General features: G+C 37.1%; 1 protein-coding gene and 2 long non-coding RNA genes across 3 annotated transcripts; 1 reads left to right on the forward strand and 2 right to left on the reverse strand.

Moving 5' to 3' along the window:
• Positions 1-26,666: 26,666 nt before the first annotated feature.
• LOC127178044 (uncharacterized) lies at positions 26,667-31,233 on the reverse strand. The gene is made up of 3 exons (XR_007829286.1): positions 31,049-31,233; positions 28,484-28,770; positions 26,667-28,364 (listed from the first exon to the last, which is right to left on the reverse strand). It is a non-coding gene; the product is annotated as an uncharacterized LOC127178044 (long non-coding RNA).
• A 1,654-nt stretch (positions 31,234-32,887) lies between these two features.
• lyplal1 (lysophospholipase like 1) lies at positions 32,888-44,269 on the reverse strand. Its single transcript, XM_051130384.1, has 5 exons — positions 44,104-44,269; positions 42,433-42,532; positions 41,025-41,194; positions 37,495-37,610; positions 32,888-37,400 (listed from the first exon to the last, which is right to left on the reverse strand). The coding sequence occupies exons 1-5, from the start codon at positions 44,189-44,191 to the stop codon at positions 37,179-37,181; spliced, it is 696 nt and encodes a 231-aa protein (XP_050986341.1). The 5' UTR covers positions 44,192-44,269; the 3' UTR covers positions 32,888-37,178.
• On the forward strand, positions 44,233-56,075 carry LOC127177865 (uncharacterized). Its single transcript, XR_007829274.1, has 4 exons — positions 44,233-44,341; positions 47,659-47,896; positions 47,978-48,456; positions 55,736-56,075. It is a non-coding gene; the product is annotated as an uncharacterized LOC127177865 (long non-coding RNA).
• The last annotated feature ends 16,014 nt before the right edge of the window (positions 56,076-72,089 follow it).

Consider the following 72,089-nt stretch of genomic DNA (forward strand, 5'->3'; position numbering starts at 1 on the left):
ACAAAGTAAGTATCACATGTTTGTTTTCCAAATTGCCTTTCTGAAAGAGCTTCTTGGCACTCTGTAAAGCTAATGCCGCTAAAGCTACCATTGTCTCTGCCTGCTTTCACTGATTCTGCCTTCACGTGCTACCAGAATGATCGTGAATAGGAATGTGGTAATTAAAAATCGCATATGAAAGCAATGTGAAGTCGACCGCTTGAATTTGTCGAGCTCATAATCACAAAGGGGACTTATAAAGTTTATGATAATACACAGTGGCACTATTAGACCAGCTATGTTGTTATTTTTATCATGGCGTGCTTCCGTCCGTGTAATTCATAAATGTGCATTTATTATACACAGTTCAATTAGATGAGTGACTTTTAAACCGATTCTGGTTTGAACATATGAGGCTGAACACTGTCACTGAGCGTTTCTGACACTTTCAGTGTGTGAGATTGTCTTGTTTTGTTTTTGCCTGCTCTTGAAGCTCTGCCCTCTTCTCCCAGCTCATTTGCATTTAAAGGGACAAACACAAAAATGGCACGTTTTGGCTCATACCTTAAAAGCAGCAATTTTAACAAGCTATAAAAAATTGTCTGTTGAGTATTTTGAGCTAAAACTTCATATACACACTCTGGGGACATTAGAGACGTATTCTACATCTTGTAAAAAGGGGGATAATAGATTACCTTTAAAATAAAGTGTTACCAAATCTCTTAATGAAACAAAACCGACCAATATTAAAATCTCTTAATGCAACAAAAACGACTAAGATTTAAACCTCTTAACAGAACAAAACCACCAATAGTTAAATCTCTTAAAGGGGTCATCGGATGCAAAGTTCACTTTTACATGTTGTTTGAACATAAATGTGTGTTGGCAGTGTGTGTACACAACCACCCTATAATGATAAAAATCCACCCAGTGGTTTTTATTTAATCTGTAAAAATTAATTTCCCCTTTTTCAAATCAAGTTCTCAGCTTCTTGTCTGTGTGACGTCACACCAACAGAGGCCGCTCCCAGATAGTTTGATTGACACTGGCGTCTTACCTTAGACCCGCTTTGAATGAGCTGTTACAGTCCGATCGCCATTGTTTCAAAGCCAGAGCAGGATGTAGACAAGCGATTGAGGTGTTTTGTTGTTGGATGTAATAATGAACATAGTAGTCATTATTTACTCCCGACATCTGAGCCGCAGAAGATGCAGTGGATTACGTTTGTTTGTAAAAGGAATGCTCCTCCCGTTCTACAGATCTCCGTCTATGTTCGCACGAATCATTCGTCATCCAGCTTCACCTACAGCAGAAGTGAGTATAAGGTTTTTTTTTTAATGAATCTTTGTGATCGCCTTTCCTAATAACATGCTAGTTAGCAAATTTAGTGACTAAATGCGGCTAAATGCAGCTGAAGTAAACAGGCTCGTCACTCCACAGAGAAAAGAGAGGGGCGGGGCGAGCAGAGCTCATTAACATTTAAAGCAACATCGACCAGAACAGGATGATTTTTGCAGAGCTGATTTTGGCAAGGTAAAAAAGGTGCTTTTTACACTACTTCTCTATTACATTGAGAAATTTTTATCAAAGCATTTTTACCCTAAAGAATCACATCAACTTGTGGAAAATGCGCATCCTATGACCCCTTTAATGAAACGAAACTTACCAAATACTTTAATCTCTTTACAGAACAAACTTACTGACATTAAGATCTCTTAATGTAACAAAACAACTAATATTTAAATCTCTTAATTGCCTCTGAACACTCAGATGTGTGTCACTGTGGCACTGACATATGTGCTAGACAATACTACAATATAGTAAAATCCGAAGGATTGCTTATATGATATTCGTCATATCGCCTAGTCCTAAAACATATGGCATTATAGATATTACTGTGTGACTTTATATAAAACTGCTTTGAAAAAAATGTGCATTGTGAAAGAACTCTACAAATAATTTGGCTGTAATTATTTATACATATTTTACTTAAAAATGCAAAATGAACCACATTTGTACAATATGTCAAGCCCTCAACCAGCAGGGGAAACAATTAACCTCAACAATGATGTAAAAGTAGCTCAGTTTCCTTACTTAGTAACTCTGAGTAATACTTCTTTGACATTACAAAACTTTCATTTACAGGTTTTTAGGAAAATAATCTCTTCCCTCATTCGTCCAGCAAAACAGGCTGACCGGCTCAACTTTGCGTGTGGAGAGACAGATGTGGCGTTTTCATGGGAGAACTGAAATATACATGCTGTTTAATTTCATCTGATATGATACTGTTTCCGATTTTGGCTATTACAGCATACAGAGTCTGACCACAATAAAGCAGTGAGCAGCGTTTAGTGGTTCTGACCGAGACTTTGGTTTCCCCCCGTGTTTTGCTGTTGTCTGACCACTCAGCCATGACCCACCCCTCCGTCTCCCCGCTGGTGGAGAGCGAGGGGGCACAAACCTCGCAATTTGTCTTCCACTGGCTCGTAGTCGTGCTAATGAGTCAGACTTGCGAAACCCCAAACCGTTGGGGGGGGGAGGAGAAGGACGTCACCGCATTTGGCTCGGTTTAAGCGAGCGTGGGAGAGAGAATTTTTAGATGATGAGTTTAGTTCGGGTGCACACACACGAGCAGAGGGCAAAGTGCCTTTTAAAAGCGACTTCCAGGGAAAAAACAACACATTTGTAACGAGAGCGAGAGCTCAGGTTTCCGGACCGAAACGTCAGGGCGAGCGGAACAATCGTGTCCCCGCGTCTGACTCGTTCACGTCGCCTTTCCACTCTCACCAGAACGGTCTGGAAAGCGGGAAATATCGCCAGACAGTTGGAAAACTGATTTTGTGGGGTAACGGGATCACCATGCCACATCACAATTCAGACATGTCAAAGGATAGACACACTTCTCTTAAAGTCTTACAGAGCTGACATCACGAGCTTAGAGCGCTTGAAATATAGGACGCTGACAGGGAGAAGAGGATGAGTGATTACGCTAATGATAAAAATAAAGGGTGTGCGTTAGAAGACGTAGGCTGAGATACCCCATTTGTAGAGACACCCAGAGACACACAGTCTGGCCCCTAATGCTGAGGGAGATGTGCGGCTTGGAGCCAAAGCCGTGTGTAACAGTACATTTCAGGCTGCTGGCTTTGCGGCGGGGGCTCCTCTCTTGCTCATGACATCACTTTCCCTGCCGCCCGTGCGCACGCTCTCGCAAATATAATAAAATTATACGTCTGGTTTATAAGGCAAACACGTTGTGAATCCACGCGGCGTGGTGTTTCGAGAGACGTACGAGCAGACGTGCGCTTTCGTGGGAGTTGGCACTGAAAGGCCACTTGAGAAAGCGAGGGCAGGGGTCATTTCGAGCAAAATAAATCGCTCTCTTCCCCATCCCAGATGGTGGCCGCTGCTCACATGTGGGCAGCCTCATTATCATGAGGTGAATTACAGTAAAACATTACCAATCTCTAGCCTGTAATGAGCTTTACAGATGTGGCTCAAACTTGTGGTCTTGTTTCCCTACTGAGCACTCATTTCAAAAGCTCATTTTACCTGGTTAACATGCCCCTCGGGCTCAGGGAGGGATGGGACAGCGCTAGAAACCCTCAACAACGCCATGTATTGCTTCAGAGAAATGTGAACTCTGAGTAATTCAGCTGCTTTCAATGCCATTGCACTTATGTTAATTAAAAGTTTGTCTGAAATACAGCAAGTGAAAGGCCTTGAATTAACTTTAAAGTGTTAAGCTGCATTAAGCACAAAGTATACTTTGGTTTTTATGCATACTTGAGGGTCCGTGAACAGTGCACATGGCACAAATTTTGTCATCAGAATAGTATACATAGATTGAATTGGCACTAATCAGTTGTTCCACAAGATGGCAACACTTGCCAAGGCCAATGTTTCACAGTAGAAAATGAAACTGAGAGACGGAGCACCAACAACATAACAGTTGAAATGAGATATTAGCAACTTTAGTTTAAAAAGTACAAAGATATTTTTTTATCATCATCACTTCTGGAGAAAATTAGAACAGACACTGGACAAAGATGAAACTTTCTAGAGTGCATGTGTCGACTGCCTGATGAAAGGCTACGCGCTAGAGTACCCATACAAAACGAAGTATGCTTGTGGCACAGGAACTATTTCTGAAAATGATTGTTCAGTTTCAAGTTCATGCCAGTGGTTATCAAAACAGGCCTACTTTAGTATATGCTGTTTTTTTGTGGAAATTTGCATTTAATTTCACAGGAAGCAATGGGAAAAGGGCAGGATTGGGAAGGGACCTCAGCCTTAGATGCCTCAATCTTAGACCTTCACCTGAGACACTGCTGCGGTATTGTACAGTCCACAAGCATATGGCTCCAACACACTATTGCCAACTTAAGGCAGGTATACACTATAATTTTCAAAGTCGATTGCTGTTTCTTTCTCACTATATGACTGCTTTGGGTATTTTTAACTCTTTCCCCACCATTTTTATTAAAAAAATACAATTTAAATACTTTCTCAAATGCTTGTCTTGTCTTGCTCTCCCTGAACTCTGTGTATTCTGGCTCAAGACAGTTAGGGTATGTCGAAAAACTCCAATTGTATTTTCTCCCTCAACTTCAAAAATGATTTCAAAATCATCCTGCATCGCTGCAGAAGTTCCGACGCAGTCTTTGCAAAGTGAACATGCAAAGAAAATCAAACACCCTTAACAAAAAAAGGTAAAACAGCGATAAAGGACAAGTTAAATTGCTGTGGTTTGCACATTACATGATGGACTGGCAACTCAGATTGCGTCTCTGATCACTATGTGATCATCACTCATGTGAACTAGCACTGATTTGCCTCAGATTTTGGGCTTTTGTCAGAAGTCTTCAGAAAACTGTCAGTGAGTGAAAATCGGGCCTAAGATGATGTGTAAGCAACATTAGTTCCCATGATCCCGGTAATCTGGGAAAGCCTCAGTCTATGACTGAAAAGTCTGTACTTCCAAGCAAGCATCATATGTATATCACAAACTAATCACAGAATATTCAAAAATTTAAGCAGAATGTGACTTTGGCTCCACCACTGTAACTGTGTGGCACTGTAACTTGTGGCATCTGTGGTCTTAGTCTGTAGTCCTTCCTTAGAAGCCGGGTCCAAGACACATTGGTAAAATACTGAGAATCTTTGAAAATAAAGAATTAAATGAAATTATAATCAGTGCGCTACTCAGATCTGAATGTCCACTAAAGAGGTCCTATTATGCCTTTTTAACAGAGTCTTGATTTTGTTTTGGGGTGTACTAGAACATGCTTTCATGCTTGGTGGTTCGAAAAAACATTATTTTTAATATAATTTACATTATTACAATACATTTCTCCCAGCCTGGCAAAAAATGGCTCAATTAGTTCTGGGTTCTGCCTTCCAAAAAACGAAATTTGTTGTGATTGGCTAGATGTCCCACTGCGTTGCGATAGGCGAACAGCTTAGACGGTGTTTCAGTACTGCCACGGCCCTTATCAAAGAAGTAAGTTCTGTTTACAACCGTTAGAGCAAGCTAGATTAAAGTGATTCTTACGTTTTAAATATGGATATTTTTCTTACAAAAATGCATCGATTCGATACAGGAGGCCTTTATTAACCCCCCGGAGCCATGTGAGGCAAATTTTAATATAACTCCGATTGCATTGGTCTGAAAGAAGGAAGTCATATACAACTAGGATGCATGGAAGGTGAGTAAATACGCTACAGTAGTGTTGGGTCCTATCGTTAGCCTGCAAGATCGCCAATACATGATATTATCGTATTAATGTATTTAATTATTCACATACTTAGTTTCATTGCCCGAAACCAGCTCCAGCATAAGGCTAAAAGCAGCCTAACATTATCAAAGAACATCATCACTGATTCGCCTAGACTATTCTAGTACAAGTTTATGCATTTTAAAAACACTTGCCTTATAAGTGAAGCTATGTACACTGTATGATGAATAAATCACTTACCACACACTGCACACGTCTGCGACGCGTTATGGCTCCGACGTGGCAACCAGAGTAGACCGCGGCTTAGTGGTCCAAAGGAGCCGTTTGTTGTAGTTCTTGAAAAGGGATTTTTTTAAAAACAAAATATCTCCCTTTAGAGTGGACTTTGAGATTTGTAACTTTGTAGATCTTTTTTTATGCCCAAAGATACACACCACACACTGACTAAAGTTCAAAAAGTGAAAAAGCATAATAGGACCCCTTTAACGTCAAACTCATGTAAATATCCATCGACTCTGGTGGCAGTCCAGCAAATGGTACATGCATTAGGATGGACCCACATCATCTGGGTTATAATATGTCTTGTTTGGTGGACTGAGAAGGATAACCAAGAAAGTGGGATTCACCTGAGGACAATCTGGACCGATCAATGTGCTTCCAGATCCAGGGGCTAGAGCTACTCTTAGAGAGTGAGGTTAAACCATATCCACACCAATTTTTCAGATTTACTGACACAAGATGCATCCAAATATTTGGGAATCAAAAGTAACATTTTAAGAACTGGCAATTGAGAAACACATAATCATCTATCACTACATTTCTATGGTAGTTACCAAGGGGTCATGGTTTGGCTGGTTATAATGGTCCAGTTGAAGGTAGATGGGATATGCGACTGCATCAGCCAAGCAGCTGCCATTGAGATGAATGAGAATATTAGCGAATAGCTTTCTCCAGGAATTATAAACCTCCTTGGTGGTTACAGCCTTGGCTCGAGGTCCTCATCTGAATCACTTGGCTCTGAATTGAATCTTTGATCCCTGTCCCTTGTGTCTTGATTCACAAGATTTGCTACATTTCGAGTGTTTTTGCACATAATTGTTTTGCATTAGGATTCATCAACGTTAAACCTTTATCTCAATTCCTGTGTAGTTTCCATTCTTTAGAAAGACTTTGTTATACGTTTATAGGCACATATGGTTGGTCACACCCTTCCTATATTACATTAGTAAAGATGTCAGTAATCATCTCCCGACATATGAAATGCATTAAATGGCTTTTCGCTTTTTTAGAGTTAGAATGGCTTAAACAACTGCTCCCTGTTAAGAATGTATTACATAACAGTTCAAGTTTTTATGACACTTCTATAAATAAAGCAAAAATAAAGAAGAAAATGCTCTGGTAAAACCATCAGTGGTCTCATAAACAACACACCCCTGAACGCCCTGTGAATCTGGCTCTGAACGTCACAGCCCATAGAACCTGGCAAAGACGGCCTATCAAAAATCCATGACAAATACAAGAACAGTCTGTCTGTAATGCAATGCCGTGTGTCAACCACTGGATGGATTCAGACTGCTGGAATGCGATCTAGAATGTCTACAACTACTGGCCAGATCGCTCGTGCTATTAGTCAGGCATTATATGATTGGCTGAAGACGTTATACCAGCAGCGCTTTGTATTTTTAACTCACTCTCAACAGGAGTGACATTTCACAAATCTCTGTGCGGTGTATCCTACAGTCTAATCTTTCACTGTTTTTTCATTAATCAAGTCAAGTCGCTGTAATTTATACAGCACTTAATACAATACAGACTGTTTTAAAGCAGCTTCACATTAATAAACATGAAAATAACAATGTTAGGGCCAGATTTACTAACAGCTTGCATCAGCGCAAATCTCCTTTTGGCATTAAAAAACTACTGTCAGGATTTACTAAAGACATGCAGTAAAAAATTTGCTTAAACTTAGCTATTTTTGTAACTGACCTTATTGCTTGTGCATTTGTAGGAGTTTCCTTTCTAATAAATTTATGGGAGAAAAGTATTGAAATGATTCATGCAGTGTGATTTACTAACGGTTTGCAGTAGTCAGTTTACCGGTATTTGCGCCATACTTTACCACCCAAGAAAAGCATGCCTTGGCTGTGACAGTTACTAATTTGTGCTGCTCTTGGTAGATTATGTCTTTATGGAAATTAATCTTCAATATACGCATTGTCAGTACATCACCAACTTTCCACTCTGAATCAACATCGGTCCTCCCTATAAGCGAAGCATGCAAGTTACATAGGGCCTCTGAACCAGCAGGGGGCCCCCTTGCTATCAAAGATGATTTAAAGGTGACCTATGCCCCTTTTTACAAGATAAGTCTCTGATGTCCCCAGAGTGTGCATGTGGAGTTTTAGCTCAAAATACAGCCTGATAAAAATAACATAGCTGGTCTCATGGTGTTATCGCATGCTATCACAAACTTTATAAGACCCACTTGTGATTATGAGGTAGACAAATTCAAGCAGTCGACTTCACATTGCTTTCAAATGCAATTGTAACTACCACATTCCTATCAGCATCAGTGAAAACAGGCAGAGACAATACTAGCTTTAGCAAAATTAGCCATAAAGAGTGCTGTGATACTTACTTTGTCTGGAGCTGACGTTCGTACACAAAGTGTTTGGATTCGATCCCTCTTGCAGAATCAACCTTTGCGAAAATCCAGCGTTGAACTGACCCTTGTTTGTGAGGCAGTCTGGTGTAAAATGATTTGCACAAACATATCCACAAGTTCCCGGGGGGCGCTACCATTAAAAAGAACGTGGGTACAACTTCTGGTGAGGCGGTGGACATAGTATACCAATGGTATTTTGTGTGCTAATTAGCGAAGAGGCTAAGTGTTTTTTAGACCATTGTTTACTTTGTAAAGATGCACACCTTTATGAGAGATGTCATTACGTTCTTATAGACAACATATGCTTTTCAAATTTGTGTTCCCACATGATTAGCAAGTTTGGATCACTAAATGCTGAATGACTGTCAACTAGTGAAATGACATTTGAAACGAGACATCAGAGCTTGTGTTAAAGGGCAGATGCCAGATGAAGCCTCGATTCGAGGCTTGTTAACGTAGAAAACCCTTTCGTAGAAACCTCACTTTCTGTCCAGTATTGTGCACGATTCACTTTGTGTGTCCTAATGTTCGACGCCCAGATCTTACTTTGCGAGTACATTTTGATTGGGACCTATTTAATAATTACATTTTTGAATACCCAGTCATACAAGTAATATGAAGAATACAAATTATTTCAGGAAAATTGAATATATGCCATATGCAATTAATATATGTGTACATTCTTCTTCTATTACATCATATTGATATTGGTACTGGCATTTAATGGCACTGTTCAATGGGTAAATTAATTAATCAGAGTCAGAAATTCAGCAAACAAACACACACGCTTAGGCTTTTATTTGTGTATATAACATGGATCCATCTATTGAAATTGTGGTGAATGCTTCTTCCGATGGAGCTTCACAGGCTTTTGGCTGCTTTATTTTTTACTAACCACCAGATTGCGCTGTTTTCGACACTCTCGAAGCTTTGAATCTTTTACCGAAACAGTCAGAGGAAAGTCTCAGTGCTTCACGAGGCTTCATTTGCCCATCACTCCTGTCAACTGTTGAATAAATGAGTGTCACGTGCCACTTGTTTACTTTGAACCGGAAGACGCTCCCACTTTTGACGCAAGGCCTCATGGGGCGTAGGAAACTTGTGGATAGGACTTTACCGTTTTTTTCCGGGTCATTTCCTTCAAAAATGAAATTCAACCACAGTGTCGTCAACTCCAATGACTCCAATGTTTGTTGGTGCATCCCAAAACACTTGTAATGCCTCTTTGGCACTGACATTGTATATCTCCACACTGTAAAAAGTTTATACCAGTTTCAACTTAAAAACTTAAGTTCAGCAGCTGCCTCAAAATTTTAAGTTAAATCAACTTAAAAGTACAAGTCATTTCAACTCACAAGTTTAATCAACTTAAAAGTATTTTATTGTAATGAGTTTAAATGACGACGTTTTAAGTTGATTTAACTTAAAATTTTAAGGCAGCTGCTGAACTTAAGAACTTTTTACAGTGCAGTAATGACGGACTGCTGCTTCTCGCTCAGGGCTGTGTCTGTTCAGGGCAGAGATTGTCACAAATGGGTGGGGATTTCTCCCTACGATGATGTGTACGTAGGGAGAAATCTGGAATCACTTGTTCAGAGAGACTCTTTATGATTTACTGAGTGGGTGGATTTTTACCATTATAGGCTAGTTGTTTTCGCACTGCTCCCACACAACCATGTTCAAACACCTTATAAAAGTGATTTTTGCATAATAATGACTGTGTGATAAATAGAATTTTAGTTTCTTTTTTGATTTTGGTGACTATGAAAACACAATGTCGTATTCTGTTACTTTTCTTTAAAGCGGAGTGCTGTTGCCCTTCCTATACATAGCTATTCCGTGTGACGTGTCGTAATGTGTTATATTGATACTAAAAAAGATTTAAAAGCATATTGAGCTGCGAAAGTGATACTTTTCTCCAGGCAGCTTTTTGTGCACGGGATCCGAGACAGAGTAAAATGTGGACATGTTAAGACTACTTTTGGCTAAGCCCAATTTGGATGGTTTTGCAGGGGGATGTTAGGCATTTTCACCATTTACAGGGGGGTAGTTTGTAATTTTAATGATGTCCAAATCCAGGATGTCAGTGATTTTCTCTCACCACCTGCGTAAAAATCTCAGACAGAATTACCTAGTGTTTTTTGACAAACACCAAGGTGGTGTGGTCATTTAATTGCCATCCGAATCGACATCACTGAGCTTACAAGAAGAAATCGATTCAAAATTCATTGTTTAAACCCTTTTTGAGCACTCCTGAACAGCGTATGGTAACTGTTGTGCTTTGGTGTAATTTAGATACATATTTATTACTGAAATGCTGGAAATCATTTACAAGAACAATATTTTATAACTGCTCCACCACAGCGAGTGGGAGCAGAAAGAGAAGAACATAAAGTAAACATCTGAAATGGGTCTTTATTATGGCAGCAGCAGTTATGCAATACAATTTTAAGATGTGTATTATATACAGATATATAACCATTTTGCGTGTATAAATATATACTATAGCGTGTCTATTTTTAGCGTGTGATATGTAAAATTATTTTTACAGATGTTTATATGAGAAACCATCCGAATAGGGCTAAATACAAACAAAAATATGTCAAAACATCCATGTGGTGAGTTTTCACGTATATGCAGTTAGTTATGTCTTAAGTGAACATAAAGTAATCAAATGCTTGTCAGAATATTAGATTTATTAATTGAGTCTAAAAATGACTGTGGCTGCTGTCTTCGCCATTTAATGTTAAGGTCTTTGCATATTGAGTCCAAATTTTTTGTATGCGTTTATTCATATTCATCATCCTTAAAATTTGTCTTGCACAGAAACCTTGCACACTGAGGCTGTTTAATTAATCTGTTGCAAAACATTTGCAAAAAAATTGCAAGACAATACAAAATGGAGTCTTCAAGCCCTGAGGATGAATTTTGGTGTCCTCTCTTGTCTTAAAAAGAGAAAAAGAAAGAGGAAATATTGGGTCCATCCAATTTGAATTGTCAAATCACCTCTCAAAATGCTTGCTATGGATGTGAAAAACAGAAAATTGAACCCAGTCCAATTTTTTATGACAAAAATATTGGAGGACCTAGGTCCTAGCACAGAAATTTTTGTATGCGTTTTTTTGTATTTATCATCCTAAAAATTCATCTCGTACAGAAACCATGCACACTACGCTTTGTAGTAATAATACGCTTTGTTGCAACCTAGAATTAAATTGCTGGTTTGAACTGGTTCGCCAGATGAGAACAGAACACTGTTTCCTTGTTAATACTGTAAAGCCACTTGGACACAATCTGCATTGTAAAAAGTGCTTTATAAATAATGGTGACTTGACTTGACCTGGAGTCTTCAAGCAGTGAGAATGATTTTGTTGGGTCCATCCAATCCAGAGACTGCATAGAGTTGAAGAAGAGTTCCACCTCCTAATCAAGGAGCTGCAGGATTATCCCAAGTGATTCAAAGTTTACTTCAGGATGTCAGAGGCTCAGTTTGATGCTTTGCTAGCTATCTGTCTCTATATTTCGTCTCTTAGTATTCCGGACTTTGTTTGTCATACAGTGCTTTGTGCTGCGAGACGAAGTGGATCAACTTGTTAGACGCCATTCTGGATTTTGGCGTTCGCTTGTGCGGTAATTTTGTCTTTTTTTATTGTATTACTAACTGTTTCACCTTACTGTTGTTTATTGACAGTGAAACCGCTCTGAAAGAACAGATTAAGAGTTTGGGGGTCATTTTGAGGTTTTTATGAACGCACTGACAGGGGCCTCCTGATAAAGTTTTGCTGAGAAGTCTAGGACAGGCACTGTCCATCTGCACTTTTATGAGATTGTGGTCACAGGCTAATTTTTCCAGTTTAGTAAACATGGCCCTCAGTGTTGTGAAATGCATCAGTTATGAAACAAATTCAGTTGTATTCAGTTCAGTGTTGATTCAATTCAGTTCAGTAACAGTGTCGATGTTGCAAACTATTATTCAGCTTAATTCAGTTCATATTTTATTTTCATTCAATAGTATCAGTGCATTTAAATCAATAATGTTACTGTATAAGCCAAAAACAACAGTGGCAAGGAGCCAAAACTCCATCAGCTGACAGTAATCAACGGAAACACACGTTGTGGTGAAAGTCAAGGTAGAATTACAGAGCGCACCGTTCCCATTGTGTAAATTGAGGCTATAAAAAAGCTCACCGCATGACTCTACCTTACATTGGCAGCGAGATCAGAAGAATATTTGCGTGGAGGTGCGAGGGGTGTGATCTTACTCCGTCGTTTACCTTAAAAATGCACGATGGAAAGGGAAAATAGTGCATGTGAGCTACAGATAAACAAAAAAAAGGAGTGTAAAAGAAAACAAGGGGAGTTAAATGGATGGCTGTTTAGCTGAATGTGTGCACCACATCAAAGCGTCACTGGCTTTGTACTATACCACAGACCTTCAGTGGGGAAGGCCATCTATAGCATCTCCGAACACAGTGCAGGCACCGTCTCATGATAGCACAGACTGTAGGAAAATATGTGTTTTGGAGGACTGCCCACCGTTAAAGAACCTCCCTCAGGCACTAATATAAACATTTGGGGACTTCTACCATCCTATTGTGTCTGAAATAGCCACAGGGATCATCTTCCATGAATTGCACTCTAACATGTTGAGAAATAAACGGTCTCAAGTTGTGTATTTCAGGTTGGTCTAGCTGACGCGTATGCACTCAACCTTTAAGTTTCACAATGACAAGACGATGACTTTGCCAATTGCTGATTAGCTGTTGTGTTTGGAAGCCAGGACTTAATTTAGCTGACATATTAAGCTTTCCACTTTTGTCTCATTCACTGTAATTGGTCCATTGGCCAGTCTCACATATACAGTCTCTGGTGATACTCAGAGAGGTTCCCATTAAATTACAATGTGTTTATCCTAAAACATTAAAAGGGACATCGGATGCCCATTTTCCGCAAGTTGGAATGATTCTTTAGGGTCTTCATGAAATGTCTGCAAAATGCTTTGATTAAAACTCCTCAGTGGTTGTGTAAAACAACTCTTTTTACCTTGTCAAAAACAGCTCTGTTCACAGCAACGTGTTTCAGTGCATGTCTCTTTAAATGATAATGAGCTACTGCTGACCCCACCCCTCTTATCTGTTTATTTCTCATATTTTCTCAACTCTTGCGTTCACTTTTACATCCAGCTCAGGGCTCTACGCCTTTATTTTTATTATCTAACTTAAAAAATTTAGGAACACAGTCAAAAATTCAGGAGAATCTTTTAATCAATAATTTAAAAAATCTGATTTAAAAAATAGCCTTGCCATTACAAGGTGATATTTAAAAGTGATTTACAGGGGAATTTTGTTTTTACCTTTGTAATGGCATTTTTCCAACTTTATTGAAAGTATGTCATCTTTTGTCAATTTTTTTTTAAATATTATATTTTATAAGCTTTTTAAAATTTCTAATTAAAATAACAGAATAAGAACAAGTAGAATAAGAATAAGTTACCAATCAAATGAAATCAGTATTAGCAAAATTAATTTGTACTGCAAGAGGTGGCACAGAAGAACACAAAATATTTTCATGTTTAATGAGGCTCAGAGGTGGCATGCTTGCAATCAAAAAAATCATAAATTCATGTTGAGATTGTTTTAAATATAAAATTTTGAATATAGAAATATTAAATAATTTAAATAACTGAAAAGATTAAACTAAAACTGCCAGTAGGTGGCAGCAATTCACTGATTTCATTTGTTCAAACGGCTGATTCATTCAGGAATGAAGCAAGTGATGAAGTCTTTATGAATGGAAAATTGAATCATTGACTCAGTTGAGTCATTTAAAAATGTACGTTCATTCATAAACGAAACACTGCTGTGAATGGAGATGCTCAGCGGCTCAGTTGTGACTTGTTTCAAACTTATTTTGACTATGAAATAGAGCAAAATCAGGCAATAGTGTTATAGTCAGACAATGTAAGTCACTTAATATTAACCTTGTTTATTTAACTGTTGATTTAAATCAATATCTCATTTACAAACTCCCTTAAAAATCATTCAAAGCTGTCACTTATCTTAGTTCATCACTTAGTTCCAATCTCTTATTTACACTCTCTCTACACTTTATGAAAAGATTTGTGATATATGTCTGTGATACATTACTCAATGCTGCAAAAACACGTAGAAACCTTTGAAGCTCCCCTCAGCACAAACACAAATATCCTGATCAGGTCAGTCGCACTGGTACTCCTAAATATTTTTTCATAGTCGACCACAGTAGTTTTCAGTCACAAATGTGACTGAAATGGTCGTGCTGTAGAGCCCTGCAACTACAAAACACCAGCATTGCTTATGAGACGTTGTTGCTACAGCTGCTCGAGTGCAGAGAAAATGGAGAACAGCAGACAGCTGAGGGAGGAGATATGCTAATACGGGACAGTCTGTCAGCAGTTGTGGGCGGGGCCTAAGCAGTATGACATCATACTGCTCGGAAAGTCAAAACGGCTCGATTATCGAGACTGTTTAGTTTTTTGGGGGATTAAAAAAGGAGTATAACATTTATATGCAATACTAGCTGTTAAATTTTTTCCTATTCATTGTAATAGGATTGCACGATTAATCGCATGCAATTGTCACATGGATCTTGTCAGTAAAGCTGGTTCTGTTCTGTAATCAGTAGTAAATCTCCATTACATGCTTGCTTTCAGATGGTGCAGCATTTACTTCACAGAGCCGTAGTTCACTGAAGAGCTACGCAAAACTACGTTCATAATTGCGCCATTATGAAAACGTCCTGCGATAATGAAAGTTGTTTGCGTATCTTCCGAGTGAACTACAGATCTGTGTAGTAAATGCTGCTCCTTCTGAAAGCACGTGAAAATACCACATTTAATAACGTTTTTACTCCAAACTTACTTCATAATGTCGGTCAAATGTTTGAAATAGATCCTTCTAAAGTGATGTAACTTCTTACACAGAATAAGGCACACAACAGATTTCGTTGTATTCTAAGCAGTGAGGCTATGTCGATTAGCATTGCATTATAACATACTTTATTATAATGAAAATTATAATAATAATTATAATAAGAACTCATATATTGTCGTAGTCATGTGCCTATTAGTCATGATGAATCAATGAAAGCAGTTAAATCTTCTGTTTATTCAGCTGCAGTGATCTGGATTTCCTGGATATCTTCTGTGGAGCGTATTTGGAGTTTCTGCGCAAGAGCGCCCTCTGGCTTTAGGATGGAGATTTATTACTGATTGCAGAACTGTGCTACACTGACAAGATGCGCATGACTATTGCAGCTTTTGCCTAAGCATCGAGTGCAATTTCATTGCAATTTATCGCAATTTGTCATCTACCTTTGGTCTATAATTAATTTTCTGGCGCTATTTGAATAGTTTCCCATTAAATGTATTATTATATTTTGATTGGTTACATGTTTGTTATGGGCAGTTTCAAATGGTGTTTTGAGACTGTCTTTGGTACGGCACAGTTTTAAGACAGCCTGGTCTCATTGTTTATATGTGGGTATTATTACAAAATGTTTACAAGCACAAAATGTGCATTTTTGTACACTTTTGTTGATGCTGAAACATACAGTTTGGATGTATTACGTTCAAAACAAACAAACAAAAAAAATTCACTAAAATATGTCAAATATTTACAAATATTTTATCTCATTAATATATTTGTATCAATGCATTTTTATAGTTGTATTGATAACAGATTTAGATTTTATAGCAAATATACCAAGATATAAAATGTAATAGACCAAAAAATGCAGGAAAATGTTCATTTTAGTAACAATATAGCATTAAAAATATATTTTTTACAGTCGCTAGTCCCACTCCTACCTCTGAACCTAACCATAACTATGTCTGTACAGTATCAAGAAAAACATAACAGAAAAATAAGTTCAATTCCAATAATTTTTTTATAATTATTATTTATTGTCAAATATCAAAAGCAGTCCAAATGACGATGCATTGCAGTCACAGTCCTCTCTGGCGGAATACGGAAGGTTTGGAATTTAAGTTGTTAATCGCTGAAAATGTTATCCAGATTATTGTTCTGACTGTGCATTTCTCATTCAAACACAACTCACCAGAAACATGGCATGCTGCAATCTGTGACAATGCAGGCAAAAGCCAATGAACGTTTGATTTTTTTGTCGTAAAGCTTCTTGATGCGCCAACTTTTGAATTTGTAACCAGCACGTTTTACTGCTTATGGTCGCTGCTCAGGATGAAGATAATGATCGCTGAATAAAGGCTTGGATTTGGTTCTGTTCCTTGCAGTCGTATGGAGCTGAAGATGTGGATTACAGTGCACACATGAAATTGATCGTTTTGTGTTTATGTTGCATTTTTGGTGTATTTTATGGTTCTGTTGTCAGTCACAGCATGTTGGAGAGACACCTTTTTGTCCCATGGCAAACAAAGTAAATATATGATAAGTAATGGTTAAACAATTGCAGAAATATTATTTATTTTAAAGTGTAGTCTTGTTTAACATTATGTATTTTATCGAAATTAGTTGGCAGCACAAATCACACCGAACGAAATATTATCATTTCATATTAGGTAAATGAGTAAGCTTCATTTAATAATAGAATTGAAGTAGGCGCCAATAGCCTTGTGGTTAGTGTGCTGACACATACAGCACAACTGCCCTCATGGCGACCCGAGTTTGATTCCCATCTTGAGGTCTTTTGCCGATCCTGCTCCCCTCTCTCCACCTAATACTTTCCTGTCATCTCTTCACTGTCCTATTTGAATAAAAAAGTAACAAAAGCCCCAAAACAATTAATAACAAAAATAAATAAATGGAATTGAAAAGATAATGTCACTGATATGATAAAAAGTTAATGCCACAATTTCAATATTCATAAGGATTGATTGTAAAGGTGTCATCAGTATGCCAGTATTGTGTTAAAATGCTGAAAATACGCCAGTATTGTACGTTTTAGTGCCTGTGAAAATGTAAGTAAATGTACGTTGTGTAGAACCACATTTTACGTAAAATACATACAAATTTTCTTGAGAAAATGCTCAGCAGTGGTGTTCACTGATGGATTTACACATGGTTTTTTTCTTGAAGGCTTTTTAAACACCAGAGACATGGAAACTACATTAAAAACTTGATTTTCACCACAGGGGGTCTTTAAGTTAAATCATGGCCCCAGTTTTTAACAAGGAAATGAATTACAACACAGCCATGATTTAACTAAAATGAGATATTGAACTAATGAGTATAACATACCATGGCCACAAATGAATAGGTCATGGGAACTAATTCTTAATTTGAATATTTCTTCTGCATGTCATATGTGGGTCTCTGTTCTCGATTCAGATTCAATATCAAGTCCAAATGATTTGGTCCATGATATTAAAACTCAGACAACAACACTGACACTGACTGTACCAAGCATATGTTGTTTTAGTCACAACACGGCATAGCACTTCTGATGTGTTTTATCCCAGATTCACTGAGAATACTGCAGACAGTCAAATGCATCATGAATGTCATTGGAGGATCTCAAAAGAACCCGATATCAAGATATTTGAAGTTCATTTAGATTCAGACATGAGCGAAAGTGGTAATGCCCAAGTGTTTTACACACTATTTTAGTAATATTTGTTTTATATATTTTAGCACTGTCAATTATTATCACCTCTGAATCTTTGTGAGGAGTCACCGCCTCGGTCTCGTCTGCGGTTGAGGGCACTACATTAAAAGTAATGTGTTCAGCCATTTGATCACGCTTTGAAATGTTAGTAGTGTGAAATCTGAATGTGATCCATCTTCAAAACAAGCAGCAGTGGGCAGCGTGTGTTGTGATTGGAGAGAGAAGTGTTTACCCTTGTGCTGGACCGCAGTCTCTGCAAGCAAGAGGTTTTCTCTGGCAGGAATGGCCCCACGCAGCCCAAATAAAGTGGCGGATGATTTGAAAAAAAAAAGAAAAAGAGGTTGAGTAAGTTTCTGTCACCCTGAGCGCTCCAGCTGCCTGGCCCCCAAACGCCGAATGAAAACATGAGCGCCCTCGCGGGGCTCTGAGTCAATACTGCCTCCTTCCGCTGGCGGACGCTCGCAGCTGCTTTTGTAATCACAGGAAAACCTATCAGCAGAGCTGAACCAATAGTCACAAACGCATACACACAGTCACTCTTGTAAATGCACAATGCTATCATCAGACGCTATTAACTGAGTCACATCTTTCAGCAGTGTGACAGTAGCGCGGCCGTTTAGCTTTTCCAAGTTAACTATTTTTTCCAAGTGAGCGATGTGAGGCACAATCAAAGTGTGAGGCAATAATCAAACACACCTCAGTCACAGTCTAGACTGTGTCGTTTTTAAATAGGGCTGGGAAGTCTGATGAATTTTTAGTGAGTAGATTTGTTTGAATGGTTCATTTTAGTTGGAGAGGTAAAAAAAAAACATTCATTCGAATCATCTCTACAGTTGTGTGTCTGGAAATCCTTGTGTCATATTTTATGACTAAAATTAACTATTATGAATAAATATTTAGTGTATAACCATGTTTTTGATTCAGCTATATTTGGTGAAAACAGTCTGGTCTGGTGTAAGATTTACTTTGAAACAATTTACTAATTTTGCTATTTGAAATTGCTAGCGAATTTCACAAATTATTACTAAGAAATAGCAACACATTGAATTAAACGTTAAATTTTGAAGTAGAAAGACTGAAATCTATCTGTCATTTTACTAAAAACTAAACTCATACATGTGTATATGTTTGAGTTCAGTGTTAGTTTCAGTAGTTTAGTGTTTTGTCACTTTAAGTATTAATATATTAGTTCATGTGTAAGATAAATACTGATCTTGTTAACAAAATCATATAATCTGCTAATTATATAATTAAAGAGATGATGCCTCTTGTATTATTATTATAATAATCAAAAACACACTGGTTTGTAAAGCAAATAGTTTTACCACTTGCACTTTCTTATTCTTTTGGTTTCTTATATAGAGGCTAATAAATCTCTAAAGGAAACCAATTTCTGAATAAAAAAGGTAATTGTGATTTTTTTATCTCACAATTCTGACTTTATAACTCGCAATTGTGAGTTTACATCTCACAGTTCTGATTTGTTTCCCAGAACTGCATGATACAAACCTGCAATTCAGATTTTTTTCTCATAATTGCGAGAAATAAACTCACAAGTCTGACTTTCTTCTCACAGTTTTGAATTTTTTCTTGTAATTAAGAGCTTGTATTTCCTTGGAATTCAGATTTTTCTTGAAGTTGCAAGTTTATATCTCACAATTCTGACTTTTTCCTCGCAATTGATCCTTTGCCAGGAGTTTGATTGACAAGCGATGCGACCAATCATAACGGTAAATCTGTCATTTGATCCGACTAACAAACCAGACTTGACTGTAGACTTACATCAGTGAATCTGAACTTGAAAAATGGTATGGATTTACATCTTTCTGCGATTGAAACAAAATACCTTCTGATGTTCATTCATATTTGTGACCCTGGACCAGAAAACCAGTATTTAGTCAAAATTATCGATTGCACAACTTTTAACTTTTAATTTTTTGCACCCTCAGATTCCAGATTTTCAAATAGTTGTATCCCAAATATTGTCCTATCCTAACAAACCACACATTAATGGAAAGCTTATTTATTCAGCTTTTAGATTATGTATATTTAAAAAAATTGACCCTTATGACTGGTTTTGTGGTCCATGGTCACATTTATTTTATGCTATAAAGTTCAATGCTTTGGGGAAAAAACAAAAAACAAAAACTTTTTCCTTACAATTATGAGTTATATCTTACATTTCTGACTTTATAACTCAAAATTGCGACTTTATGTCACTTTATGATGTAAACTTGTAATTGTGTCACAATTACCTTTTTTTTTTTTTTTAATTCAGTGTTGGAAATGGGCTTCCGTAATGTGTAGCTTATTTCTGAGTTGCAAAAAAAAAAAACTTTTTTTTTCTTAAATGTAGGATAGGTGAGTTCAGAGAGGCTAACAACAGCTAGCTTTGAAAGCATAAAATTCCACCCTCCCTGCAAATCATTCTCCAAAGTCATGCCTCCTCCAATTACATAAACGGTACAGGCAGACCAGAGGCTAACCAGCGACACGATGAGAGACAGCTGAATGCAACGCTGTCAGATTACCTTATGTCTCATTCATTCGGTGAGAAAACATTACAGTACAAAGTGGATAATATTACAATAATAACGCATTCATTTTTTGCTCTGTCTGCAATAGCGTAAAGGAACGCGCTGATGACGTATACTTACAAATACTTACAATGGCAGGCAGGTAGGACAGCCTATTGCAGCACTCAGACTGAGGGATATGATTGGACAAGCATTTTATGGTTATATATAAATACATATAAATGCATTAAGACCACTTAACTTCGGGATGTGAAGAGACATTCAGCCAGGATAACAAAAAAAGTTTTTGAACCAAATCACCTACCCTACTATTTAGCCAAAATATCAAAAAATTGTAAAATCAAGAAAGATTTTCTAGACAAGTGAAAATTATTGTCAAAATTAGAGTTTTTGCTTGAAACAAGTAAAATAATCTGCAAATGGGGTAAGCAAAATAATCTTGTTTTCTGCTTGAAATAAGATTTTTTTGCTTACCCCATTGGCAGATTATTTTGCTTGTTCTAAGCAAAAACTCACTTAAATTTGATGTCTTTTTTTTTGCTTGTCTAGAAAATCCTTCTTGATTTAAGAAGTTTTGGATACTTTGGCTGGAAACAAGACAAAAAAATCAAAAAAGTAAGAAAAGCATTTTATTTGCATTGCAGTTTTAAAGCAGTTTCCCCAAAACTATTTATTGTACATGACTTACTGGCAACATAGACAAATAATCAGACGTCTGGACAACGACGTCCACATAGACGCGTACGTGAGTCATGCGGTTACGTGTGCGCACAAATTCCCCAAACTCTCACGATGACACGCGCACTGCTGTTTATACTTTCATTATTTAAAGCACAATATTCCCCGTTTCCCAGTAAAATTCAGAAGCACTGACACAGTGAGTGATTCACAAAACTGTAATGATATCATTGAGTCTGAAAACGGCAGCATGACTAATGTTCGCAGACACCGGTGCCATTGTGTGTGACATCATCACTGTAAGAGCAGGCTGATCTGTTGCAAGGTATTCACATCTTAATTCCAAAATTTTATACCATGTGTTGGCTGTCTCAAAGAAGGATGAGTGTTCTCTTGGCAAGTGTGAATGTTTTCCAGATAAAAACTCACATAAACACAAAAAGGAGTGAGGGAAGAAAAACAGACAGACAGACACACAGACAGACACACAGACACACAGACAGACAGACAGAACATGAGTCATTTAGTCGTGACATTACCACATATGAAATATATGTGCTATGACTAGTGAAATAGACCGGTCTCAAGGTAGATGCGAGTAAATTTGAGGGTGACATCATCATGTAAAGAACGTCTGCTGCTTTATCTCTGACAAAGTTCCTGAGCTGTTCGCTCACACTGCATCTTTAGTCACGGCAGGAAATCGACTGCACTGGCCAGTTAGTTAGCACTACACCATCACAATTACATGCTGAATTGAACTCAATCAACACCATTTGTGGCATAATGTGGATTATCACAAAAATAAGTAAGATCTGCTATAATTAGAACTGGAGCTAATTTGTGTATGTTAATATACTTACTGTTTTTATTATGGCCACAAGACGCAGACAATATGCTCATTAATTTTAGTGTGAAAAATTAACCTTATCTCTATAAAGACAAGTCCAATTTTTTAACTCACATAAACATAAACCTGAAAATGACTGCAAAAAAAGCTAGCTCAAATAATACACAAGAATTAATTACCAATTCGTATACAAAATTAAACAATTAATGTAAATAGTTTGAAACGATTAAAAAACATTATTTTAGTATTAAATTAGGTAATGCTTTACAATAAGGTTCCGTATTAACTAACATGAATGAACAATGAACAATACATTTATTACAATATTTACTCATTTGTTAATGTTAGTTAATGAAAATACAGTCATTCATTGTTTGTTCATGTTAGTTCACAGTGCATTAACTAATGTTAACAAGAACAACTTGATTTTAATAATCCATTAGTAAATGTTGAAATTAATTGATAAATGCTGTAGAAATATTGTTATTCTTAGTTTATTTTAACTAATGTTAACTAATGAACCTTATTGTAAAGTGTTAACTTAATTTATATATGATTATGGTATTTATTAAATTGCTGAATTAGGTTTTATTTTCATATTTTTCAGTTTTATTTTTAATTTTAGTTTTTCTATTATTTTAATGTCTATATAGTACTTAAACTTAAGTTCTTTATTTCTTTTTTTTAAATAAAGTTTTAAAGTTAAAAAAATTATTCCTATTATAAGATTTAAATTTATGATTTAAAATCTTTTTAAAAAATGGCCCTCTTAGCTTGTATTATTAGTTCCTCACTGTAGCGAACCTTACCTCAACCTATTTTTTAATTAGGGATGTCTCAAAATGTTCTTTTGTGTGTGTGAATCAACATTACGCTACAAATATGCTGTTCGAGTTGAACACAAAATATCTTTAAAGGATTTGCTGACCTAGAAAAACAAACTTGTGTCATGATTTACACAAGGCTATTATATGACTTCAGAAAACTTGGCACACTAGATATTTAGACTATGATGATGGTTTATTCTCCTTATTAATTTCCATAGTGCATATTCTGTAATAGTCTCCACAGAAAAAAAAAAAAAAGTAAGTCATACCAGTTGGAGAAAGCCGATGTGGGTGAATAAATAATGACAGAACATTTTTGGATGAGCTATCCCTTTAAGATCCCTTTTTCCTACATTTGGGTTTGTTTTCATTGTTGCTCTCCACAGTAAAACAGCCATATTAGCTTGTTTATGCGGTTACCGCTAAATGCATAATGGAACCAGCTATTTTTTAGGGCTTTTTAATGTTGTACTCGCAGTTATTAAGCCTATCCGTAAGAAACAGGAAAAGGCCAATTGGATTAGGACAATTATGATGAGCTCAGCTAAAGCTGCTTCCTAATGGCCTCGTGCAGTGGAGCTGCTCCTCGGGGAGAGGCCTGGCGCTCGTATAGGGAGATAAGTCAGCGTGGAGCTCGGCTTACGCTAGCTCTCAAATGCCCATGAGAAAGCAGGAGGTAATACGTTTTCATCATGTGCATATACACTATAACGTAGCCTACGGGAACTCTCGCTGCGTAATTTTGAGAGGCCCTGCGAGGCCACTGACAAACAGAGGATGACAATTAAAAGCATCGATGTCTTTGAGCTCAGGGGTGGCCTTCTTGTGCCAGCTACGGCTACACAGAACTGCCTTGAATATGGGAAGTCCCACACTCCCAGAAACATCGTACAGCTCTGCTGCGTCGGCACTCGAGACTGTAATAGCGTGAAAATGGAAAAGCCATAATAGGAGGGCAAAGTCAGCACTGGGGGTTTGGAGTGCATGGGATCATGGGAAGAATAATTTGGGGTATGGGAACAGAATGTCTGGAATAATTACGAGTGTGGTAGTACTACCGTAGGGCTTTTTGCACCCCCGTAATTTAACATGGACATGAAAGCATGAATTAACACATAGGGAGACGTCCAGTGTTGGGGATGACATAATGTGAGTTACATAATCAGATTACTTTTTCAAGTAACTAGTAAAGTAATGCATTACTTTGTAATTTTCAGGAAAATATCCAAGTTACTTTTTCAAATAAGTAATGCCAGTTATTTTATTTTCTCATTTACTGACTGACGGCTCTCATGTTGCCTTGTTTAGAGAAATTGGGAGTAAGTGCAGAGGTGTTGTGTGCGCTAACATGATGTTACTGTAGTTCTAGAGTAAATGTGAACATGCATTTACTCACTTGCACAAAAACAGATTCAGAATTCCTCAAAATGAATATAAACTGTGAAATGCAAACCTGCAATAATTAAATGTTAAATAGCACAAATGTTCTTTATGTATTTAATCCCATTTTATTAACCAGTGTCTTTGCTGCTGACCTTTGATGATCCAATTCAACCATACTAATAAGCAAAATGGCTTTAGATAAACATAACATTTGTGTTTCATTTTTTAAAAGTGGATTGCTAAAGAATGTTGAACTTTCTTCTTCTGCGTCCTATTCTTCATGCAATCCAGAATGGCAGCACGGCTGAAGGGTTTGTTTGAGCGGCGTCCTCTACTGTACAGATGTGGATTTACATCCATTTCATTTTTGGTGTGAAAGGGCTTTTAAATTTGCTAAAATAGAACTTTTTTTATATAAAAACAAACAAGCAAGCCCAGCCCAGATTTAAAAAAGTTGTTCACTTCCAGAATAAAAATTTACAGATAATTTACTCACCCCCTTGTTATCCAAGATGTTCATGTCTTTCTTCCTTTAGTCGCAAAGAATGTAAACATTTAAGGATTCCTCTCCATATAATGAACTTCTATGGTTGCCCCCGAGTTTGAACTTCCAAAATGCAGTTTAAATGCAGCTTCAAAGGGCTCTAAACGATCCCAGCCAAGGAAGAAGGCTCTTATCTAGCGAAATGAACAGTTTGTTTCTAAAAAAAATGACAGTTTTTATACTTTTTAACCTCAAATGCTCGTCTTGTCTAGCTCTGCGTGAACTCTGTGTATTCCGGGCCAAGACAGTTAGGGTATGTCGAAAAATTCCCATCTCATTTTCTCCTCCAACTTCAAAATCTCCCTATACATCGCTGCAGAAGTACCGACCCAGTGTTTACAAAGTGAACATGCAAAGAAGATCAGACACCCTTTACAAAAAAAAGGTAAAACAGTGATGGAGGATGATTTTGAAGTTGGAGAAGAAAACGAGATGGGAGTTTTTCGACATACCCTAACTGTATTGAACCGGAATACACAGAGTTAATGCAGAGCTAATTTTTAGAAAATCGTTTTGCTAGATAAGACCCTACTTTCTCGGCGGATTGTTTAGAGCCCCTTGAAGTTGCACTGAAACTGCATTTTAGAAAGTTCAAACTCGAAGTCTATATGGAGAGAAATCCTGAAATGTTTTCCTCAAAAAACATAATTTATTTATGACTGAAGAAGGAAAGACATGAAAGGTGTGAGTAAATTAAATATTATAATATTTTTTTGTTTTGGAAGTGAACTTCTCCTTTAAACAGTAAAGCAAAAGTTATGTAATTAGTTACTTTTTAAGGGGGTGAAGTAAATATTGTAATGCATTGTTTTTAAAAGTAACTTTCCCCAACATTGGATATGACTTGCTTAATTTAAAAATAGACACTTCAAGCACTTCAAGCCATAGATATATTTTTCATGTCTGGGTGTCAAGTCTTCACTGAGTTTTCCATTTCCATTTTAGAAAGAAGTTCACAGATACAGCAGAAAGCGCACATTCTTTGTTTTCTTTATTTTAAAAAAGCAATGTCTTATTATTAAATATTGTGAGTATAAAAAATAAAAGTAGACCTTTTGCAGTTTAAAATGACATATTACTTTTATTTGTATGATCAAAAGTGATGGAGCATTTTAAGTTTTTTTTCCACCTTCATCAGTAAAAAATGCAAGTGATAGTGTTCAAGTTGCTATTTTCATACTTCTTTAATATTTTTTTAGTCAATATTAAATTACTGAAAGAACTATGAGTTTCACTTGGAAGTAATTAATAATCTGATTACTTTTTACATGCAGTAATCAATGTAATCAAATTGCAATGTTAAAGTAATTAAAAGCAATTTAAAGTACTTACCCAACAGTGGTCATATCGAAACAAATACTCTCTGATAAAGTAATTCCATGAAACCAATGTGAGGTCCAGTCTTTCCCATCTGAGCTCATTATCTGTAATGTGATCATGCCCATGTGCAACACGTGCTATTTATATGATAATCATCCTTGTGAGATCATGTAAACACCAACATCACCTCTGTAAACAAAGATGAACAATCATCAAGTTCATCTTGGATACTTTCATCTTGTTTTTGGAAGAAGATGCAATGTGAGGAATAAGCCTTGCATTAAACTTAAAAAAAGAATATGATGTGATAAGCAGCTTGATCCTGCAGAGAATATCATTCTAATGAGTGTTTTTCATACTTATATTAGCGTTATTGTGACATAAACTTGTACACATTTTACTAGTTGGACTTTTCCCAAATCAAAATGGCAGACTAAAATGTGTGAATTGATTTATTAAAGGGCATGCCCATTAACTGACACTGCTGCGCAAAACATCATTTTACATAATATTTTTTCTTGACACTGCGTTTGTAACTTAAGTAACGTAATTTTGTTGACATTAGTAACTGTAATAAAATTACATACATTTAAAATGTAATGCATTACATTATTGCATGATCAGGAAAAGTAATAAGAATAAAGTAAAGTATTACTGTGTAACGTGTTACCTGAAGATAGGGAGAATGAATTAATCTTTTTGGTGAACAGACTCAAAACAGTCCAGTCTCTGAGAGGAATCAAAATCTTTTATTTAGCTCAATATATGTGTATATATATATATATATTTGTGAATTATACATAATGGAAACTACACATGGACTAGAGTTACATTTAAAAATGGGGTTTTCGTTTAGTTTGATGTGCTTCTGGTTTAAGCTGATTCTGATTCTGTTCCAATACAGATACAGTCACAACTCGCTTAGTAACAAACGCTCATGCATGACATTACACTATACTGTACATTATAGAAAATGACAACAAGTGACAATATTTTTGTGCCACCATGTGGTGCGAGTCATTGAATCATTAACACAACCATGTTGTATGAAACAGCTGTTCATGACCAAATCAAGTACTTTAATTACTTTATTGAAATTCAAGTGTACAAATCTAATGTGGGACTGCAGTATAATTAGTATTAGTACTATACATATAATTTATTAAATTGGTTTGAGAAAGCCAACTTACTGATTTAGTATTTAAGCTTCTTCTGAGCCAAAATTTAAACTTAATTTAAACTTAAGAGTTAAATTTTAACTCCTCCAAACTACAACCACCAAACTTGGGTGAGGTCTTCAGACAGGTCTGACTTGGTGTGCTGTGTCTTTTCTGACTGACCCGACTTACGGTTTTTGTAAACCAGACTATCAAATCCACCAAAAATTACATAGACTTTCATAGAGGAGGTGAAAACTTTTGTACAATGAGACTTATGGTGTATTTAAGCTGTCTATTGCTATAGCAAAGCAACAACTCCCTACTGACAAAACAGCTAAAACCAGCCTAAGCTGATTGGTCTGGTTTTCAAGTGGTTTTGGCCACTTTTTAGCTGGTCAGGCTGAGAGATCTGCTAATTTTCCAGCTATTTTCATCTTAAACCAGTTAAGACTAGAAAACCAGCCTAGGTTGGTTTTAGCTTGGTTTTTATTTATTTATTTATTTTTTTAAATCAGCTGTTTTTCAGCTAATTTTTTTAATTAATTTTAGCAACGTTAAATCACGCTAAAAATATGCTAGCAACGTGGTAATCATGCTAGAAACATGTTAGCAACATGCTGACCGTGTTATAAAAATGCTAGCAACATGCTAATAATGTTCAAAACATGTTAGCATCTTGCTACTCATGCTAGAAACATGCTAATCATGTTAAAACATGCTAACAAAATGTTAAATCATGTTAACAATGTGTTAAATCATGCTAGCAATATACTACCAAGATTTATCTAATCTGTTTATCTAAACTTTCAGGCTAGGCTTTCTCAAGCCAACTTTAAAGTTCAGTTTTAGTTGATTTTAATAACCCTTTGCTGATCTAATATATATCATCGCTGTCCACAGTTTAAGCACAGTACTGAGTATTTGATTCATTTACCATTCAGGGATTGTAGAGTGCAAACAAACAGCTCTCTGGTGTAAAACCTGTTGACAGGTGAAGATCAGGAAACCTGGGTCTCGCACATTTCACATCTTCATTCAGAAATCACAATCCTCCATTCTAGACTAAAAAGAGAGAGAGAGGAAAGGCTTGATTATTCACTGTCTGACAGCTGAACTGAACAAAATACAGTTTGGGTTTCAGAGCCCAGGGTGAGAGCAAACACACAGTGTGATTGTATTACCCCTAATATGAACTACAGATCTGGACATGATGTTGGAACAGAAGTTCAGGTCAGTTGTCCAGCAGAGCCGTGACCCTCGGATGGGGGGGCGTGGCCAATGGGGCGATCTGGGATCCGTCAACACCTCTGTTCCCCAAACAGACTTCTCCTGCCCGGAGCCTCTGGAGCGGCACCACATGGAAAGTAAGTGCAGAGTGGAAACTGGCTGCCAAAAAGTCCTAGCTCTGCACCTCTTCCAGATTAGCATTCCTTCCATCTGACACATGTGCTGTGAAGCAGATTATCATCTAAGTGGACAAAGCACAATTTAGAGAAAGGTGGAAACCTCAAAGGCAGGGTGAGGAGGTACCTTAGAACAACACCATTCACGGAGGGTAATTGCACCATGGGAAAATGAAGCAGTTATGTGATTTGGGAAATGGTCACCGGGAGTTTGTGGAATGTAAATATTACACGTCACCCTAGTTGAGACTCGGGTCGGGAAACCATTATTTTAGAAATACTTCGTTTCCGCTAACAGTTCTGGAACGTCTGCTTTCTTCCACATTCTAAAATATCAGAGGACTTTTGTTCTCCTTTTGTAATAACATTCCATATGCATAGTTATTTTGCACTTTTTCTTATCTATTTTTCTTAAAGAATCTTTTGAGGGCATGATATGATGTTCATATTATATGCTGTGAATTTTGTTGGTTAGCATGTGCTACACTGTAAAAAATGCAAATGCATATTTTCCAGTTTACGAAACTTTTTGAGTCTCACATACCAAAAACATAAAATCTCTTGTCAGACCAACAAAATTGCCCCAAATGTTGTCCCAACTAGTCAAACAAAGTTGTCTGAACAAAGAATTTCATGAAATGTTAAGGCTTTGTGAGTTCCCGGCAGGCCCGTTGCCAAGGGGCATTACCCCCCCACCCCCCCACCCCCCCAACCCCCCAAAAAAACAAATTTGACAGGCCCCTCTGCACATGATCGAAAAACATTCATTGTACTGATCTAGCATTAAATATTGCCAAACATTTAGCTTATCATTTAGCTCAAAGAACCATTAATCTCTAGAAGCTAATAACTCAGTGTTTCCATCTACCTATTTTTCTGCACATTTTGGTATATTACATAAAAAAAAAAAAAAAAACGCTGGATGGAAACGCCAAGATGTGCATAAATTCTAAAAATGCACATAAAAAAACTTATGTGCTCAACTAAGTGGCATTAAAAAATACATGTAACTTTGCGATGGGCAGCATAACTGGACACAGCATCTGAAATGCTAGATTAGTCGTTCTAAAATGCTTGAGCAAAGTCTTGTCGAAGTGCTTTATTATTTAACTCCCAGATCTGCGTTCCCAAAAAGCAAGCTTCAAAAATAAGCTAACATGACCACGTTTCATCTGCACGCTCTAAACCAAGCGGCAACCTCCCGGTCTCCCTCTTAAAGCCAACACGGAAGTGACTAAAATTGCAATTCATCGACTGAAAAAGTAAAAAATGGTAATTGCAAGCTTTTATCTCAGAATTCTGAGTTTATGTCTCACAATTCGTAAACTTCAATTCAGAGAAAAAAGATATGAGCTCAGAATTTTGTGGAAAAAGTCAGAGTTGAGAGATAAAAAGTTGCAATTACCATTTTATCCATTTTAAGTCCCAGCCAAAAAGAAAATTCTGAGAAAAAAGTAAAATTGCGAGATACAAACTCAGAATTCAAACTTTTTTAAATGTTTAAAAGTTTTTTAAAAGTTTAAATCTCACAATTCTTTTTTTTGTTAACAGAATTTTAGTTCATATCTAATTCTGTTTTTTTGTTTCTGCCACAAAATTCACTAATTTTGAGTATATGTCTATATACAGTATCTATCTATCTATCTATCTATCTATATATTGTGCAATTCTTTCATGCATTTTTTTCTTCTTCTCAGAATTGGAAGATAAAAAGGACCGAACTGTTAAATATAAACTTAGAATTGTGAGGAAAAAAACTGAATTGTAAGAAAGTAAAAATGACCTTTTTAACAAACTTCCATAAGTAGCTGTGTATTCTGACGATTTTTTTCTGACAATATTTTATTTTATTTTATTTTAATTTAAACATGAAAATTGTGAAATGGACATTATACGGTGCTTAGCACTTTGGGTATGAGAAACACAAATTAAAAATAAAAAATAATTATTACGATCTGTTTCCTTTAATGTCACAGCTCAGGAAAGTTGCTAGTAAAACTGGATCTTCTGCAGCGAATCACTCAAGTCAATCACCCTTTTGAAGTGAATTGATCCAGAATGATTTGTTTACAAATTTGACTTCATAGCTTCAGAAGCTTCAAAAGACTTAGAAACTGGTGCACAGATTTTATGGACATCTTTTATTATACCATTATGGAATAATAAATGTTTTTCAATCTTGTGCTGTACTTGGTTTGACAAAAAGCAGCATGAAGATTCTTCCCAGCAAAAAGCCCCATTCATATGGGTTGAGTAAATGATGACAGAATTTTCATTCTGTGAGAACTACTCCCTTTAAAGACATCAAGTTTAAAAGACACTGATGTGTGCTCATTTCCTCACCTGATGTTACCCCATGAGGAGCAGACGGTGAGGAGCCGTCTTCATTACCGTCATCTATCCCTGCAGTTAAATCATAAAATGCCTGAGCTGCAGTCTGGCTCCGGCGCTGGATGAGGAGGAGCGGAGCGAGTGTGGGAGAGGATGAAGGAGTGAGGCGGGAAGAGCTGCCGCTGGACGCCCCGCTCTACCATTCTCAGTACAAACAGCTGGAAGTGAGAGAGAGGGAGAGAGACGTGACAAAAACAGAAAAAGAAAAGGACAGAAAGTCCAGGACGAAAGTACTGAGCAGAGAATAAATGTGTGGATATTGTGTGTCATAACAAGTTTAACCCTTTATTTCCACCCTTACACCAGTGTTTCTTCAGTATCATTACTGTACCTTCATAGTGTTTGTTAATGCAGTCTTCCTGCAGGTTTTATCGAGGTACATTTAGAATGTTATAAAAATTGAGAAATAAATTGAAGGAAGCAATTTGCCAACAAGCACACAAGCTGTATTAATAACACTCAACTTTTACAGAGCCTTCTGATCAGCACAACAAAAAGTTCTGTCCTTCCTCAGTATTTTGTTCTTGTTTTCGAGTGCAAACATCTAAAGATTTTTAAATTAAATTAAGATTTATTTAAGTGTTTAGGATTTAAACAAGAACAAATACCTGCTCATGGGGTCAGAAGAATCAACCTAATTCAAAGGAAAACAAGTTTTCACAGCACGCTGACAAATAGTTGTTAGCTTGCTTAATTTAAATGAATCTCGCTTAATTTCATTCAAGACTTCACTTTTCCATCTCAAAATGTATCTTCATTTAAGGATGCCTAAATATTTGAACTGGAAAACAAGACAAAAATACAGAGGAAAATATTCATTTTTTTTGCAGTGTATGCAACATTTAATGCTCTGACGTTATGAATTTAAAACTTTTTACTCAGGTTTAGGACATTTTAAGGCCTAAACCTTGTGGAAGAATGAATAAAGACTTTTTAAGTGCCACAGAAATCCTGTAATATTTTAAATCTGATTTTTGTTTTCATTATAATTTTAGAGTTTTAGTAAATTTGTTGTATTTTTTATTTTATGACACCTTTATGACCTTTTTGGATATCTCAGCTTTTTACCTCTCCCTTCCGTGCTTTTAGGGAATTGTGCTCTAACGCTAATTTACCCTGTTTAATAAATCTGGCCCTAAGTCTTATGGGTTTGAAATGACATGAGGGAGAGTAATATTACATTTTGGGTAAACTATTCCTGTAGTTTTAGTTATTTTAGTATTTTAACTTAAACCAAATGAAAAAGAGTTTTTTCAGTGTTTATTTTACATAAAGAAATGAATTATTATTATTTTTGTAATAGTTTTACTTTTTTCCTTATTAATAACCCTGTTTCACACAGCAGCAAAATATGTTTATTTTATAGTGTTGACTTTTCAAATAAAAATTTTGATGTTTACAAATATTCAGAAGGTGAAATGTGTATGTTGTAGGGCTGCTCCTGAATAGTCAACTAACCTGTAGTCGACGAGAAGAGGCTTAATGTTATTATTTGTTTAGTTGCAGAAAAAAAAAAAAGTCACACAGTCCATGACGGACAGATGGTTAACGGCTGTGGTAATACAATACATTGGGCAGGATATACAAACACTCACGTTTCATTCATCAACCTCAAATATGATATAACATAAATAGCAGCAAATTTACACGACCGCTCAATCCAATGTTAACCTAGAAAAATAGACGCTGTTGAAGTGTGTGTGGAGTGTGAAAGCTGAATAGTAGCGCGCTCACTGCATGACAGATGGAAGTGTGCGGTCACTTGCTCTTAAAATACTCCGTCATTTTTGGTCATGCAGATAAGAGTAATGCATCTTTTTAATCTCTAAAGACTCTACTCACAATAACAACGAAACGTTGCGTTTTTGTAAAATAATGAAAGCAAACAGGATGCGCTTTCTGCCGTCTCGGTCTCTGTGAATATGAGCGCGAAACTCTGAAACTCTGTGTAATCTCACTTTACAGACATGAAAAATATATCGGTAGAGAGTAAAATGTCTACTTTCAAATAAACCGAATGGAAAACAAATATTCTGAGATTAATTAATCCATATGAAACAGGCGCATCCACTACTGCGGAGATGACGAGTCAGTGTTGGCGACTTCATCTCTTAAGGCGAAAACAAAGAAGGCACTGGTTTATCAATAAATTATTAAAATGTTGATGCAACCTTAGTGTTTTTCCCTGACAAATTCATAGTCATTACGTATGCCGGTGTGCTGTGGCAAGTTTTATGTATGCGCTTAAACGCTTACTAGGCCATGTAGGCAATTGAAGGCTCATTATTGTAATTTAAATGGTTTATTAATCAATGTGCGAATGTCTTATTGACTATATACTAAGCCTGGATAGGAAAAAGTATTTTAATATAAAGAAATGAAATACTTTAAGCACTTGTTGTGGGCTGATATGCACTAACGGCAGTTCCTTGTTACTTCATTAACAGTACTGAGATTTATTCATTAACAGTACTGAGATTTATTCTTGCGTAACGGCAGGTCCGGTTCTCTCTCATCAGCAAAACCCCCAAACAACTAACCTAACAGCACTGAATGAGCTACTGTGAACAACACTGAAAAACATTTCAAAGCCTTTCTGCATGATTTAGAAAAATTGTCCAGTGTGCAGGATGTTTTCACAGCAACTGATACAGCTCTTAATATGCTAATGAAAAGATCAGGATGTTACATAAGATTTGGAACTCAACTGAATTTAACAAGCCTCATTGGCAGAGTAAAAAAATGGCTTCCCATTGCCAAAACATTCTGGATATACAGTTTATATAGTGGAATGACAGTGAGCATATATAAGTCATGCAAATAAGTTTTGTTTAGAACACTTCAGCTCTTTCTCCTGTGCTCAAGCTGAGTGTGTTTCTGTGTTGCTGTACTGAAGTAAACTATGGAAATCAAACACACTGGGACGTTTTCAAATGAACTTACTGGCAAAATCTAGCTGACTCTGCAAACTGAGAACTGCAAGCACACTAATACTGTCACGTGTGGAGGAAATTATGTGGAATAAAAAAAACAACAACTGTTAACAAGATCCCATTATACAAATACAGATATGAAATATAGCTGCAAGCAGTGATTACCAGGATTCAAGTGCTTAAGGCATTTAAGCATACAAGGAAAAAGACATTACATATTATTTAGCAAGGCTGTACTCACCCAAATCAATTAAAAAATACATTTTGGCAGATCCAAGTAATTTACCGTAGAAATATTAGGGTTTTTTTAACGTTTATGACTGTTATAGCGCCAGCTGCGGTTGCATGTGTCACATGTGCTCAGCAGGTTGGTGAAATTTTGAGTTTTCCTTTAAGCTCTGTAGGACTTTGGGTAAATTTGGACATTTTTTTTCATAATTATTGGCCTAGAGAGTCCAGAGAATTGTATGAGTGACAGTTTACACCCTTGAAAAATGCGTTATCGTCCACCAGTGGTCAATTTCTTTCAAATTTCTCTCAGACCTTTGGGGCTGTGAGTTGAACAGGCCCACAGCGTTTCGCTCCGATTGGCCTCTGTTAACTTTGTCTAACAGGTGCTCAAAATTCATTGGCCAATGGCGGCCATGTTTTTTGAGATACGCAAATGTCCTTGTAGACACTCGTGGCACTTCAGACCAAGACCAATGGTTGAATTTGTCATTTCATATAGCCATTTTTATGTTTTTTCCCTCTTACAGCACCACCAACTGTCTCCCGAGAATCATTCTGCACTGGTTTGGATCCGATCAGGCGAGGACTAGGACTAGTTTGCAAAAGTAGCATTTCAAAAAATGCGAAATACCCCAAAATTTCGCCAGGCTCACAACCGAACCTGGAGTTATGAGTGATTTTATACTTTTGATCGCTGTAGCGCCGATTGGGGTGAGCCTTTGTCACGTTGCAGGGGGTGTGAGTACTACCACCCCTCCAAATTTCAAGTCTCTACGACTTATGGTTTGGTCTGCACAATCAGTCTTACATGGAGATCACTGATCTGTGACCATTCTAACAATTACAGTAGGGTTTCAGCGCTACACAGATTACACAAATTCAGATGTGTAGTCCAGTTGAACATATCCCTATAAAGCCATCTGTCTTTCTTTCCCTCACCTCAAACCATTCCTGTATAAATGTTGAGACACACTTGAATGTATTTTTTATTGAATTTCATTACCTTTTGCAATTATAAGGCTGCATTTATTTGATCAAAAATAAGTAAAATTGTGAAATATTTTTTACAATTTAAGACCTTATTTCTGTTTAAATGTTTAAAATGTAATTTATTGCTGTGATCAAAGCTGAATTTTCAGCATCATTACTCCAGTCTTCAGTGTCACATGTTCCTTCAGAAATCATGCTAATATACTAATTTGAAGTGGTGCTGAATAACATTTTTTTGTGGAAACGGTGATTAATTTTAGCTTTTTTAGAATTCTTTTATGAATAGAAAGTTCAAAAGAACAGCATTTATTTGAAATAGAATTTGTGTAACATTCTAAATGTATTTACTGTCACTTTGATTAATTTTAATTCATCCTTATTTTTTAAAAAAAAATCTTACTGACCCCCAAACTGTTGAACAGTAGTGTACATGCAAACTTGTAAAATTGGTTGAAGTAATAGTCAAAGTGAGCACAGCTGGAATCCAGACAAAGAAGCAGCTCAAATATGAGACATTTGGTCACTACAGTATTCCCATACTTCCACTTGTGTCATTTCATACTTTTGATGACTACTATTATTCTAGCATGTGGAAAACAGTCGTAGTAAAGAATGAGTCTGTGTGTTTGGACTCCTGACTGGAAGTGTATATTCTCACTGTGCCCATTACAGATGATATTTGCAGTATCTATGATGAATTAAGGCCTTTTAGCGCTGTCGGTAAGTCATGCTCAGTGTCCAGACGGTGCGTGTTGGTACTGGCCTGTAGCCTCACTACATCTAGAAGACTTTAAAACCTGCTAACCACTTCCTCCCAATAACCATTAATGAAGCTACTGTTCGAGCGAACCTCCAAACACATGTACAGCAGATTTCGTGGCGAGCAATAATGGTGCGGGGGGAAAAAATGGGTAGAACAGGAGTGAGAGATACGTCGCTCTGCAGGAAACGGGCCGGTGCCAAAGAGACCGGATTCCGGCTCCAAACCACAGAGCCGAGTGGCATTCCTCCCCTCCGGTGTGATGGCTCTACCTGCCGCTTCAGCCTGACCACAGGCTCTACGGGCCAAACCAGACTCCATGGAACAGTCATCACAGCCTGCAGAATGTGCTCCGCTGAACACTTTAAAGTGGTTAGCGCTACAGGCTATGAAATGTGCACAATAAGTAGAGTCTTTGTGAGGTGGAACACATGCTGGTGAATCGAGGTTTATACAGCTATATTAACTCTGATTAAGCATGTGGATGGTTGCAAAAACGGCAGATTTTTTGCGCTAAACGCATTCGTTCCAGCAGGTGCAATGCACAAAGTTGGAAGAGAAGAAACATAACAGTTTATTCAGAGTCAAATAAGCAGATCGTTTAAAAGTAATAGTGAAAAATTCTGTCACTTTCTTCTTTATGAAAGAAATTAATACTTTTATTCATCAAGGAAACATTCAATTGATCAATTCAAATAAATGCTGATATTTTGACATTTCTATTCATTGAAGAATCCTGGAAAAAACAAATTTAGCACTGCTTCCACAAAAACTGATAATAATCAGCTTATCAGAATGATTTCTGAAAGATTATGTGACATTGAAGACTGGAGTAATGATCCTGAAAAGTCAGCTTTGATCATAGGAATTAATTACATCTTTTAATATATTTACATAGAAAACTGCCATTTTACATACTAAAAATATTTCACAACTGTCCTGTATTTTTGGTCAAATAAATGCAGCCTTGATGAACAGAAGAAGCCTGTTTCAATAACATTTTTAACGGGTTGACTGGTTTTCCTTTACTGTTTGCCTCAAGGTTTACATTTAAATATAAAACTCAAAAAAGAAATGACATCTTGTGACAACATGAGGGAGAGAAAAGGATGATTACTGTAGGGTGGACATAAGGAAGCAGTGGTCATTGTCCAGCCTTAAGGATGCTCTAAAGGGAAACTTTCTTCAGGATCCAGGAGCGTAGTAACTCCAGTTCTTGTCGACACAACTGATGGTTGAGGTCTGGGAAGGAATGGAAAGACGTGCTGAGGCCAGCTTTCTTCAACAGTGAGTAGGTCTCCTCAGCCCAGCTATGGAAAACCAGCTCATCCGCTTTGCCGTGACACTGAAGGAGCTCAGGTAGAGGCTGTTGGGATGCATTTTCTACTGCCTGTGTAGAAGGTCAGACAGATTCTGTTACTTGCGTTTGATATTGTGATAGGAAAAATCTTTGGTCGTAAGGCATTCTGAAAGGTATTAACTACCTGATATACAACTGAATCTTTGTTAAGGAAGCTGGACAGTGCGAAGATGCCAGCAACATCCTGGTGGTACCTGTAAACCAGGTGTAATGCCATAGCCCCACCCATTGAGAAGCCACCTAGAGTCAAACATACAGACATTAGACAATTAGACGTTGGTGGACTTGAATTTGAAAAATAGTGTGTACTGACATCACAGTTAAAACAAGATACCTTCTGATTTTGTGCTATAACTAATAAAGATAAAGAGATGATCGGTTCACATGCTGCTTGAACTGAGGTGCTACAGTGATCTGTCACAACACATTAAATAGCCACAAAAAAGAGCTTTTGTTTAACACTGAAAGTAACCTGTCTTCTATGTCGGTGCATTGCCAGTGATGTTTGCATTGTTTGCTCCGTGATGTTTTTCACTGCATGAGAACATGATGTGCAAACAAAGTGCCATTGTTTGTCAGACATAGCAACAGTAACTAAGGGGGGTGGGTCTTTGCGAAAGGTCAATTTATTGTAGCGGGAGGTTCCTGGCTCAGATTCTGAGATTAAATCATGAACACCTTTCTTACAGTAGAAAATTACATCTGGAGTTTGTGCTTGACTGCACGGTCAGAATAAACATCTGCCTATGGTGAGCGTTTATTTTACTTTGCTTTGCACTGGAATCTGGTAAAATAGATTAAAATAGTTACTAATCAATATATAAAAAATAACTAATAAATGCATAATTACACAAACATACATAAAACAAAATTACATAAAAACATAAACTGTCTGACCAAAATTACATAAAAATCTATTCCAAATGACGCTACAATAAAGTATTTTATGTATATAAAATATAAATTGAATATACTGTAAAAGCACAAAAACTGCCTATCTGGGACATTCTGCAGTGGTTGCACCACATCATATTTTCTTGTAGAAATACTTGTAGAAACAACTTAATATTCATTGTTTTTTTTTTGTTTTTTTGAGGTCATACCACATGACCAGCCATTAAAAAGGTTAAAAAAAAAAAAAATCCAAATTTGAAAGAGAGTTACAAACCTGCTTGATGCTTCTTATGGGTCACTGGCAAATTGGTATATGATGCAACGTCCTATCTTTGAATGGACTTCAAAATAAAAATCCCAAAATGGTAGTTTCTTGATGGCCGCACCACATGATATTTCATGAAATGGAGATTATCAGGCAAATTTTGTTTGAATATTGTGATGGAAATATAAATAAAAATCCTTTGCAATTTTTTATTGGAAATCATGCCAAAAAGTACAGAAAATTAATCTGAATAAATTTAGGGTAATTTCAAAGATGTTTCCAAAACAGCAGTTCTGGCCGGACGGCTACTATTCTTGTGTTGACTAACATACTAAAAGCACATATAAAGTACTTGATTATAATTTTTCAACTGTCACTGATATTAAATTTAAAGTTAATATATTTTAAATGTACTAAAATACAGTTTCATGACACAAGTTTCAATTGAAATGGCATTATTGTATACTGTGTCTGTCAGTACATTAAGCAGTACTTTAACCATAAACACAAGTGATTGTGAAATCACACATAAATGTACTTTAGTCTCACTTGGGGTCAAAAAAGCACTTTGAAGATCAGCTAACTGCATTTAAGATAACACATTTTAATTGTAATTGTCCAAGTGTCTGAAGACATTACATTCAGTTTGCACTTATGTATATATTCTTTCAAAGCATATGATTTCTGTAATACGTGATCTTTTTGTTAAAGTACACTAAAGTGCACTTCTTCTTCACCAGGGACTATTTACCTAGTGTCAAATAACAGACCCAGCGTCTCAAAATGAAAGACTATAGAAATATAAAACCCTAACATTTCATGATTAAAGCTGAACTGAACTTCTTAGATGGTAAAGGCATCACTGTAGTTGTAATGTATCATTTGTTGTACTATCAGTTTGACACGGTACGCAGCAGCCTAATTCGTTTTCAACAAAGGACACGCAGCAAGTGGCAAATCACAGGTGGTTTTGCTTGTAAACCCTTTTCCGTGGTCTTTTGTCACTCAGCAGTGGCAGATGCATTGGTTTTGACAACAAACACCAATTTAATATTATATATTTTAAATTACATTATTTTTTCCACTTTTACACGTGTTGGTGTCTCATAATCAGTGCCTTTTTAACTGCATTAGACAGGCATGTTTATAGTCAATAATTAGATTGATGCACATACAAACATAGAATGACAGAACTTGTATGTCTGACTGAAGGTTATGAAAACCTTTTCACTTTGGAGTGATTAAGTTAGGAGGACATTAATAAAATGCAATTCAAAGTGGTCTACAGTAGCCAGGCCCAAACTGTGAATCAAATTAAAAAAGAAAGAAAGAGAAAAGAAAGCTGGCCTTTAGTTCCACATCATCAAACCTCCATTTTTCTCAAGTCCTCTTTCATGCCTGTGCTTAATCTTACACATCTGGGCAAATCTGGGCACTACATCTGGGAAAGTGAACAAGTACCCATCAGTCTGTCAGAGCCGGTGGGAGGAGCCGTGTTGAGACTGAGGATGGGTGGAGTTCGCATGTTCTCTCATAGAGATGTTGTGAGCAGGACTAATTAACAGGTCTGCTGCGTGAACTCCATCCCAGTACTGAACTTCTTGAGAAATCCACATGCTGTTTGGCTTAAAAAAAAAATCTGCGCACGCTTGTTTGACTTTGGCTTTTCCCATTAACTACGACACCTAAAAGATTGAAAAACGCAATATATATGACAGCGTTTTCCATGGAAAGTTCTGGCGCTTGTCAGTCCGTCAGCCTGGGAAGTGGACTCAGCGTACAGACCACTTCGTTTCTCCAGCGTGCAGAGTGACTCCAATGAGTATTTATAGTTAATGACAAAATGTTATGATTTAGGAAGATAATATTTCAGCAGTCTCACAGGAACATGTGTTTTTTGAATCAGTTTCTTTGGAACTGAGTTCAGGGGCTTTTCTGTCCTTCCACACAGAGCCTTTTCACACAAAGACTTTTTTTTTTTTTGCACTCTTCACGTTTTACTTGTAACTATTTCAGGGTATTTATGTGTTATTGGCTTGTCGGTTAACCCTTCCTCAAATGCTGCCTTTGGGTTTACCTCTCTGAGCTAATCGCAACCTCTTTTTAATGTCTATCCAGTCTTCTTAACACACCCCGAGGGAATTTACCTGGGTTCTGCTAAGATCTCTTTTTACTGAATGATTTTCTGCCACTTTATCTCATTGTGACATATACGTGAACCCGACAACCCAAATATTCTGAGATAAAGCTTATCAGAAACCCGAGAATCATCCAGAAATTCTTCTCGGCCCATTCTGGCAACAAATGAAAGGAATAAGAAACCTGATAAGTTTCATTCTTCATTTTACACAACGAGGGAGAGACTTATGAGCAGTGGTCTGAGACTCTGCTTAATTTGGAACAAGTGGAGTGTGAGAGTGTGTAAGACAGAGGAAAGCAATAAGGTAGGGAGAGATAGATGGATAGGGAGGAGAGAGATAAGCCAGTAGCCGTACCAATAACCATCCTGTGTTTAGGGATCCCTGCCCGGATCTCCTCCTGGACAATGGCGCTTAAATTATCACACATGGAATCTATAGACTCTAAATGTTCCGGGCAATCCTGGGAAATCTTGTGACGGTCGAACCACACGTGAGACTGAGCCCCTCGCATGGGTGTGTACGGCCTGAAAACAAACATTTATAGCGGTGAAGTGATAATTTAATCAAAACAAAGCTGAAGAAACTGCAAAATAACTACTGCATTCACATGGCTGTGAGAAATTACTGTAAAATATTTGGAATTACATTCATTTCTGCTTGAATTGCACCTAAAATGTGATCTTTTCCTTATTTAAGTTATAAAGCCATAGCAGTTAAAGTATTTATTTAATAAATAAAATACAGTGTAAGCTCACTACATGTTTATTCAGATATAGATATCTAAATAGCATTTCTCTTTTACTCTGTCTTTCAAGGTTTTCCTTATCAACTGTTAAACTTTTATTTTCAGTTCACGAGTTCGCCTGCCCATCCAGTCCTGATGGGCAATGGTAAACAAAATTGGCTTGCTGTCCTTAACGGAGGCTCGAACCCGAGGCTCGGCTTGAGCACCGAGTTCAACCCCCCATTGCGATATTACCTAGAAGGAAAATAACAGAAACAGAGAAGGAGAAGGGGAGGTGGAGGGATGCCGGAAGAACTGACGCTGGGACGGTGCAATGAGAGCTGCTTATATAGGCTCATAATGATGATTGACAGGACTAAATGATTAGGCGGTAAAGTATGTGAATTAAATGATTTGTTCTAAGCGCAATTAATTCAGCTAATGTTGCTTTGTTTTACACTGATTCAGTAAGTTCTCAGCTTAATAATCTCTCTCTCCTTCGGCTTGCTCCCTTTATCAGGGGTTGCTAGTGGAGTGATCCGCACAGCTGATTTGGCACATTTTTACGCCGGATGCCCTTCCTGCTCTCAGCTTTATAAACTAAAAAGTTATATTTATGAATTATAATTACAAGCACAATTAAGCCTTGATATTTCACTGTTTATTAAGTTTTCAGTTTTTTTTGTTGATCTACAGCATCCATCTTTGTCGTGCAAACATCCGCTACAGACACTCATCAAATCCATTTTTAATAATATTGCTTCTATAAAGCAAGTGAATAAATTGTATCAGGTTGCTTTTGAATTATTTGTAAAATTCTTATATTTCATTACTAGATTTTATTTTATTTTTTAAACTAGAGTTTTGATTCTGCTACTGAGACTGTCAGACTATGGCAGTCTCCACATAAAGAGAAAATTGTCAGTCTAAACATGTGCATTTGCCACTAAACAAATAATTTCTATAATTACTTTAATATTGTGTTTAACCAATAATGCTGTAAAGATGCTTCGAAGGTGATGTACAGGGAATGTTTACCTGGCTGGCGCTGTGGGATAAATCACCCGGATGTTTTCAAATGCCAGGTTTTGTCCCAACACATCATAAACCCACCTGCGCAAACCCGGCCCCGTGTCTCCTAAATGAAATTAATGAAAGTTATTACACCACCATACATCTTATACTGGACTAAACTATTCAAATGTGTCTAAATTAAACCTATATACTTATATAATTAAACCTATACACTGTATACTTTGTACTCAACTGTCTAGTATAGAAGTCTGTTTCTATCACTGAATAAGAAATAAAAAAGGTAGTTGTGACTTTTAATCTCACAATTCTAACCTTTTTTTGCATGATATGCATGATATAATGCATGATATAAACTTGCCAGGTTGCAACTTGCAAGTTATAAAATCAGAATTGCATGATAGCACCTTGCAATTGCAAGTTACAGTGTTGGAGTTGCAAGATACAACCTTGCCATTCAGAGAAATAAAATCAGAATTGCAAGACATTTGCATTTTATATGTTGCAATTGTGACTTATTTTCTCACAACTGCAAGGTTATATCGTGCAATTCAGACTTTATATAATGCAACTGTGATTTATAAAGTCAGAATTGTGAGATACATACACTTAAGAAAAATGTCTTTTTTTCTCTTAATTGGCTTTTAACTCACAGTTTTAAATTGATATCTATTCATATACAACTCTGAAAAAAGGCCACAACTGCAAGAAAAAAGAGAGTTTAGACTTAGAATAGAATAGAGTTTATACTTCAGAATTGAGAAAAACAGTCATAATTGTGAGATGCAAACTGGGAATTGCAAGAAAAAAAATCAGAATTGTGAGGGGGAAAAATTGAAAAATTACCTTAAAAATAAAAGAAAATAAAATAAAATAATATTATATATATATATACATATATAATGTGGCAGAAACAGTATAGCAAATACATTTTATAAGAATATTTTGTCATTTAGTGCATATTTAGTGCAACTTTCCATATTCTATTTTTTAATGAAGTGCATTATCTGGGTATTTGAAGTGCACTTTTTCTCAGTTATAGTTTTCATTGTGAACACACTAAATTTACACACTATTTATACAACAAAATTCTGTAAAGTGCACACAGTACACAAACATGCCTTCAGTGCAAGTCTAGTATGCAATTGTGTCCATAGCAGGACAAACTAAACACCAACTGTAATGATATGGGTTTGTTCAAATCCCTAACTATGTCCCCTAAATATTAACAATGTATATAAATATGAATAATATCACTGTAACAGTAATGTCTGCCTTAGAAAACCCAAAATGCAAAGGATTTGCAATGTGCAGGACTGTAAAGACTGTGGCAGAGATTTTAAACGTTTTCACTTTGTGGTCACCTGTTATTGTAACCTACCAGCTCCATGCGCACCGGCACGGAGCTCATTCGCGTTCTTACACGCTCTCTGCTCTTCTTATAATTATTTTTCTTTGGACATGTCAGCTGAAGTCTCACACCACAAGCGGGGCGTTTTTAACAGGACATGTCATACAGTTCGACTTCACGCCTCAAGACCCTTGCGTTTCATTCAGTTGCGGTGCGTGCTGCGTGAAACGCGCCGGTCTGCGGTGGTTCGTTGTATATAATATCTATTTTCAAAACTGTGGGCACACCGCGCCTGCCTGAGAAAGGGTTTAATATTGTAAAAGCACCTGAGCCATGAAGAAAGATGACAGAAGCAGTGTGTTTTCCAGCCTGACTCACGACACTCTTCTGTAGTTTAACTGCAGCCATATTCATCCCGTGTTATCTCGCGATACGTCATCTACGTCACAGATCGCGTTCACCTTTCAGTGCTGTGAAGCTTCTTACTAATGAAGAATGATGTGTTGTTTTGTGTATGTATAGCAACATACGTGGGCAAACAACTGCTTCTCGTGTTTTCTGACGGTGAGCATTAGTTCCAGTACAGCTGATTTGTTTTTTGGTGTTGTCAAGTAACAGAGAAAAGATTTAGTACAGTAGTTGATTTGCCCATTAATCCAATTTTGGCATGTAGCCTCCAAACTTTACTTCACTTTCTTTTAAGTCGTACATATTATTGTATAGTAATTATCCAAGTATTGTCAGTAATAGAAGAATAAAGCGACAAGTTAAGCTACAAGCAAAACAACATAAATAAAGTGAAAAACAGTGTTTATCATAACATGCCAAAAAATTCTCCATTAAAAAAACCCCTTAGTTCTAACTGCAAGGTTATTATCACTAAGAAGTTGCAGCTGACTGTAGAAACTGAAAAGGAAATCCAAAAGTAATCAAATGTGAACTAAAATGAGGCTACTGGGTCATTCCCTGTCCAATCAACCAAAATTTAAAAACCTTCCCTTTTTAATTTCCTTAATATTTTTTTCTGAAGAAAGAGACATGTATAGTGATAAAAGGTAAAATATTAAATGTCATGGATGAATATTTGCTGAGTAATCCAGTATTTTGTAGAGGAGTGTCAAAATGGCAATTTTCAGAGCCAGATTACAGGGGGGTTAAAAATGACTTCAGAAAGACGGCAGCATCATAATGTTATTTTTACACAGAGATCGCAGATCTGTAAAATCTGGCAGTGGTGACCATTCAAAAATGAGGAAAAGTTTTTTTTTTTTTTTTCTCCAAAGCATGCCTGTAATTCAAGAAGTATTAAAGCATTATCTTAATGCTCTTTTAGATATTGGGTCTTAACACACTTTCTTTTCGGCATTTTAATTTCTAAGGCCCGCTATGGTTCAATTCTAGAGATACTGCAATCTCGGTAAGGCTCCAGGAGTAAATCGTTAAAATGTGCACATTTTCATTGGTCAAAACCCCTACGTTTGTCACTTTGCAACAATATGATACTTATTTTCTTTTAAAGAAGAATGTCTGAAGATCTAATAATGTTGAAACTAGAATCTCGTTTCCATCTGTCAAAACAACTGCATTAAACAAACCAGTCTGATCGCCATAAATAATCTTTTTCCAAAGTCAAGAGGTATTAAAGGTATAGAAATACACTGAAAATGTGTAGTTTAATAATTTACTCCTGGAGCCATATTGAGATTGCAATATCTCTAGAACTGAACCATGTAGGGCCTTAAAAATGAAGATGCCAAAAGTGAAACTTTGTTAAGACCCGATACATAAAAGGGAATTTAGATATCTCTAATACTATTTGAGTTACAGGCATGCAACTTTGCTCTTTCCCCATTTTTTAATGGTCACCATAATGCAACAAAAATTGTTAAGGTCAGCAGATTTTATTAACAGATCTATCAATCTTTATGTAAACATAAGATAATGATGCTGCCATCTTTCTTAAGTCATTTTTAACTTCTTTTAATTTGGCTCTGAATCTCAGGTGAAAATTGCCATTTTGACCCCCCTCTACAAAATAGTGGATTACTCAGTAAATATTCATCCATGCCATTTAATATTTTGGTATTCATCACTAAATAGTATATGTCTACCTTTCTTCAGAAAAAACAAAAAATATTAGCAAAATAAAAAACTTTGAGCCGTGGGCCTCTGGTTAAGTTGCATGATTATTAGATATAATATATTATCGACTTTATAGTGTACTGATACTTTGACATCTATGCCTGAAGATATTTACAGTCATTTATAGTCATTCGAACACCCTATTCTTTGTGATATTGTGTTATCTTTGATTTTCACTTCTATTCAGGACCAGCATCCAAAATGATACACACCAAAAGCCAAGTGTTAGTAAAAATCACGTTGGCCAGTAAATCAAAGCATTGATTGGCTAGCCAGTTGGCTGCTTAAGATGAAACATGGTTTAAATTGCAAAGTGAGAACAATACTCTGATCCTTTTCTATTTCTGTTTCAAGAACATCAGAATGTAGCATATATTGAATTAATGCAGAGTGTAGTTTCATGGCTTTTCAGAAATATTTATAGCCAGTCATTTTTCTCAGTTCACACCTATTAAAAATTTTCATTCAGGACCTACATCAGACCCTTTTGTTGAGGAAAAAAGCACAGCGTACTTGCATAAAATCCCTGTCTAATAAAAAGTTCCACAGCTCTGTTACGCTGAACATGATTGTTTGCTCACAGAGATTTAGGAGATGTCTACAAGCTACTTTAAACACATACTGGAGTCTTATCTTTTATAAACGAAGTGCCGTTTCACTTGATTCTGGTAAATTTCAGTTGCTTTGAACACTCAGACCACACATTCTGTGTCCTAAATCTCACCTCCTTCCACCTTTTCTCTCTCTGTGTGGGAGGGATGGACTACATTTGTGTGTAACTGTGTCTCTGTCTCCAGTACTGACAAATGGCTGGAGGAGATCCCCCACATGCTAAATCAGACCTGTATCACACTGTCTGTTTATGCCTGCCCTCTATAGGCAGCTTGATAGTGGATCTGACATCTTGAGACGGGACCGGTTTGTTTCTAACTTAGATTTTCTAAGGCAAAGTATGTCAAATCCTGTAAGATAAATTGCTCACATGGTATTGACTTAGATAATGTAATTAATCTCAGTTGCTAGTGAAGAAAAACATTCAAGGTCTATGATTACTTATAATTTGATTAATGCTGTAGGGTTTTGATCAAATCCAGTATGAATGGAGTAATTGCTCAGCCTATTAGTATTATAGCACAGTGCGCTCCAAGATGTTAAACGATCAAATGAAATTTGATTTCTCATGTCATGACAGCTTTACGTTTCGTAAAAAGAGGTTACATTTATATTTGTTTTATTAAAGCAGTTTTTTATTTATCATGTTATCATATTAAAGGGATAGTTCACTCAAAAATGAGGGTGCTGTCATAATTTACTCATCTTCAAGTTCTCTATAAAAACTCTCTATGAACGCAAATCATAACATTTTTTACAATGGATACAACTTTAATGTGAGAATGTAACAAAGATATTAATAACAACCTGCAAAACCGTACACTACTGCATGTGCAAAACAAATAGTTTTGTATGTTTTCTCTAATAAAATGGACTCTTGGATTCAATCCCAATGAAATGGCTGTTGTTGGTGTTTCTTCTTGGCTGTGTTTTAAAGAAAGGCTGTGGCTGTCGCATGTTTGACGCTTGAGGTTGTGGCATTGGTCCTTGCTCTGTGGGCTGTCGTGGTTTGTTTCATTGCTCCAGCAGGGACAGGTTGTTTGGAAGCTTTAATTGCAACGGTTGAACTGTGTTGAACTGGTAGCCCCTTTAGCGTTTCATCTTTTCTTTTGGCTCTTCATTTACAGACTCCACCATCAGCTTGTCTTGGCCTACCTGGGAGATGTTGTGTTTCTTTCAGAGTCCTCAAAAGCGTCTTCTGGCTTTCCAAATGGTGCTGGTTGGGCTCCACTAACCGCCGAACCCCCAAAAGTGTTCTAACCTGCCAAAATATGATAGATGAGCTTAATACAGAGGATGTTGTTAAAGCTCCAGGAGAAAGTTGAAGCATTGAAGAAATTTCCTCAGCCACCCATCACAACCAAGGTATGTTCTTTCTATAGGTTGGCAGACTATACTGCAGTTGTTTTGTCACAAGTTTTTTCTTGTTGGCCTGCCCTTTTACAGGCCCCACACGGAAAAGACTACTGGAAAATGTGACATGGACCCAGGAGGCTGAAGAAGTGTTCATTATGTCAAAAGGGGCATTTACCTTAGAACAAGTTGTGCTGGGTGCACTGGACCTCTTCCTCCTTCATCTTCCAAGAGTCAAAGCTGTCCTTTCTCAGGAACATCTAGTGATCTTTATTAGCCAGAAGATGAAGTCTCCTGTAGACTCAGAGTATTCAGTTGTCAGGAAGGAACGCCTGGCAATTAACTGATTAATCCTGGAGCAATTACATACTCAGGCACAGTTTATACTGGACATGCACTTCTGCTTTCAAATGGCACGGAAAATGACACAAACCCAAGAATGAGGCCATAGTCCCTTGTGCTTCAAGACTATCATTTTGTCATCAAATGTTGGACAGAGCAGACAACAACATAGTCCTGTCTTGTGCATTACTGGTGACTGAAGACTCATGTTGACAGAAACGTTTAAGAAGGTAAGCAGCTGTTTATATATCTTTGCATTGTGATTGGTGGGATTAAATGAGCATGATTTTCCTAAACATTCATTTGAACCTTAAGCACATTGCAACAGTGCCACACAGAAACAGTGCTATTAATGTACCAATGGCAAAAAAGTGATAAAAGAAACTGTTAAAAGGCACAAATCATCTCCAGATGTTCTTTAGAGATGCTGTTTGTTCTTTCTGGTCGAGCAAAGACTACTTTACCACAACACATTAAAAGTAATATAGTGTCACACTGCGTTACACTTTTCCTGAATGATGGGTCAATGACAAGTAAGAGCATCCAAGATTAAAAAAGAAAAATCTTTTTAAAAACTCTAGTTCAAAAAGTATGAGACATTGCATTTTTAGAAATGTAATCTCTAGATTAATGTGAGTTTCCTATGGTTTTGAAAAACGTTCACACAGTTTTCAAAAAGGTTTCCATTTAATGATTCTAAAAATGTCAAGTGGTGTAACCATCAAGTAACATATTTTCATTACACCCTGAATACATGTAAGAGTACACATATACGCTATTTTAAATTCAGTTCAAATACAGTTATTTTAAATTCAACTATTGTCTTCTGCTGAAATGCTGAAACAAATTTGTTTGATCATATTTGTTCAATATATATAAAGTGCTATAGAAATAAAAGTGACTTGACTAGAAAAAAAAATGTAGTCTAAATAAATTAACATATTTTTTTATTAGACTTGAGGTGCAGTGACCCTATTGAAATTGCTCAGATTCTTCCTCTTCTCGAAAATCAATCACATTTTTAAAGGCGTAAACATGCTCAAACTCATAAAACTTTGCACACATTTGATATGGGTTTCAGAAGTGGGTCTGGCAAAATGGATTGATAGTGCCACCTATAAAATTTCAACGAAGTGCGGTTCGAAATTTGGTAGACACATGTAACACACAAATACCTACAAAAACGTCGCTTGGTGTGAAGTCCGAAACCCCACAGGAAGTCTGTTATTTTTAATTTTCTCAGCAAGTTTTGCGCTGTTTTTGCTATTTTCAGGCATTGTATTTAAACAAACCCCTTCTAGAGATTTAAACAGATCAACACCAAATTTAGTCAGTGTAAACTAAAGCCCTTTATGATGTTAAATTGCAAAGACCTTTGAGAAGAGTTTTCGTCGAAGGGCGACAGGAAGTGGCATGTTTTACGCTCTAACAAACTCCTTATTGAGATTTAATGACACCAACATTTTATTTTGTCAGTCTACATTAAAGGCCTTTGCAATGTTAAATTGCGAAGATCTTGAGTTTTCGTTAAAGGGTGTGTCCATGGCGGCCAGACAAAGTTCAATGTTTCGCCTTAGGAATAGAAGGTGTTGTAGCTCAACCATACAATGTCCGATCTGCCCCAATCTTCACACGTTTGATAAGAGTCCTAGCTTGAACACATCTAAAGGCCAATATTCTGTTATAATCATAGTGCCACCTGCTGGCAACAGGAAATGACTTGTTTTACACTAACTTAAACATGCAATGTCCAATCTGCACCAAACCTCAAAAGTTTGGTAAAAGTCCTGGCCTAAAGACACCTAAAGGCCAATATTCAGTTATAATCATAGTGCCACCTGTTGGCAACAGGATACATCATGCTTTACACTAACTGAACCATACCATGTTCAATCTGCACCGAACTTCATATGTTTGATAAAACAGTGCTCGCCTGAAGACATCTACATGCCAATATCCAGTTACAGTCATAGCGCCACCACCCGGTAGCAGGAAATTTGGCACATATACACTGACCAAAATTATAAACGCAACACATTTGTTTTTGCCCCCATTTTTCATGAGCTGAACTCAAAGATCTAAGACTTTTTCTATGTACACAAAAGGCCTATTTCTCTCAAATATTGTTCACAAATCTGCCTAAATCTGTGTTAGTGAGCACTTCTCCTTTGCTGAGATAATCTATCCATCTCACAGGTGTGGCATATCAAGATACTGATTGGACAGCATGATTATTGCACAGGTGTGCCCTAGGCTGGCCACAATAAAAGGCCACTCAAAAATGTGCAGTTTTACTGTATTGTGGGGGTCCGGGGGGGTCCGAAAACCAGTCAGTATCTGGTGTGACCACCATGTGCCTCACGCAGTGCAACACATCTTCTTCGTATAGAGTTGATCAGGTTGCTGATTGTGGCCTGTGGAATGTTGGTCCACTCCTCTTCAGTGGCTGTGCGAAGTTGCTGGATATTGGCAGGAACTGGAACACGCTGTCGTATACGCCGATTCACAGCATCTCAAACATGCTCAATGGGTGACATGTCCGGTGAGTATGCTGGCCATGCAAGAACTGGGATGTTTTCAGCTTCCAGGAATTTTGTACAGATCTTTGCAACATGGGGCCATGCATTATCATGCTGCAACATGAGGTGATGGTCGTGGATGAATGGGACAACAATGGGCCTCAGAATCTTGTCACAGTATCTCTGTGCATTCAAAATGCCATCAATAAAATGCACCGGTGTTTTTTGTCCATAACATACGCCTGCCTATACCATAACTCCACTAGTCCACAATGTTGACATCAGCAAACCGCTCACCCACACAACTCCATACACGCTGTCTGTCATCTGCCCTGTACAGTGAAAACCGGGATTCATCCGTGAAGAGAATACCTCTCCAAAGTGCCAGACACCATTGAATGTGAGCATTTCCCAACTCAAGTCGGTTACAACAACGAACTGCAGTCAGGTCGAGACCCCGATGAGGATGACGAGCATGCAGATGAGCTTCCCTGAGATGGTTTCTGACAGTTTGTGGAGAAATTCTTTGGTTATGCAAACTGATTGTTGCAGCAGCTGTCCGGGTGGCTGGTCTCAGACAGTCTTGGAGGTGAAGATGCTTGATGTGGAGGTCCTGGGATGGTGTGGTTACACGTGGTCTGCGGTTGTGAGGCCGGTTGGATGTACTGCCAAATTCTCTGAAACGCCTTTGGAGACAGTGGCATTATGTGGCATTATGCTATGTGATAAAACTGCACATTTTCGAGTGGCCTTTTATTGTGGCCAGCCTAAGGCACATGTGTGCAATAATCATGCTGTCTAATCAGCATCTTGATAAGCCACACCTGTGAGGTGGATGGATTATCTCGGCAAAGGAGAAGTGCTCACTAACACAGATTTAGACAGATTTGTGGACAATATTTGAGAGAAATAGGCCTTTTGTGTACATAGAAAAAGTCTTAGATCTTTGAGTTCAGCTCATGAAAAATGGGGGCAAAAACAAAAGTGTTGCGTTTATAATTTTGGTCAGTGTAAATGACTTTGAAATATTCCTTCTATATTTACCACTTTAAATGGATATTGCCCACGTTTCGCTGGTTTCCTAAAGCCAGTGGGTGGTGGTGAGCCTGGGTGCAAGGGCTCTTTTAACGCTGCTTGCAGCCTTAATGTTAAATATAATTATGATCCTCAATGAGCATTTTGATGCACTGTTTTATTAATTAAACATATTCGGTGCCACTTTATATTAGGTGTCTTTAACTACTAAGAACTTACATCAAAAATAATTTTTGGTGCAGTGTACTTATTGTATTCATGTTGAATTGCAAGTCACTTTTGCTGCTATTGAGGTGAGATATGGGTAAGTTTAAGGTCAGGTTTGGTGGCATGGGTAGGTTAACGTTAAGTTTGGGTTTGGGTCAACGGTGTAATTGTACATAGATGTAACTACAGAAGTTAATTACAGATGTAATTACAAGACGGTATTTCTAAATGAGCGTAAAAACATGTATGTGCACAATAAGTGCATTGTATCAAATTATTAATTTAAATATATGTACTTACATAGTTGTTGAAGTTGAAGTTGAAAATCTGACTTTTTCACAGTTTAGAGTCCCAGCATCATATAGTAGCCAATAGAGCAGTAGATTTATTGGTTTATTTACTGTATATTACGCTGCTGCCACACAGATCTAACATAAACATGCAATTTCTTTCCCAGCTGTTTACTTTCACAGACATAAACGACTGTTTTTGTAACTTGTGTGTTTTTGACATAAACGTGTGTGTATTTGGCAGTTTAAGCGCAATATGACATGAAAGAGAGTTTAATTTAGTACTCACATGCCGTGTGACAGCCGCTTTCTATGCGTTCGCTTCAGGTGTGTGCGCTTAGAAAACTGTATATCAGAAATTTAAATGAATCTGGTTTAAAACACATGATTTTAGCACGACAGACATGATAATCAAAACCAAACAGATGTTTTTTGGCAGAGTATCTAAGTTTAGCTCTAATGGCACAGCTCTATTTTGGAAACAGGGGCAGGCAGCAGCAGCTTACTTGCATTTAAAGAGACATGCACGAAAATAGCGCATTTCTGCTTCCACTCAAAATAGGCATTTAGAAAATTATATAATTAATGATCTGTGTTGTTTTTTGAGCTGAAACTTCACAGACACATTCTGGGGACATCTGAGACTTATATTACATCTTGTGAAAAGGGGCATAATAGGTCACCTTTAAAGTGGTCCACATATTCCATTATATATATATTATATATTCATACATTCTATAAAAGACTTTTATGACACCTTGGACATATAACAAAGCATGTCACGTCAACTAACTTAATACCTTTCTCTGCTTTTATCATACTGGATGGTTTAAGAGGGGAGGAACTGCTCTCTGACGGCCGTGATTTTTCATCACATTGTTTTTCTTTGAGTTTTCTTTTCATGTTATTCTTTTTTTAAAGCATGATCTCACTGGTTCATCCCCCGGGAGACTCTCATGGTGCACCACTTAGTGCTCATCAGTCAGCGTTGATGAAAGACTTGCCACATTCATACTAAGCATAGCAATGACTAAAACAACTGACCATTCTGAGTCAGCCCATTCTGAGGTGATTTAAGATTTCAATGCGAATAGAGGATGATGGCCTCCAGATGAGTTCTCAAAGAGATGAAGCTCACAGGTCATTCTCGGGTCATTCACACATTAGAAATCTCCCTTCAAACGAAGTACACATAATTACGACACATTAAGATTTTCAGGGAGGAATTCATTAAGTGCATGTGGATAGCGTGTTTTATTTACATGCACTTTTTGCATTGTTTCAGCACATGATTCAGCTATGGAAATTAGGTAATGGAGCAAACATGGCCAAAATATTCTGCATGCTCATTCTTCCACTTCATTAGAAAAATAACTGCAATTATGATTGTTAGAAAATATATCTTTGTTTTAAATCTACATTTCTGTTCACTGACTGCTAATAGTGTTAATTATGACATTACATAAACCAGTTTAGAATTTTCCTGTCCCTTGTGAAAAAGAAGTGTGTTTAATAGTACTTAACGTGCACTCGTAGTGCACGCAAACTGTACTCTTAAATGTAATCAATAATATGCTAATACTCTTAATCTTTTACACTTTTTGATGTTGACTGACATTAATACATATGTATAGTACTTGATTACAATTTTTAACTAGTGCGTTATTCAATATTACATTAGGTTTATATATTTTAAATAAGTTAAAGTATTTTAAATGTACTAAATTGCAACTTAATGCAAATAAAAATGTTTTAACCAATTTAAATACATAACACAAGCAGTGTTGGGGGTAATGCATTACAAATAACGTGAGTTACATAATCAGATTACTTTTTTCAAGTAACTAGTAAAGTAACACATTACTTTTTAATTTACAAGAAACAGAGTTACTTTTTCAAATAAGGAACTCTAGTTGCTTTTTCTCCCCAATTATCGATTGAAAGCTCTCCTGTCCCCATGTTGAGAGAAATCAGGAGTAAGGTGTTACTTTAGTTCTAGACTAAATGTGAACTTGCATTAATTCATCTCACAAAAAAACTTCAGTATTCCTCAAAATGAATAAAAACAGTGAAATGCAACTTAAAATATGTTGCAAACCAGCAATTAAATATGTTAAATAATACAAATATCCTTTATGTATTTAATCCGATTTTATTAACCACTGTCTTTGCTGCTGCCCTTGATCCGATGATCCGATTCAACCATAATAAGCAAAAAATTACTCAATAAATTAACATTTGTTCTTCTTTTTTTATTGCTGAAGAGTGTTGAACTCTCTTCTTCTGCGTTCTACTGTACAGACGTCAATTCACTTTTCCTTCAGCTTGAAGCTTTTGGTGCGAAAGGGCTTTTACATTTGCCAAAAATAGAACTTTTTAAATGAAAAACAAACAAGCAATTTCAGAAGTAAAACAAAAGTAACGTAACGCATTACTTTCCATAAAAAGTAACTAAGTAACGCAATTAGTTACTTTTTTAAGGAGTAATGCAATATTGTATGCATTACTTTTAAAAGTAACTTTCCCCAACACTGCATACAAGTGTCAATAGAAGTGACATTAAAGTATATTTTAGTTTACTGTGCTTGTCAGTACATTCAGCAGTAACTTTAACCATATTTTAAAGACAACCAAATTATGAAATTACATATAAAAATGTACTTGTATCCTACTTAAACGGGTCAAAAATTGCCTTAATCATGCACTAACTTAACACATAACATACCTATAAAAACACCTGCTAAACCCAGAGCGCTGTCACATAAGTGCATGTTTCAAACAGAACCGGGTGTAATTACAGCACCTGTCTTTCATTTTGATATTTGTGATCCAGATCAAACTTTTGCATGAAACAGTGTGTGCTACACTCCTTGAGCGGCGTTCTGGCGTGGCTAAAAAGTAAGGCGCGCTTTCATCTCTCATGTGGTCTGCAAAAGCTTGGAGTGGAGCTGGTGATATCAGGACGGCTTTAACACTCCTCTCCCCCCCCGCTGACTGCTCGAACCTGTGTCCTGCTTCCACCTCTACAGCAGCATGCAATGTTGGCCGCGTTCGTGCAGCATTTATGGCTGCACTTCAAAGCTCCTACTGTAGCTCTGCCAGAGAGCACCACATAACTCAGCCAACATGAAAGTAAAGCCTGTCGTAAATTTTGCGAAAAATTGAAACAAACATACCGAAGCCAAACACGTTTAATAAGTAGGAGAACAATGCCGTTGCCTTGTGGGTTTGTTTATTTGCTGCACGCCGTCAGCTGAGGCAGGTTTCACTCACTGTGTTTAACAGCATTTTTTCCGTATATATGCCCAGGTCATAATTCCATAAACTTACAGCTATGACGAGATATTGGGTTTTGAGGAATGCGCAATGAGGAGCCAAGGAATTTTTTGCCAATGTGATTTTATTTTCTAGTTTGACTTTGATGTCGGTCAGCGTTTTCTCTGTTCATTCTTTTATAGGGGAAAATTGGACGACAGCCTGTCAGCTCAGGGGTCAAAGAAGAAAGCGAACAGTTACTACAAAGCTGTGTGTAAGAAGAAGTCTTCACCTATAAAGCAATAACTATGAGCAAAGTGACTTAATTTGTACCACTCTCTGTTTTGCCTAAGTTTTGTAATTGAATCTAATAAATGTTTATTTATTAAACCGATAAAGCTGCTATGCAAAAGCAACTACAAGTAAGCAATTTGTAGGTCAATATGGAAGGAAATATGCATATTTTGACTGGGCCTTGTATAGGACTTTATCAGAGTCTATGTGTTGTCACTTCTTCAGTATTGACAAAATATTTTGTCCTTTATATTGTCCTTTTATATTCCATTATTAATGGAATCCCATTTCCATATATTCAATATTATCTCACAATTGTGACTTTTTTGCAGTTTTGAGTTTATAACTCACAGTTCTGACTTTGTTTTTAGCAATTCTGAGAAAAAAAAGTCAAAATCGCAGAATTTATAAACAAAATTGTGGGATATAAATTTGCAATTCTGAATTGTAATATATAAACTCAAAGTGCAAGAAAATACAAAAGAAAATTGCTTATTTTTATTGCATTGAATTGTGAAATGTAATTTCAGAATAACAAAATAAAAACTTTTTAATTGCTACTTTTTCTCTCACAATCTGGACTGAGACAGAATTGAATAGAACTGAAAAGAAAAGTCAGTGCTGTGAGACACAAACTCACAATTGTGAGAGAAAATGTCAGAAATCAGAGTGCAATTCTGATTTTGTTTATCAGAATTGCAAGTTTATATATAAAAGAAGTCTGAACTGTAAGATAAAAAGTCAAAACTACCTTGTTAATTTTTTATTACATGGTGGAAACCAGCTTCCATTGCTTGTTTCCTAGTCTAGCTTTCCAGTGAACTTGGCATTGCATTGCTCGCCTCTGACAAATTGCTTATGTTAATCTATTGTTGCTTTGGTTAAAACGATCTGCTGAATGCATAAATGTTAATGCCACATCTGATTCTAAAAATTATCATTATCAAACTTGCATTTATGTCAGAGAGGCAACTCACAGGCAGCAGTTTAGGGAAGTCAACTGAACTAAAAAAATAAAACTATAGTTCACTCGAAAATTACAATTCTGTCATTGTTTGCTAAACTTCATGTTGTTCCACACCCATATGTCATTATGTTTCCAGTGGAATGCACTTTGAAGAAAGCAGCTGCAATGGGAGGTGGGAACCCATGTTTTCATCCACACTTCATCTCTCTCACGTTTGCTAGTGTGACTCTATTTTGGGAAAATGAGGGTTTTAAAAAAAAGCATTACAGGAATATTTGCACGAGAGAGTCATGGACTTTAGAGTTGACTTTGGAGTGCCATGGCACTCTGGATTCGATCTTCGCACTTTGTTTTCATAGACCTGCAATTAGGAAGGAACAAAGTAAGAAAAACACCAGAAATCTGATGGCTCGGTCAAGGAGGGGGGACATAAAAATGATACAGAAGAAAAAGGAAACATTTCAAAGCTTGAGATTCACGTCAAAGGCTTGGTCTCTTTGTTGGGGTTTATGTTGTGATAATGAGTGGCTGACTGTACATATTATATTTTCCTTAAATGGAAAATTATGACTTTAAACTACAAGTGAGAATCACACTCATGAGCTATTATTCAAACTTATTGGTATTTTTACAACTCCTTGCTCCAGGTTAATGGACTGTGATGCCAAAGCCCCAAACAGGGAAAAACAATATATTTCATACTATGAGAGTCCTCCAAAAAAGTTGGCCACCGGTGAATCTACTATAATCAACCAAGGCTGATTGGAAATATGTGCTTGTGGTGATGTTTCTGCAACAGCAATATTACGTACCTTACTGCACTGTTCAATATGTGACCATGGCTATGTTTTTATTATGCTAGAATTAAAATGTCCAGTAAAGTCGCTAAAAGGTTAACGCTCTATCATGCATACACCAAACCCAACCCTACCGTCTATTTGATGTTTGCATTTACATCTGGAAGACAGATGTTTGCTCATCTGCAATACGTCTATAGGATGTTTCCTATCAGATGTCTGTTAGATGTCTGTTAGATGTTTTTAAGATGTTTATGATTTAGAATGTATGTAAAACTGACATCTTACAGGCATGTGTCAGATGTTTGTACACTGCAGATGCTTTCCAGATCAAGTGATCTTTAACAGACGTCTTGCAGACGTACGTGTGCAATCTAGAAAATTTTAAATTCCTTATACTTAGGTTTGAGCTGCTTTGTTGAACCATAGTTTCACAGAAATCATATCAAGGCACTTCACTCTGTCATTGACAGAATTTTTTTTCATCAGTGACAGAAAAATCTGAAGGCCGTCCGTCACATTGACGGATTAAACTGAGGGTGATCTGTTGTAAATTGTAACTGTAATTCCCACCCCTGTCCAGTTGGTGGTGAGTGCGCTTCAGTGTAGCAGCACAGCACTGGATCCAGAACAAAAATGAAACTGTCACAAATGTTTTGCTATGTGTTTGATTACGCATGGGCGAGTATCCAGAAGCTACAATCTATCATGCCATATTAAAAAAGCACCGTAACTGTATTTATTGCTTGAATTTCCAAATGAAATGGACAGAATTTGAAATCTGAGACTTTGTTTTATTTCAAAAGTAACACAAAGCTTAGCCTATTGTGATTTATTGAATGGGAGGCGGCTATGTACTGTTCATTCATCAGCTGAAAAAAAGCATAGACCAAAAGATCGATTGGGATTTAAAAAACGATATTGGTTCATAAAAATGAGAATATATTGAAATCGCTGTCACTGCCGGGTGTGGTGTTGAATGTGAAAAGTTATGCAGTCTCATCTGTTTATCTGTTCTCTTCAAAATAAATGCATATGCCTATATCGTCCTGTAGGTTCATAATTAAAAATGAAAATGTGTACAAAAATAAAGGCAATTGTAACACCTCTTGGACTGTTTATGTTGGTTTTGCCCATTGTCACCTGTCTTGTTATTCTCGTCTTTCGTGCGCTTCTTCATACACACAGCCATGACAAAAAGTTAAGCGGCGTTTTTCCCCACATTTTCTTTTCATTTTCCTTCAGTGTTTTTTTTTCAGTTTTTTCCCCCGTCATGGATCATCCTGCCTTCCGCCTCCTCCTCCTGGAGCAGGGGAATCGCTCTCTTGAGGATCACACCAAAGACTTTATGTTCCTCGCCCCCATGACACACTACCCGGACAGCAGCCTTTGCTCATTTTATAGGACTGGACTTAATCCCACCACACGAGCACAGCTGTCCGGGGATGGTCCTCGAGAGAGCCTCGCCACCTATGTTGAGTGGGTGCTGGGGTCCAGCAGATCTTCGCGGACCGTGGAGGACGACACCAGCACCACTCCAGACCCAGAGCAAAGCCCAGCAACACCCCAACTCGCGGAGCCAGAGCCCGAGCCCACCGTGGATGGAGAGCCAGAGCCCAACGTGACCGAACAGCCCAACGTGGGCTCGCCGCGGGTCTGCCAGTCTCCATCGGCGTCATGGCTGGAGGATCCCTCGTCTTCGCCTCTAGCATCAGAGTCCTGGACTCCGCCTCGGCCCTCCGACCCAGCGGCTCCACCCCGGCACCTGGCTCCTCCTGCTCCGGGTCCCTTCTGTCTCCTCTTTGGCTCCTCCCTCCGTCGGATCCACCCTGGACTTTGTTCGTCCTCCTCCCGGATGTCCGTCCTCCGCCGGAGCCTTCTCCTACAATAACTTTCTGTTGCGATCCCACATCCACTCCTTTGTTTTTGTTTTTTCCACGGCGCCTTCTGGGAGGGGGGAGTAATGTAACACCCCTTGGACTGTTTGTGTTGGGTTTGCCTATTATCACACCCCCATTGGACTGTTTATGTTGATTTTTCCCTGCTGTGCCCATATTTGGTTCTTCCTGCCCTCGTTGTGTCCTAATTAGTTAACTCACTTCACCTATTTGTGTATCATTAGCCACCCTTTATAAGTTGTGTTCAGTTCTGTGTCTGTGTCTGATCTCGAGGTTACTTTGATGTGTGTTCACCTGCCTTTCTTGGATTTACCTATTTGGATTTATTAAAATACCTGTCTTGTTATTCTCGTCTTTCGTGCACTTCTTCATACACAGCCGTGACAGCAATTAAATGTGCTATTATAATTAAAATATAAAAAATTAAAATGACGAGTGATAATAGATCATGACGAAATTTTTACGACCCTGTCTGTCAATATGACGGACAATGTTAAAGTCTAACGCAACCTCTGATATTGTGTGAACTACCGGGTAAACCTATGGAGTTAGAAAACCTATACATATGAAGCTGTATATGTGACTCTAACATTCAAAAGTTTTCAAATCTCTCAGCATGTTAAAATTGTTTTGAAGTCATACTATTGTGCAAGGATTTGTGCAAAAATGAGGCTTTCTTAATCAAAACTCTGGCCCTGTAAATCATACTTTGTATGAGAAGGAATAAAATTGGTCAGAGTTTTACTGCCTCTAGTGTTCGTTTCAACTAGAAATTGCAGCAACTAGTACGTATAGGTATGTTTTACGAGTTTTGCAGAAACGTAGATAAACGTTGACCCACGAATGGCTTATTTATAGTCGACTGCTGGGAGACAGTGTTGTAGCATAAAAAAATGACATGCTTTACTTTTAAACACTAGAAATATTTTTCTTTTACAGGAAAATGTTTTATGTTTTGTATTCAAAAATTGAGATGATTCATCCTTCCTCCTTGCGCGAGTTCACACGCAGTCTGCGCTGCCGGTAGAGCCGCGGATGCAAGAGGCTTTGTCCTCAGCTGAAACGCTATAGTCTCCAGGAGAGGAAAGGCTGGGTGGCTCCAGATCTAATTTGCAAGGCCCATTCCTCCCCACCCTCGCTTTTGGGTCCCAGATCATTAGATGACTCTTCCCAGGAGTCCACCTCTACTTCCTTCATCATATCCCGACCCTGCCGTTCACCTCGCTTTGAAATTAGACACTGGAATGATGAAGTTATTTATTATTCTCCGTCCTCCCCACTCATTCTCCTCTGGAGGAAAAGGAGAGGGGGAGCGAAGAGTGAGAAGAAAAGAGGCTTTTGGTGGAAAAGGGAGTTATTGAAATCTCCTCCCCTCTCTCTCTGTCAACATGATATTCGTTCTTCCCCTCGATAAGTATCCGAGCCCAGCTACCGAACGCACAGTGGCCAAATCTTGACTTGGCGGCTATGCAAAGTAAAGGCATGAAGAAAGCATAGAGACCTACTTGTTCCCACAGAGGCAGACCTTGAAGTCAGGCCTGTGTTATTTTAAACAGCCATACTCTCAACAGTGATGTCGCATATCCAGACCTCTTTGAGAGCATCCAGTTTCTGGTACCACATGATGCTTTGAGACTTTGAGAGTTTCAAGTAGACGTCAAGCCAGATTTGTTTAAATCCATCTCAAGTTTCAGGGATTTCTGTGACTGCCCTCCCTGAGATCTCTGATGTTTCTCCTTGCGAAAGTCTCCTGCTTCTCAAATGTTTCTCCTGAGAAAAAACTCAGTGTCTCCTCCAGAGTTTCCAAAGAGATTTCCAAGATAACAAAGTCTGCAATCACAAGTCAGTTAGTCAGGGTTATGCAAATCCCATTACTTTTATAGCTCCACACCCTACCGGATGCCAAGAATTTTCTCTTATGTATCTATTTTTATTTCTTCTGAAGATGTTTAGGAGAATTTAATGAACTTTGAAAGGGCAATCTCTGAAGAGTACCGTTTTCCTCTGGATCCTAAGTCAATAAGATTGTGTGGTCTGTATTTTGTAATTGCATATGAGTTGTATGCGTTTTTCAGTTGTTGATCCATCTTCTATGGTGGTAAAGCAATTATTGTGGCTTGGCAAAAACTAACTTGATGACTTTGGCCATGGATTGCAGTAGTGTCAGAGCAGCAGCTGCTGCCAACAAATGCCATAGCAGAGCACATGGATCTGCTGGTAACTCAAAGCTTTGTTTCCCCTTCACCCCAACTAGAGTGATTGCTGGCGAATGAGTCTGGGAATCTGGAAGAGAATTTCAAGGATTTGAACCCAACCAAAGTGCCACAAAATCTTACAGACTGAAGTTTGTCAACCCAGGCTCACTGGAAAAAGTGTGTGACGTTTCAGCAAAATGAGATCACGTTGCTGCTTGCATGTTTTGTGACACTGAATCCAGTAGCTGAAAGGATTCCGTTTTATTCTGAACAGATGAACATGATCTATGTTTATTACATTGGTTTTTGTATGTATTGCAGCAGCATGAAATGCCTAAAAGCTTAATGCTTTGTCAGGCTTGAAAATTACATACCACCTACACTAATCTTAACTGAGATTCTTAACAAAAGTAAATGTAAGATAAAAATGCATTTGCCATTTTTGCTTGCTTCTAAAAGTCTTTAAACTCCTTTATCGAAGAAGCGCTCCGCATCACAAGTATAATGCTATACCAGGTGCGCTAACAAGCACGTTTACCAACCCACGCTCATTTGTGTGCTTGTGGTGACATTTCTGCAACACTGATATTACGTGCCCTAATGCACATTTTGCGGCAGTTTCAAAGTGAAATGTCCAGTGAATGTTGTAAAATTACGCTGGTACAGGCATGTATTGCGGCATTTTTATTATGGTGGTTTAGGTACGTAATGCGGTAGTTCATAATTCAAAAGTCCGGGGAGTGTTGCTAAAATTGCAATATTGCATGAGCTCAGTGAGCAAACATAACAATTTTAACGTTAAAGCATTTTGCAGTCATAGCATAATGTTGTGAAAGGAATGTGTGAAAATTAGGCTTTCTGAATCAAAACTCTGGCACTGTAAATAATACTTTGTGTGAAAATGAATCAAAGTTATCAGAGTGTTATTGCCTCTAGTGATCATTTCAACTGGAAACTGCAGCAATTCGTACATATAGATATGTTTTTTGAAGTTTGCAGAGACCTAGATAGAGGCACATATTTAAGTTAATGCTCTATTCCTTTTAAAAATAACACACTACCTACACTAAACCTAACCACTGTTTTTAACACATGCAAATGTGAGATAAAAATGCATTTGTTGGAGGAGGCATGCCATTTTAGCTTGCTTATAGAAGCCTTCGAAGCCTTTTTTTGTGACTCATTTTTGACAGGACTCATACCTAAGCACCCCACATTACAAGTGCAGTGCTGTACCAGGTGTGCTACTGAGCAAGTTTACATATAAAGTTTTTTGAGGTCATCACACGGCATTCTGCATAGAAGGAAAAAAAAACATTGCTGTTTGCATGTTTTGCAACACTTTAAGAAGGAAAATGTCCAGTAGTTTATACGAAACAGATGAACATGAATTTGGCAATGTTTATCACATTGTTTTTTGTATGTGATGTAGCAGTTCGGAAATGAAATGCCTAAAATGTTTTGTCATGCTTAAAAATGACATACCACCTACACTAATCTTAATTGATAGTCTTAACAAATGCAAATGTGTGATAAAAATGCTTTTGCTAAAGGAGCCATGCCATTTTTGCCTGTTTCTAAAAGTCTTTAAACTCCTTCATTAAGTGCAATGCTATACTAGGTGCGTTAACAAGCAAGTTTACCAACCCAGGCTCACTGAACATATGTACCTGTGGTGACACCAATATTAAAAAATATTTAATGCACATTTTGTGGCAGTTCAAACTTAAATGTCCAGCATGTGACTGTGGCCAAATTTTTACTATGTTGGTACAGGCACATGTAGCAGCATTTTTATTTTTTTGGTTCAGGTAGCAATTCGTATGTATAGATATGTTTTTTTGAGTTTTGCAGGAACGTAGACAGAGGGACATATTTTCAGTGAGCCTGGTTAGTGCTCTATTCCTTTCTTATTCCTTAAAAGTAACACAGTACCTACACTAAACCTAGCCAATGTTTTTAACACATGAAAAATAGATTTATTAAAGGAACTATGCCATTTTAGCTTGCTTATAGAAGATTTTGAGCTCCTTTTTTGTGACTTGTTTTTGGCAGGACTCATACCTAAGTGGCCGGCATTGCAAGTGCAATGCTGTACCGGGTGTGCTACTGAGCAAGTTTACATATAAAGTGTTAAGAGGTCATGGCACAGCATTCTGCAAGGAACCGTGCACAAAAAGTCTTTTTTAATCAATAATCTGCCTTGTAATCATTATTTGTGTTTTACTGTCACTAGCGGTCATTTCAACTTCAAACTGAAGTGTGTTGCATTTTGCAAATCTGATGGCATGTTATTCCAATGAGCCTGGGTTGAATTTGATTATTCAACAAAATCCAGATTTGGAGAAGGATAAAGATTAGACTGTTCCAACGTCTCTGTTCAAGTCAACAAACTCATTATCCACAGAGATATAATCTAGATTTGGAAATTGATATGATAAAAGAGATTCGAGAGACTGGTCTGGGCAAAGCAGTGTGATTAAAAATCACATGTTCATTGAAGAAAGAATGTTGTATCTGAAGTGGGGTACCGTAGATTAAACAGCTCTCATCAAGATCTGTCAGTCGGTTTGTGCTCTCAGGTTACTGGCTCACGTGCGATGTGGAGTGCTTTAACTTAAGACAGGAGATTTAAGTTAAATGCCAGAATCCTTTTTCCACTGGATGGGGCAAAGTGGCTTTGTGTTTTCAGGTGTTTAAAACATAGTTCACCAAAAAATGAAAATTCTGTCATCACTCACCCTCATTCTGACCCTGTATTACTTTCTTTCTTCAGTGAGGCACAAAATGAGTTGTTTGGCAGAATTTCCATTTAGCTTCAGCTTTCCATACAACAAAAGCGGATGGGGATTTAAATTGGTAAAAGGAAAAGGGCAAAATACAGAGACTTTCATATTATATCATATGACTTAAGAAGACTTGGAATATAGTGCACATGTTGTATGGACGTTTTGTCATTCACTTTTGTTGTGTGAAAAGGAAAATAATACTGCTCTGGATCAACACACAGCGAGTAAATGTTGACAAAATATTCATTTTTTAACCACTAGAACAGTTGTGGACTGAAGATTGCTCAGAAAAGATGATGATTTTGAATGAGCGTTTGGTCTTTGCCCAGTGAAATGGTGAAGCTCTTCGTACCAGGCTTGTAAACGTTCTCCCTGTTTCAAGGGCGACTGGAGAGGGAAGGGGGCTTTAGGGCGAAGGGTCATAAATCTCTGTTATTGATGCGTCTCTGACATATGAGATCCCTGGGGAAGCCCCCTCTCATATATTCAAGCTCAAGTTCAGCACATTTCTTCATGGGGCGTAAAGCAGGGGTCAAGTGTCAAAGAGCCTGTCAAGAAGGAGGGGTCAGGGGCATTTAGCCAAGCTTGGACAATGTGATCTGTTGGGCTTAAAAGGTTTGTTACAACATTCATCTGAAATTGAAGGTGATGAGTGTTTTTTCCATGTTGAAATACTTTTTCTTTTCCCAGTTTGATGTACAGAAACAACTATAAGTAAGCCAGTCACAGCTTGATTTCCTGACTAGAAACAAAGGGGCCATTTTAAACCATTGCCCTGTTTGTTTGAGCAGTGTGACCTTTCTATTTGGCACAAGTTTGTGGTGGAATTACCTGTTTGATGAAGAATAGAAGACGGGGTGGAAGTTTGGAAACATTATTTTTGCACATCAACTTTCACATAAGCTCTCTTAATTTAATGAAATGTAATAAAAAGGAAGTTAAAAAAAAAAGACATTCACTCTTCAAAATATCAGTGTTTAAGAAGATATGTTATGTGGAAAGCACTTTCAGAGAATAAATTACCAGTATATTATTATTTGAGGAAATGTTTGGGAACTCCTGCAACACAAAAGGAGTTTGTGTTTTCCATAAAAGGGAAAACTGATGTTGATTTATACCGCCAAGCTTCAAAGTATATTATAAATGTCGGGGCATCACTAGTGGGGGGAAAGGGTGATAGAGTGCATAGGACCCAGAAGTCTGGGGGGCCCGCGATCCGTCGAACGTTATATGTTTTACGATCGCTAATACATGCAAATATGAAAAATATTTAGGAGCACCAGTACAGCTGACCCAATCAGCATATTTGTGTCTCAAGAGAGCTTTAAAGGTTTCTACACTATATTTTTGCAGCGTTGAGTATAGGGTTGTGCCGTTAGACGATAGTATCGTGTATCGACGACAGTCAGAGATATCACCTGTTGCTGATGCCTTTGACGATAGCAAGACGATTATTATTATTATCCGTCAAAAATAGACTAGGCACCTAACTTCAGCGACACAGAGAGCAGAGAGACGCTTCTGGGGCGCTTTAGAAACTTGCTGCGAGGTGGCTGGTATAAACACAAAGCCACAAATCACGGTGAATGGGAGGGGGTGTTTCGGGTGGGAAGCACGCAATTTGTGATTGTGTTCAGTTGCTAACACTCGCTTTCTTATGCGCGCTGTTCGATCCCATTTAACAAGGAGGGGAGAAGATGGAAAAGGGGGGCACAGTAACTCGTCGCGCTGCAGACGTGTGCAGTGTAAATAAGGGGTAAGAAATGTATTCATCATACAGAGATGTAACTATTGTATTCACTTATGGTACCGGGAATGTTTTTTAAAGTGCATAAACACAGGCTAGGCTAGGCTAGTCAGTGATGATTTTCTTTGATGACGTAGGCTAAATGTTCTTTGCTCGTTTTCTGTAGCTGCTTTTAGAATAACTAAGGAAATGTAAGCATTAGTAACTTACAATGTTTCTATTAAATTGTTATCATGTTAAACACAAATTAAGTCATATTGAAAACATTAGGCTTTTAGCCTTATGCTGGTGTTGGTTCATTTGCCGGCAATGAAACTAAGTAAGTAAATAATGAAAAAAGTTAGCACGATAATATTGTATATCTGCGATCTCACAGGCTAATGATGGGGCGATATGAAATTTGAGCCAACACTAGTAGAGTAATCTATAGCAGATGCATCTTCATTCTTTGAACACAATATTAATCAGAATTTTATTTTTTAGTTATGCAAACTCATGAATCCTCTCATTATAACAAAGACACAATGTAAATACGAGATTAATTGTGCAGTGTAGAGAGCTTAGTTGATTATAATGAAACTTTGTGAGATCGCGGTGAAAAGTGTTCGTAACAACCAGTTCATAACAACCAGTTGAATGAATGATTCAGTGAAAAACCCAGTGACTTGCCGCCACCTACTGGCAGTTTTAGTTTCATTTTTATCAGGAAATGTATCATTTCAGTTAGCTATTTAAATGATTTCAATCCCTCAGTCTATATTTCTGTTTTTCAGAATGTTATAACTAAAACATTAACCTCATATTATTATGAATTCATGTTTTTTTCTGTGTTACCTCTGTAGTGTAAATGAATTGTGTTAATATTTTGATTGGTAACTTCTAATTGTACTTGTTCTTATTTGATTGTTTGAATTATATATATTACATATATTACATTTATATTAAATTTTTTAATGAAAAAAGCAGCTTTGATACTTTGCTTAAGATCTTGTTTTTTGTTTCACCTAAGAAAGAAGAACATAGGATCAGAATAATGTTTTTAATGTTTTTAATTTTAGAGCCCAGTGTTATTTGAAAACCACTGACATGCTATTGTAGTTGTTGTTAATATATATATTTTGAAAAAATAAAAAAATTAAATAAATAAAATTAAATATATATAATATATTTTGATATATTTTCACTTTAATTTTAATTAAAGTTTAAAGTTAAAGTAATTTTTGTTTTGTTGTGTGTTTTTGTCAAATTTGTTTTTTATGTCTATATAGTATTTATTAATCTTTGTTCATTAGATTTAGTTTAGATTTAGTGGATTTTGTTTATTTAGATTTTTATTTTAATACTTAAAACAAAAATGAGGTGTCGCCTTGGCAATTAGCTAATATAATATAAACTGTCTTTTTTCTTGTAATATTTTATATTATTTCATTTAAATGAATGTTTATTTCAAGTAACTGCTTTTTTCTTTTTATGGTTTTAGTTTCAGTTCAGTTTTAGAATCAGTTTTTTGGCTACACTCTAAAAAATAAAGGTGCTTTACGATGATATAGAAGAACCTTTTTTGTCTTAATGGTTCTATAAAAAACCTTTAACATCTAAAGAAGCTTTCTGTTTTACAAAGGTTCTTTGTGGCGAAAGAAGGTTCTTCAGATTATAAAAAGGTAAGAAAGAGATGATTCTTTAAAGAACCTTTGATTGAATGATTCGTTGTGGAGCCAAAAATGGTTCTTCTATGGCATGACTGTGAAGAATCTTTCCAATACACTCTATTTTCCAATGCATAAATACAAGATAGAGAAGGTAAAACAACAAACAGAATTACACAATTATATGTACAAGTTGTTGTTTATACAGTATATGGATAAAATAGGACAGTGGTGGTGCAGATATGTGTTGTTTGTGCAGCTATAATGTAGTAAACGTTATAAGAGCAGAAAAAAGTTAGTGGCATAAATAAAATAAAAGTGAGTTGTACATATTGCACTCAGTAGAAATGTCATACTACTACTTTCTGTCTTTATGGGTGAGGGGAATAAAGAAATTAAGTGTACTTACTGTGTGCTTTTTACATTGCAGAACAAAAAGAAAGAAAAGAAAAATGAGAGACACTGATTTAAAAATGGCTTAATAAATAATCTCATTCTACAGTTGTTCTTAAGATTACTGTGCCTTCAAAAAAAGACACACACCAGCTTCCACAGTTGTCATGATGTGGATTTAGGATGAGATCAAACACAAAGAGCAAACAAATCTTGATCAGATTATTCCAGGCCTGGACCTGGTGGAGGAAAAGTGATAGGTATTATACTGTGATGAATGGTGATACTGTACTTCCCGCCTAACAAACAACATATGCTTTCACTTTACATTGGAGAGAAACATGATTTGGCAAAGATGGGAAAAGGTTTTTGGTGGTAATGAATATTCCTGTGTGAACAAGGCACTGACTGACTTCAATTTCAGCTCCGTTATTTTCCAGCTTTTAGGAATCAGCGAATGTGTAAAAGCCATTTGGACTTTGTGGAAAAAGTGCGCGCTAAGTGAAGAAACAGGCGCTGGTGCCGTTCCAAAGTCATATAGAACATGATCCTAAATAAAAGATGTGAGGGGCTCCTTCGCTCTGTGTTCTCGTGTGCTGGAGTCGGTGCACGTGCGTGATGAGGATGATCGTGGTGTTCGTGCATGTGCGCGCACGCGTTCGGCTGGCGCTGCGTTTTCATGGCTGTGAGTCTGTGAGAAGCATCCGAGCCGCTGCGTTCCCGGCGCAAGTCCCGCTTTCATTGCGGATCAGTCGCACGGCCCAGGTGTGCTCCGAGCCTTTGAGGCTAAGGCAGAGTCAAGGTCACAGGGAGATGGTGGCTACGGGTAATAAAGTTGCGCAGGTGGAAATCTGGATTTGCTGAATGGCCACCTATGTGCAGTTCACTGCTATAACATTGAACTAAATGGGAAATGATTCATATCATAAACTCACATGACATGCGTTACAAATCATAATGTGAACATATTTGTGACTGAGTTATTCTATAAAATAAGTGCTTTTTCAGCTTGATAAGCAGGTTTCAGTGATACAGTTGTGAAAACAATAAGGTTTGAATGTAGACATGATACTAATAAATGAAGCTTACTATAAAATCAGGTTAACGTGGTTGATTATTTAAAGCTGGTCCTGTCTTGACCAGGGTTGTTATAGGGTTATTAATTTATAGTTGCCCAAAACTAAAACTAAAATAAAGCCATTAAAAAAGGTTAATTTAACTTAAAGTGCCAAAATAACTAAAACTAGTAAACTTATAGACTTATTGAAATAGTAATATTAAATAGTAATACTGAAACATTTTTACTTCAGATAAAATAACCATTAACTAAAATAAATAATAGAAAACTATTAAAAAAATCTATTTTTATTACAAACAAATAAATACATAAATAAATAAAATGAAAATTAAGGAATATTATATGGAATATAATTTATATTATTAAAAACCTTAATAAAATTAAAGTGAAAACTATCAAATAATAATAATAATAATAATAACAACCCTGGTCCTAACAAACATCAAAGGCCTAAAATTAAGTGATTGTTTTATGTATAATTACATTTTATTTGATCACATTTCTTTTTTTTTTTTTTTTTTTGGGCTTAAAACAGACCATTTTTTGTGATCTGATCCTACCTGCTAATTCATTCCTAATGTCTTGATGTTCCTCAGGACACCTGTATGCTGTGTAAATGTAGACTCACTCCGATGACCTTTTGCACAGGAAACAGTTCAAGTTGCAATGGATTTAAATGCAGTTCAGGAGGTCACTATAATCAGCGTGGGACGATCAATCCTGGAACGCCTCACTTCTTCTCCAAAACCCCGCTTTCTTTTACTGCTCCTCTTTTATCCTGCACTTTCTCCGTTCTCTGTGATTGCAGATAAAATGGATGTAAGAAGCGCACATATGATATTTCAATGCACTCTCTGTGTGTGTGTGTGCTTGTGCATGATATAAATTTGAGTGAAAGGAATTTTGTTGCGGAAGACTGCATTTACACAGTCATGCTATTCCATAATGTGGATATGATGTGTTTTCACAGCCGCTGCGAGGCACAGTAGGATATCCTGGTATATATGCATGAAGCTCAGAAATCCTTCATACGCCTGGTTCTGCTTAGCTCTTCCACACTGATCTTGATGAGGTCTAGAGTCATTTCCACCAGCTCTTCTCTCTGGACTCAATGCGTTTGTTCAGCAGCATCGGGTTAAGGTAGATTCACGCTTTCTCCACTGTGTGTTTGCCTGTATGTGTTAGATACAGGAATTTACTTTGTATATATTCAGAATATGCTCTATATGAGACACAGACCACACAGGAGGGGAATTAACACAGCTTATAGGAAAATTCATGAGGGAGATTCTGCAGAATTGTTTAAACATCCTAAAATGTGTTAAATGGAGATGAAACTCATAATCATATTTAGACACTTTTGACAGGTATTAATGTGTCTTTCTGTTATGACAACTGTCTGAGAGTTTAGCATGGTAATATACATATAATGTGTTTGGTCTTGGCGGAATAGATCTGCTACGCTGCTGCTGCGGCAGAGCAAGTACCGAGACATGCTACTGTCATTACATCCACAGACATGATGCTGTGAGCATGTAGGAAACACTGCTGCTACACATATAACATATGAAATAATCCCCATTTATAACATACATGAAATCACCTCATAACAGATCTATACAGGTGGAGCTGGGGAAGGTGAAGGTTTCTGAAGTGCAAGCACTAGGTGAGCATTTGATTGTTGAGCAGCAAGCTCATTGGCTGCTGATGTTCAAACCAATCAGCTGCGCCATGTGAATGATGAATTATATCAGATAGACAACAAATATTTAAAACATAAATTGATCATTAATATTACAAATTAGGTAACTTCATATATTTATTGGTGACATAAGTGTAATGTCAAAGGACTGTTAATGGCATTTCTGACCATCAGAAAACAGCCTTGCATTCCATCTGAAATCAAATACTACTCTACTGTATAGTATACCAGAAACAGTACACCAAAAGTGTAAGAAATCTTAAATTAGTGTCAACCTTGATTTATTGCAATTTTGAGGTGGACTTGTAATTTCTTTTAGCTTTTGAGCACTAGTGCATCTTTGAGCCTACATTTAGGATGAGTACAACATTTAAGTACTGTTAAAATCAGGTACTTTAAAGGGGTGGTAAATTGTCATTTCACTTATTTTAACTTTAGTTAGGGCGGCCGTACACGGTGCGTATTCGGACAGTCGGAAGACCGTATGGCCACGCACACGTCACGAGTGACTTTGTTTACGGACGCAGTGGTACACGGCACGATTTTAAAACCTGCCAATTTCCGAGGCAATCACATTCAAGAAGTTCCACGCCAAAAACATGGACTCTGAGGAAGAGATCCTTTTCTTTGTGGCAGCAATGGCTTGCGAAAAAACAAAAAAGAAAAGAAAACGAAGGGCATGGCAGAGAGTTTGGCTGAAGGGCAGAGAACAACATGGACTTTCTTTTCTTAATCGTCGTCGTGGAAGATATTGTAAATTACACAATCATTTTCTGCAATTTGTGACGTTGTTTTTATACATGTTAAAATGCTGGATAGTTTAGGTATTATTGTATACATACTGCAACTTACATGTTGTATTGTTGTGGAAGAACAGTAATGCAGAATCATAAAACTGCCTTCAGGACTTTTGCTATATGGTTTTCTGATTGGTCATTTCCAGTTTGCTCAACAAATCGGCTCGTTCAACAGCACACACGTCACGCTTTCAATCCGACAGCTCCCGAAGTTTTTTGACATGTTTAAAAATGATCGTAAGGTCGGGAAGTGC

This window comes from Labeo rohita, chromosome 16 (genome assembly GCF_022985175.1).
Source record: "Labeo rohita strain BAU-BD-2019 chromosome 16, IGBB_LRoh.1.0, whole genome shotgun sequence".
Taxonomy (NCBI): Eukaryota; Metazoa; Chordata; class Actinopteri; order Cypriniformes; family Cyprinidae; genus Labeo; species Labeo rohita.

Coding starts and splice junctions, on each gene's coding strand:
- lyplal1 (XM_051130384.1), bottom strand. CDS start 44,191: ATGAATATGGCTGCAGTTAAACTACAGAAGAGTGTCGTGAGTCAGGCT. Junction 41,195..42,432: donor TATCCCACAGCGCCAGCCAG/GTAAACATTCCC, acceptor GTTTGTTTTCAG/GCCGTACACACCCATGCGAG. Junction 37,611..41,024: donor TAAACACAGGATGGTTATTG/GTACGGCTACTG, acceptor GTTTGACTCTAG/GTGGCTTCTCAATGGGTGGG.